This window comes from Talpa europaea (genome assembly GCF_964194135.1).
Source record: "Talpa europaea genome assembly, chromosome: 8".
In the NCBI taxonomy this organism is placed as follows: Eukaryota; Metazoa; Chordata; class Mammalia; order Eulipotyphla; family Talpidae; genus Talpa; species Talpa europaea.
The window spans coordinates 62,849,480-62,918,056 of record NC_140075.1 but is presented as its reverse complement, the minus strand read 5'-3'; the positions used below and the strand labels follow the sequence as shown (position 1 = coordinate 62,918,056).

The 68,577-nt window shown below is 51.0% G+C and overlaps 7 protein-coding genes across 7 annotated transcripts; 4 read left to right on the top strand and 3 right to left on the bottom strand.

Moving 5' to 3' along the window:
* Positions 1-13,980: 13,980 nt before the first annotated feature.
* On the top strand, positions 13,981-17,363 carry RIPK3 (receptor interacting serine/threonine kinase 3; the record flags this gene model as incomplete). Its single annotated transcript, XM_084240256.1, has 6 exons — positions 13,981-14,105; positions 14,239-14,548; positions 15,188-15,333; positions 15,445-15,491; positions 15,700-15,867; positions 17,230-17,363. The coding sequence occupies exons 1-6, from the start codon at positions 14,077-14,079 to the stop codon at positions 17,361-17,363; spliced, it is 834 nt and encodes a 277-aa protein (XP_084096382.1). The 5' UTR covers positions 13,981-14,076.
* A 1,826-nt stretch (positions 17,364-19,189) lies between these two features.
* On the top strand, positions 19,190-33,534 carry ADCY4 (adenylate cyclase 4; the record flags this gene model as incomplete). The annotated part of the gene is made up of 25 exons (XM_084239775.1): positions 19,190-19,348; positions 20,542-20,739; positions 20,856-21,017; positions 21,614-21,763; positions 22,294-22,442; positions 22,521-22,632; positions 23,354-23,481; positions 23,612-23,770; positions 24,021-24,153; positions 24,348-24,521; positions 26,866-26,909; positions 27,049-27,135; positions 27,322-27,391; positions 27,751-27,848; positions 28,501-28,585; positions 28,689-28,826; positions 29,444-29,554; positions 29,833-30,017; positions 30,241-30,325; positions 30,768-30,926; positions 32,116-32,262; positions 32,537-32,644; positions 32,761-32,875; positions 33,173-33,297; positions 33,382-33,534. The coding sequence occupies 25 exons, from the start codon at positions 19,190-19,192 to the stop codon at positions 33,532-33,534; spliced, it is 3,234 nt and encodes a 1,077-aa protein (XP_084095901.1).
* A 1,991-nt stretch (positions 33,535-35,525) lies between these two features.
* On the bottom strand, positions 35,526-36,554 carry LTB4R (leukotriene B4 receptor; the record flags this gene model as incomplete). The annotated part of the gene is made up of 1 exon (XM_084240255.1): positions 35,526-36,554. One exon carries the CDS (start codon positions 36,552-36,554, stop codon positions 35,526-35,528), a length of 1,029 nt encoding a protein of 342 aa, XP_084096381.1.
* A 3,752-nt stretch (positions 36,555-40,306) lies between these two features.
* LTB4R2 (leukotriene B4 receptor 2) lies at positions 40,307-41,383 on the bottom strand (the record flags this gene model as incomplete). The annotated part of the gene is made up of 1 exon (XM_084240878.1): positions 40,307-41,383. One exon carries the CDS (start codon positions 41,381-41,383, stop codon positions 40,307-40,309), a length of 1,077 nt encoding a protein of 358 aa, XP_084097004.1.
* A 3,009-nt stretch (positions 41,384-44,392) lies between these two features.
* CIDEB (cell death inducing DFFA like effector b) lies at positions 44,393-46,821 on the top strand (the record flags this gene model as incomplete). Its single annotated transcript, XM_084240739.1, has 5 exons — positions 44,393-44,454; positions 44,749-44,893; positions 45,969-46,118; positions 46,355-46,545; positions 46,683-46,821. The coding sequence occupies exons 1-5, from the start codon at positions 44,414-44,416 to the stop codon at positions 46,819-46,821; spliced, it is 666 nt and encodes a 221-aa protein (XP_084096865.1). The 5' UTR covers positions 44,393-44,413.
* Positions 46,822-47,334: 513 nt separating this feature from the next.
* NOP9 (NOP9 nucleolar protein) lies at positions 47,335-52,664 on the bottom strand (the record flags this gene model as incomplete). The annotated part of the gene is made up of 10 exons (XM_084240632.1): positions 52,255-52,664; positions 51,313-51,765; positions 50,423-50,533; positions 50,073-50,214; positions 49,785-49,977; positions 49,051-49,191; positions 48,525-48,650; positions 48,148-48,384; positions 47,826-47,931; positions 47,335-47,492 (listed from the first exon to the last, which is right to left on the bottom strand). The coding sequence occupies exons 1-10, from the start codon at positions 52,499-52,501 to the stop codon at positions 47,335-47,337; spliced, it is 1,914 nt and encodes a 637-aa protein (XP_084096758.1). The 5' UTR covers positions 52,502-52,664.
* Positions 52,665-53,337: 673 nt separating this feature from the next.
* On the top strand, positions 53,338-61,896 carry DHRS1 (dehydrogenase/reductase 1; the record flags this gene model as incomplete). Its single annotated transcript, XM_084240410.1, has 8 exons — positions 53,338-53,487; positions 55,430-55,573; positions 55,727-55,806; positions 59,771-59,903; positions 60,213-60,353; positions 60,879-60,948; positions 61,286-61,366; positions 61,551-61,896. 8 exons carry the CDS (start codon positions 53,338-53,340, stop codon positions 61,685-61,687), a joined length of 936 nt encoding a protein of 311 aa, XP_084096536.1. The 3' UTR covers positions 61,688-61,896.
* Positions 61,897-68,577: the final 6,681 nt, after the last annotated feature.

Genomic DNA, 68,577 nt, shown 5'->3' with positions numbered 1-68,577 from the left:
TTTCCCGCTGTCCTTGTCCCCGCCACCCCGAGGGGCCATTAATTAGCCTCCACGGGAAGTCGGCTCCCTCCTCCCGGGAGCTGTAGTCTGGAGTCAATCTGGGACTGGCGGCATCTCGCTCCGGTTCTCCTGAAAAATCCTGACCAGGTTTACTAAGGACCTGGAGCCCCGCGATCCGGAGGGCCCCCAAAGTTGGACACCTGTCACCTGGGCGGGAGGATAAAGGAAAACTCGGACTGGAGTTCCTAGGAAGGGCCGGCTTGGCGGGGCCTGTCGTCGGAGGGCGACAGCGCTGAGACTCCTCAGCCGCGCCGCAGACTCGCAGGCGGAGGCAGACCGAGTGGGGTGCGGGGGGGGGGTGCACATCCCACCCCCTCCAGGCCGTGCACGTCCACCCTCGCTGCCTGAGGTCGCGCCTTCTCCGCTCCGAACACCCCCGGCCCGGGCCGCGCCGCGCAGGGTTAAGCGATGGCCGCGGGTCAGACGTTTACAAACACACGGGAGCCGGGCGGGCCGCGCCCGCGACTCTAATGAGAAACAGGCTCGGCGGGGCCGGGGCGGGGGGGCTGGCGCGGCGGGCCGGGCTCCGCAGCGGCCGAGGCGGCTCCCCCCTCCGCCCCCCCCGTCCTCCCGCTGGCCCGCCCCGGGTACCACCCCCACCGCAGCCCCCGGGGACCCCGGTGACGTGCGGAGCGGCCCCGGCGGCCAGCCCAGGGCCGCGACGCTGGAGGGGCGGGGAGGGGAGGCCCGGCCGGCGGGGACAGAAGAATGTTCCGAGGCCGAGCGGGGAGGCGGCCTGGTTTGATTTTTCTTTTTTTCCCTTTGGTTGGACTCCTCAGGTTACATTTCCCTTCCAGCTTCATCTCGGAAATAAAGGAAAGAGAGACACGGGGAGCGAGGGCAAAAAGCACCCCGAGACCAGACCCGCCACCCGCCTCCGTCTAGGGGGGGTGGGGGTGCGCACAGGGAGTGGGAGGCCGAAGGTCAAGGGTGGAGACCCCTACCCGGACCCAGCCCCTGCTCCCCACAACACGCCGCCCGCCCCGCCCCCGCCCCCCGCAGCACACGCAGACGCGCACATTCTTTTCAAATGTCATATTTCCTTTGATCCTGGGCAGCGTTTCTCCATGTGTCTGGCCCAGCTCCTGCCCAGCTAACCGCCTCCCCCTCTCACCCTCCTTTGTATATTTTCCTGGAGAATCCTCCCCTCCCCCTAGCATCTGGAAGGCCCCGGGGGCTGGCGTCGGCGCGCATTCCCCTGGCGACTCTGGCCTCGCCGCCCGGTGACTCAATTTCCCCTTTGCGGGTGTTGGGGGAGGAGAAGCCTCGCTGCTGAGCGCTAGTGTGGCGCCAAAGAGCGGGAAGACCGCTCGGTGCCAAGTCTCTCTAGGGGGGAGGCGTGGAGGGGGGCATCCCCTCGACTCTGAAACCCTTCGATCTGTCTGGGCGGCAGCAGATGGATGGAATTTGTGACTTCTGCAATGTCCTGCCGGAGGAAGAGCGAGTAGTAGTAGGTTTAGGTTACCCTGCACTTCTGCCCCCTGGCGACACAGAGACCCAGCCGCCCTTCTCTCAGGATTCCAGGTTTCTCGCCGCTGCCCCCTTGTGCACACACCTGAGCACAACTGGGCTTTCTTCCTTGTGTGTTTGTAAGCGCTTTGCCTTCCGCTAGACACTTTAACAAGTATTGGTCAACAGCCTTGGAGGTGGACGTGTTCTTTTTATCGTCGAGATATATTCTCATTGTTAGCGATTCAAGCCGAACATATAGTAAACTGTGATAGTCCACCATTTTATGCTTTACTAGCATATGTGTGTATGTTATAGTGCATTAAAGGGGAAAACTAATGGGTTAATCACTGTGATTTATTCATATGCTTTTTATTTGAAATAAAAAGAAAAAATAAATAATAAAAAGAAAAAACATATACTTACATATTGTTCTCTCATAGGAGTAAATTGTAAATTACAATTTCTGTTCTGTCTTAATTTTTGCAAGTTTGTCAATGACTTTGTCAAAATTGGTCTTCATATAGACAGTATAACCAGATTGGTTGATCTATCCCACTTAGGGTTAGCCAAAGAAAACGTTCTAATAATTTAAATTTTTTATTGATGTAATCCACATACCATAAAACTCATTGCAGTGGGTTTTATATGTTCACAAAGTTGTGCGACCACCACCATATCTAGTTCCAGGACAACATTTTTTTTTGGTTTTGATAGAAGAACTGGGGTGAAAAAAAGAAGAACTGGGGTGTAGGCCAGAGGTGGGGGGGTGATAGGATTCATCAGAGACAGGGTGGGGAACAGAACAGGTGGATCTACTAAAGTACATTGCTAAGGGGAGTAGCAGGGGAGATAGGAAAGGTCTGCTGCACCATATGTGGGTTATTTCCCTGGCTGGGGATCAAACTCATGCCTTAGTGGTAATAGCACCGAGACTTAACTCCTAAGCCACCAAGGACGCCCCAGGACTTTTTCCAACAGCAGCCTCTGGCTGAGCAGCATCAGCCTGGGCTCCGCAATGGTAACCAGGTTTGATGGCCAGACAGGGTGCAGCCATGTTTGGGTTTTAGGGAAAAAGAGGAAAGAATCTTGGCAGTCTTGGAAACACATAGGTCAGGTTTGAACCTGGCCAGTGCCATTCAGGTACAGCAGAGCTTACCTGCCCAGCTCCTGCATGATAGTGCAGGGCAGACAATGTGCTAGCAGGGTTTTTGTTTAGAACCCTGAGCTGGTTTTGAAAACGGGCCAGGTTCCAACACCCACTGACACCAGTGAAGATCAAGCTTGCACCAGCACCCATTAAGTCTTGCAAACAGCTGGTTTTGAAAATAGACTGACCAGGGTGGCGCAGTGGTTGAGCGCTGGGTTGCGAAGCTGCCCGCAGCCTCTGCAGCGCAGGTTCAATCCCCGGCTGCTCCCCGGCCACCAGAGGAGGGTCCCACATGGCGCGCAGACTTCTCCTGCCGCCCGCTGCTCCCCTCAGCAGTGTACTTCGGTCCTTCTGCCTGCTCTGCTCCCCGCTCTGGCTCTGGTGAATTCTCTCACCCTCCCGCGCTTCTGACTGTACCCAGTGCTTGTATAAATAAATAAATAAATAAATAAATAAATCTTTAAAAAAAAAAAAAAAAAGACCAGGTTTGAAAGGTGGTTACCCTGAAGGGGGATATATAAGCTGAAGCTTCAGAGAGGTTGGATACTCAGCCTGATAGAGGTGTTGGAGAGGAGCTGTTTGGGAAGCCTTGGAGTCAACTTGAGAGGAGATGCTGAGTTGGTTGAGAAGGTTTGACTCAGACTGAAAGGAGCTTCAGTAGGAATCTGACTTCTGCTTCAGGAGAGACACTGCTGCGATACAGCCTCAGGTATGCCACCTGAGACTACCCGGGCTGCCATAGGTTAGCTGGGTCCCAGCCGATTACCTACCTGTGTGCCACCAGTTGCAGGCTCTTCTGGGATGGACAATGCCATCTTGCACAAGCAGTTTTTAGTTTAAACTACTGGACACTGTGGACACTATCTGGCATAGGACAGCTGACCATTTGTGGCCTCAGGAAATCTTTCCTTATCACAATCTCACCTTTGTATATAAACCCTATTATTGTTACCTCCTGAGATTGAGCCATGTCTTGCAATTGTGAGCACACAGGGCTTCTTTTGCTATTAAGGGAGCAGAGCTGGGATGGGGGTCATAATATTGTCTAGGTGATGTGATTGATTCCAACTATCATGGGGAATAAAGGTTACCACCAGAGAGTAGAGCCAGAAGGGCATGCCTGAAATTCCTAGCACTTCTTGGACTCGCTCCTATAGCTGAGAGTTAACAGAAAATTACTACAATCCTATACAGGCAAGACCATCAAGCACTCAAAACTCCACAATAAAGACAGGCTACCCATGTGAGTATAACAATAACAAAATAGCCAGCTAAGGGGCTGGTCAAAGATAAAAGAACAAGGAGGTCAAAATACCACTTGCAACTACCTTACCCAAGCAGATGCAGAAAAGCTTGTCTCCCTTTCTATTTCAGGCTTGAGGCCAAGAAATAAAGTGTTACTCCTTTCCTAACTTTTCCTCTTCCTCTTTAATATTATCTTCTTCCCTTATAATTCCCCTTCCTCTTTAAAATAGGAATAACCATAAACTTTTCCTACCCATTGTAAAGAGTGCATTAGTGTGGGTAAGTTTACTATTTGGTTTGAAGTTAGCAGGTAGTTGGCTCCAGAATGTTTAGATAAGAGTGGCTTAGGGGCAGTGATTTGCTTAGAAGTGGAATCTTGGAGGGCTGGGTGTCTGGAAGTTGTGTTTGCACACCTAGTAAACTGTTTCTCCTTCAATTGTGTGTTTATCTTGGGGAAGGCACCATCAGGGCTTGCAAAAGGAAGATCATGAAGAAAAAGAATGAACATATAGTACCTGAGTTTTTTCCTGAGAAAATGGTTCCATGAATTGACCCCTGAAAGTCTTTCCTGGAGCTTTGGCTAGGCTTTCTTTCTGGAGATGGTGAGTGTGCTTACAATTTTGTCAAAGACATATAGGTTATTCTGGGAGGAATAAATCTGAAGGTCTTTGAATGGAAAGAAAAATGTGTTCATCAGTCAAGGAGAAAGGAAGGAAGATGTTTATTCAACCCTTCTTCTCCTATATATGATGCTGGTCACCTGGCCATAGCTCACTAGATATGCAGTAGACAAACAACTGAAAGCTGAGCCAATTAAGTTATTTCCCTCAGAAATCTGAATTGACACATACTATTATTAGGAACTCAACTCATTCTAGTAATAATTCATATGCTGAAGTTCCAAGAACTGCTTTAGTACTACCTAATATCCTAGTTGAGCATCTGCCTGGGTTCCATGAGACATAACTTGGGCTGGGTTTTTTCCAAGATCCCCTCTAGACCCACTTTCTACCTTCCTTCAGTTTACATCAGTTAGTCATCCTTGCCCTCTGGCTCCACAAAGTCCTGTTCCATACAATGGAACTTACTCACTAGCCCTCTCCTGGCCCATAGGGATGCAAACATGGCCAGGAACTACAGGGGAGTTAGTGACCCCAGCCAGGTGCAAAACTCAGCCAATGAGTACAGACATTAGTGGGTGAATATTCCCATCTCCCATCTTTCATGTGGACAATTCTGGAAGCATTCCCTAAATTTGGAGGTTCTGTAGGAAGGAGCCCTCTGTTGACTACAAGGGCAATCTCTCCCCGAAAAACTGCCTTTACCTAAATCCATGCTTAGGTTTTTTTGGAGAACCCCAAGCCGAGATGCCTTCTCAGGAGAAGTTGGCTCTGATGATTCCTCCTTGGGGACCCTGATTCTACTCTTGTCCCTCTGACTTCTCTCACTGGCTTCTCTTCTGCTGGCCTGACCTGAATATACAGGCTTTTCTGTCCTCTATCTTCTTCCCTTCTCCCTCCATAGACCCCATTAGTCTAATAAAATGTAGACAAAAATTTTAGACAACACTTCATCTAAAATATATAGATGGCAAGTAAGCACATGAAAAGAAGCTCAATATCATCAGTCATTAGAGAAATAAAAATTAAAGCACATTTGGGAACCTATCAGAACAGCTGGTTTAAAAAAGACTTGAACACACCAAATGGTAGAAAGAATGTAGAAGAACTAAGACTTTCCTATGCTGCTGCGAGTGGTGGGATAGGGTACAACTCTGGGAAATGTTTGGCGGTTAGATACATACCTACCACATGATCGAGTCACTCCTAGATATTACCCAAGAGGATCGAGAGCATATGTCCATGCAAAGGTTTTCCCACATATTCATATGTGTCTCGTTTGTAATAGCCCAAACCTGCTGTCTGTGACAGGTGAATAAAGAGATTGTGGCACAATGGGATACTGTTAGTCCATACAAAGAAAGGAACTATTGATACGCACAACAGCATGGGTGAATCTCAAAATACTCACATTGGGTGAAAGGTCAGGGAAAAATACATATTATCTGATTCCACCTATCTACAATAAAAGCGTAAATCAATTAAGAGGACAGAAAACAGATTAGTGGTTGCCAAAAAAGGGGGAATGGCATAGAAGGGCAGAAAGAAGAATTGAAAATAGGCACAAGGAAACTTCAGGGTGTGATGAATATGGTCCCTGTCTTAATGACAGTTGTGGTTTTACAGGCATAACACATGTCAAAAGTCATGACATTGTACTGCTGGGAACTGTGACACCAGAAGGTCCTTGGTGTCTCTTGGAAAAAAGTTTATGAAGCACCAGAATGAAGGCAGCACCAGAGTTTAATAGGCAGGGACAGGACAGAGCACTATGAGAGGCAGCAGGAAGTCTCACAAAGAGGAGAGTTGCATTGAGACCACAAAGTATTAGGTTGTTGGGTCTCCTTGGTGGCGCAGCGGTTGAGCGCTGGATTGCGAAGCTGCCCGCGGCCTCTGTGGCCACTGACTGTACCCAATGCATGTATAAACAAAACAAACAAACAAACAAATAAATAAATAAAACGTGTCTCTATAAAAAAAAAAAAAGTATTAGGTTGTTTGAGTTTTTTTTTTCCTTTCTAGGTGGAAAGTAAGGTGCATACTTTGTTCCCATCACTCCCTGGATTCCCTAATTGGAACAATTCCCTGCCCCCTCTTTTAAAAAAAAAAAAAAGATTTATTTTTATTTATTTATATAAGAACTAGGGTGTAGGCCAGAGGTGCAGGGTGGTGGAGATGAAGGGATGAGAGGATTCACCAGAGACAGAGTGGGGAGCAAAACAGGCAGATCTACTGCGATACACTGCTGAGGGGAGCAGCAGGCAAGACAGGAGAAGTCTGCTGGGTCATGTGGGTTGCTCCCTGGCCCAGGATTGAACTTGTGCCACAGTGGCTGTCAATAGCTTGATAGCACTGAGACTTTACCCCTGCCACCAGGGAGGCCCCAATCCCTCTTTTAGAATGGGGCAAACTGTACTTGAAAGACTCTTTCCAGGCCTCCCAGCCCTGCCAGATGTTATTTGGTTCTTGAAACAAAAGCAATGGGCCCAGCTGGGTGGCAGACATGTGCTGTGCTCCCCTGGAGGTGTGCGTGAGAGTCCTTTTCTGTCTCTAACAGTACACTCTGTGTGTAGTTTGTTGTTTGTTGAAAGTCAGCTCTACTTCAATAAAACTGTTAAAACATTTAAATTAAAAAACCAAATTAATAATCTTACTTGATCCATACCCTGCTTCCAGGTTCCATCAAAGGACCTCATCTATAAAGCCAAGTCACTGAAAGCCCAGATCAGGGTTTAAACCTACTCTATACAAAGTTGTGGTAGGAACTGGGGCTGGTGACTTATCCTCTCACAGCCTCCTCGGTTTCATCATCCATAGAAGGGGCTAAAAATAATCTTCCCCACTGATTTGTCTCTAAAATTTGAATGAGATAACAGATGAGAGTCCCAAGATAGCCTAGCACCAAAATGAATACATTGGGCCCCATCTCTGAGGTAGTTAGATTTGTTTTTGTTCCCTTCCTTTCCCCTTTCTTTCTAGATAAGGAGGGTTCCTAATCACAAAGACATTCAGAGGAGAAACAATGAGGAGGAAACAGGGCTGAGAGCTTGGCTTGTATTCCCCGAAAACAGTGCCTGAGACCAGAATGTGAGACTTCCTGAGGGGCCGTCCCAAGGACCAGTCAGGAGAGAGCAGAGCAAAGGAGTTGGGGAAGAAGATGCCAGTAAAAAGCACCAACTCAGCTAGTAGTTAGTGCTGTGGGCTCAGTCTGGCCAGAGCCCCTCAGAGCCCTTCTGAGAAACTGTGGAATGTGCCCCAAAGGGGCCTCCCAAGGTCAGGTGGTTGGCCACTGACCCAAGGCCCCCACTGGATGAAGCTGCCCTCAGAGCAGTAACTCTCTTCTTGCTGTACTTCTGTCAATTAAGGGGAGAAACTGAGACAAGGGCCTTGTAGGGTACACTGACAGGGTTGTGGGACCATCCACCAGGCTGCAACATGATACACCAAAAGCCCCAAACTATCCTTGTGTCAACCATGTGACCCACTGAGCTCATCATGGAGTTCAAGTGTCTTTCTGTGGAGAAGCTGGAGACCACGAATTGAAGCCCTGTGTCCTGTAGACCACAGGGTGCTCCCTCGGGATGGGACATCTGTCTAGGAGAGACCATAGAATACCTGAGGGGTGAGTCATTAAAGAGGCCCTGGGAGGAAAGGGTGGGGCTGGGAATTACAAGAAGGAAAAACTATTTCACTGAGCTGTAGTTAAATCATTTGTTTCTGCTTTAAAAATTAATTTTAGACTAGAAGTGATCTTCAGCTTAAAACACAGTAATGTGTGTCACTTATTAAGCATGTAATATGTGCCTGGAAACATGGTGTCCTTTCATGTCTTATTCCATTACATCACAGCAACCCAGTTCAGTAGGTATTATAATTAACTAAAGCTCAGAGAGGTTGAGTAACTTGCTAAATTCAAACCGCTACTAACTGGCAGGGTCAGAATCAATCCCAGAAAGCCTGACTTCAAGCCCATACCTTTGACATTTAGGTAATATTCAATTCATTACTAAAATTTTTTAAAAATTATTGCTTCTCGGCCTTTTGGCTAAGATCAAGTGTAAAAATTTTTAAAGATAGAACAACCAGGGCCTCCCCGGTGGCGCAGCGGTTGAGCGATGGGTTGCGAAGCTGCCCGCGGCCTCTGCGGCACCGGTTCGATCCCCGGCTGCTTCCCGGCCACCGGAGGAGGGTCCCACATGGCGTGTAGACCTCTCCTGCCGCCCGCTGCTCCCCTCAGCAGTGTACTTCGGTCCTTCTGCCTGCTCTGCTCCCTGCTCTGGCTCTGGTGAATTCTCTCACCCTCCCGCACTTCTGACTGTACCCAGTGCATGTATAAACAAAACAAACAAACAAACAAACAAACAAAAAAAAAAGATAGAACAACCAACTGAGGAAGCAACTTGATATAGTGACCTGCCCCAGTAGGATGAAAGAAGCTGGAAGAACATAGAAATTAGATCTTCAACATTAACTAGACAACAGCATTAACTAGAGCAGAGCAAAAAAGACTCCACTTGGATGGAAGGGCATTATGGTTGTTGTATGTATATGGTTGTTATATGTATATATATGGTTGTTATGTGTATGTTATATGTATCACTTATCACTGATGATGGATCAAAACCTTTTTAGTCACGTCCTACTAAAGTAGAATGAAAAGAAATTTCCCTTCCCATCCTCCCTTACCTTGAGGGTGCAGACAGGCAACTTAGGCTCTGCCAATGGGTCACCAAAAGTAATTCCATTTCCCTGGGGCAGGTGTCTCTAGGCCCAGCATGGTTCTTTGTGAAAGTATAAGTTTCTCAGCTTTGCTAAGGACAAGCAAGTTGAAGGGGGAGCTAAACTGCTTGAAGAACTTAAGAACGTGCCCTAGCACTAGAAGGAGGGTCCCCCAAAAGAACCCCAAAGGTAGGAACAGAGGTAACTGCAAGTGGAATACTAAGAGTTCTGAACAAGTTCCAACTTGTGATGTTGGGAGAGAGAGACAATTCTCACACTACCCAGCAATTCTCAGACACCAGCTAGGTGTCCTACAATTCAACTCAATTCCACTGCTATCTACCTAGAATCAGACCCCACAGGTAACAGCTAAGTCCCACAAGACTGTTTCACAGTCTTGCAACACCTTTTGCGAGAACCCAGTCCAAGTTATATACCTGTGCTTCTGACCAGCCAGCTGTTGATTAAAAGTTTAAAATATCGTTCCTGCCTTTGATTCCATTAATTTGGTAGAGAGGCTCACAGAACTCTACTTACTAAATGACCAGTTTACTATCAAAGGAAACAAGTCAGAAACTGTGTGATGGAAGAGATGTCCAGGGCAAGGTGTGTGAGAGGACTAGACCTAGTTCTCTGGGGTTTTTAAGGAGATGTTCCTGCAAGGGCATGACTGATGTCTGCATTGACCACTAGCAACTGTCTCCACCTCCAGGCCCCTCCCCTAGAGGCTGGGGTGGAACTGAAATTTCCAACCCTCTGATTAAAAGGTTGGTTCCCCTGACAACCAGTCCCCATCCTCAGGTGACCTAAGGAGTTTCCAAAAGTCATTTTGTTAGGGGGAAAAGGATGTCCTAAAGCTAATTCCACACAGGCTTTGTGGACTCCACCCCTACCCCAGGCCAAAGCCAAAGACACTGGGAACTCCAAATCCCATCACCACCAAAGGGAAGGTGGCTGGGACCTAAGGGTGGGGTTAAGCAGTCAAGTTGGTATAAAGCCAGACACATGGGCTTTGGGGGGGGGGTCCCCCATTTTGGCTCTCCGCCAGCTCACAGCATCCGGCCAGCTCTGAGAGTGACTTTAGGTTTCCAGGTCGTCGGATCGGGTAGGATGCATTAAAGACTTTATTTCCTTATTTTCTCCCTGAGTTGTACATTTCCTTAATTCCCTTTCCCTTGTAAATAAACCTTTTATTAACCTTTTGTGTGTGCCTGTAGTGGAGTATTCATAAGTCCCTTTTAAGCGTGCGGGTGAGGACCCACAGCCAGGCAACCGTTTTATATCGGGGCTGCCCTATAACAATTTCATTAATAGAACAAGTACTACCTTTATTGCTCTTATCACATGCAATTCCAAGGGTTTTAGGAGTTCTGTGCCAGGAATGGGTCAAAGGGAAAATATATATCATTTATTATAAATCACAATATCACATTTCCCTTTCCAGGTGGAATGTTTTCCCAGTAACTCTTCTATGCTAAAACCCTGGGGGTTTGTTTGTATCTTTTCCATGTGGAGTGCAGCCCAGTCACCATAAGTGAGAGTTCATTTGCCTATGGTTACACCCTTTCCCCCTCTGGTGATGGTTTGTTTTTCAAAGCTGGGAGCAGAGATAAGGGTTCCCTGATGAGCCTGGCACCAGTGGAAGGGATCCATCCTGCCTTACTCAGAAAAGAAAAAGAAAAATTCTTATCACTTTATATTTGCTTTCATATCCAGATCAAAAAAAGGAGATTTTTTTTTTCTATCTACAAAGCTTGACAATAACAAGACTGTTAACTTGATAATCACAGGACTGTGATAACTTATAGTGAAAGCTTTTTGTGAGTTTTCAAGTGTAAAAAAAAAAAATCTAGTTTTTATTATTGATTTAATGACAATAGTGATGTTTGATGCATGAGAGGAAAAAAAGATCTCTCAGCCAAGTCTAACTCCTTGCCTTTTCTGAAGTTCACAGTGGGGAATTTGCACCTTTGCTCACAACATCCTCTCCTACCCATTAGATCTCCAAGAGCTACTTCAATCAAGTATCAAAGGTGATGCCAGCAGTCCTACTTAGAGAGGCAAGAAATCAAGAGGGAGCAACAAAGGGCAGATTTCTGGCTGAAGGTAGCTGCAGGTAGGAGAAGGAAGCTGCAGGATCACGGGTAAAAATACAAATATAAAATATAAGCACATTAAAAATTACCTACAAACCAGTAAACACATTTCTATTTGCCCACCCCGTTTTGTATTGGGGCTGCCCTATAACAGTTAGAGGTGGGGTGGGGTGGGGGGTGAGAGGATTCACCAGAGACAGAGTGGGGAGCAGAACAGGCAGATCTTCTGAAATACACTGCTGAGGGGAGCAGCAGGCAAGACAGGAGTGGTCTGCTGCACCATGTTGATCACCTCTGTGGCCAGGGATGGAAGTTTTTTGTTTTTTGGTTTTTTTTTTTTTTTTGGTGGGACCCTCGCCAGCGGCCGGGGAACAAACTGGTGCTGCAGAGGCTGCGGGCAGCCTTGCAGCCCAGTGCTCAACCGCTCTGCCACCAGGGGAGGCCCTAAGGATGGAACTTTTGCTGCAGTGGCTGTGGATAGCTTCATAGTGTTGAGATTTAACCCCTTGGGTCACCAGGGAGTCCCTTATTATGTTCTATTTTTTCCTAAACTAATCTGGGTATTTTTTAAAAAGATTTATTTATTTATATGTACAAGACCTGGGGTACAGGACAGGGGAGTGAGGGGGGAGGTGAGAGGATTCACTAGAGACAGAGAGGGGAACAGAAGAGACAGATTGACTGAAGTACACTGTAGAGGAGAGCAGCAGGCGGTGAGGCACCATGTGGGTAGCTCCCTGGCCGTGGATAGAACTTGTGCTGCAGTGGATGTAGATAGCTTCATAGGTTGTGTCTTAATCCCTTGCACCACCAAGGAGGCCCTGGGTATATTTTTAATAGTTATTTGTTCCTTGCTTATTTTTTCTTTTTCTTTAAGATTTATTTATTTATTTATGCATACAAGAGCTGGGGTTCAGGCCAGAGGTGCTGGGGGTGAGAGGATTCACCAGAGACAGAGTGGAGAGAAGAACAGGCAGATATACTGAAATACACTGCTGAGGGGAGCAGCAGATGACGGGAGAGGTCTGCTGCACCATGTGTAACCTACTTGGCCAGGGATCGAACTCTTGCTGCAATGGCTGCAGATAGCTTCATAATGCTGAGACTTAACCCTTTGCACCACCAGGGAGACCCCCCTTATTTTTTCTATCATTTATTTCTTTAAACTTCTCACAACAGCCTCTTTAGAGTCTTCATCTGATTAGTGAATTTCACTCCTGAGTCCTTAAAGATCTAAGCCTGTTAATCTAAAGATCTAAACCTTATTCTTCCTTGTAATTATTTGAATCCTCTAAATAGCTCCAAAATAGGATGGAATGAGACCACCAGAACACATAATGTGGATCTTTGAGTTCCTAGTTGTTTAATTAATCAGTTAACTGCTGGCCAGTTTTGGTCCCATCAGCAGAGTCCATGGACCATTGACAAAACAAAAAGTGGGTATATTAACCCACTTCATACCCAAGTGACCATCACCAGAGGCTTGCTTCAGCAAAACATTCTCAGGGACTGGGCAGGTGTACAGGCAGGGACCTTTCACTACACTGTTAGACACATCATACCTTCCTCAGCCACCAGCCAAGTGGTACAGCTCTGAAATCTATGTAAAAATAGGATAACTTGATAGTTCACGTGAGACTCTGAATTCAGTTCCACTATACCTTGGACAGGGTACTCAAACTATCAGTGCCTCCAAATTCCTCATCCATATACAATAAAAGAATATAGAATAAAAGCAGCACCTCCAGTGGGATTAATTTGAGAATTAAGCCAATAAACGTGCCTGGCACACGGTGAGCTTTATACAAATGTTATTTACCTTAGGCAGCTGTGGAAGAGCAGAGTCTCAGGACCATAAATCCTCCTCAGCAACACCCTCCTCCACACCCCAGGCAGGATGGAAACCCAAGTTGAGCTGGGAATGCAAGGGGAGAAGGGAGAGCAGGCAATGTAAGGCCTGTTGACTGTGGCTGCCTGGAAGGCGAAGACTCCTTCCGTGGCACCCTAAATGCCCGGTTGGTTACACAGGACCTGGCCTGGCAAGAAGCAGGTGCCGGAAGAAATACTAGTCAGAAAAGAACAGTGCTTGCTTCCGTTCTGCACACCCTCTAACCCCCGCCCCGGGGGCGTGACAGTTGAGGCGCCAGGGAGAGAAGGAAGTTGGTCACTGGGACAGAGTGACTCGGGGACAGGAATTGGTGCCTAGACCTGGAGACTGACCCCAGCCCCTCTGCCGCAGGCCTGACCACCAGAAGTCACCCCATACTTTTGGACGGAGAACTTCAGGCGTCCCAGCCAGATGTCTGGCAACAAGTTATGGTGAGTGGAGAGTGGCTATAGATCCGCAGTCTCTCTCTCTCTCTCTTACACACACACACACACACACACACACACACACACACACACACACACACACACACGCAGGCACAATAGGGGGCACCTTTGTTCCCCCCCTTGGACATGGGGGGACAGGGGGAGGGGGGCGGGGGGAGGGTGTACTAACCCAACAGTGTAAATGAGGAAGGGGGGAGGGGAACAGGGAGTGAGAGTGCGGGTAGATGCTGGAGGTTGGCGCTTTGGCCCTGGCGCCTCCCGCCAGCTGGTGGAAGAGGCCTCCTCTCTCAGGCTCAAGGATGCCTCAGCCTCCTTGGTTCCGGTGGAGGAGCTGGAGAACCCGACGTTCATCGGCAAAGGCGGATTCGGTGCAGTATTCCAGGCCCAACATAAGACGTGGGGTATGGAAGTGGCGGTCAAGATCGTGAATTCGTAAGTGACCCCAGCTTTGGATGCGCAGCTGCTGGCCAAGGAGCTGGGGCACCGTGCAGCCAACCTGAATGGGTAGCAAAGGGATCTTCTTCCCTGGCACTGAGCGCAACCCCAACTCTCTTCTGGAGTGTAGGAAGGCAATATCCAGGGAGGCGAAGGCCATGGTAAATCTTCGTAACCAGTATGTGCTGCAACTGCTGGGGGTCACCGAGAAGCTGGAGTGGGACTACCTGTCGGGGCCGGCTCTGGTGACTCCATTCATGGAAAATGGTTCCCTGGCAGGGCTCTTGCAGCCCCACTGCCCTCGGCCCTGGGCCCTCCTTTGTCGATTGCTTCGGGAACTGGTTCTGGGGATGTGTTACCTGCACAGCCAGAACCCGGTGCTTCTACACGAGGACCTCAAACCCTCCAACGTCCTGCTGGACTCAGAGCTGCATGCCAAGGTTAGCCCTCCACACCCAGCCCAGCCTCTGGATAAGGTCCTTCCCCAGAACTGCTCCAGTTCCACCCACTGGACACCGGGCCCTGCTGCAGTCCTATCTACTAAATACCCTCAGCTTAGGGCCTCCCTGGTGGTGCAAGGGGTGAAGTCTCAGCACTATGAAGCTAAATACCCTCAGCATCTCCCTGTGGACACAGGGGGCCCAAGTGTGAAGGCACAATGAGGAGGTTTAGCCCCTGCCATACCAGGCAGATTGAGGTGGTAACCCATAAAGTCAGTTACCAAAGCCCACTTCCCCAGAGACCCATGGCTGATCTAGCCAAGGAGACTCAGATCTGGACCCAGCCTCTGGGTCCCCTCTGGGAGCCAACAGTCCCAATCATCTTACCCTTCCTCTAACTCTCCCCTTTACAAGATTGGATTGTCCTTTCTGGGGCTGGGGGAGGGGATTCTGGAGTTCTAGACGCTGCCTGGCCCTATCTCCTCCTCCTTTTTTTTTTTTTTTTTTTTTTGTGGGACCCTCACCGGTGGCTGGGGATCCAACTGGTGCTGCAGAGGCTGCGGTCAGCCTTGCAACCCAGCGCTTAACCGCTGCACTACCAGGGGAGGCCCGTCTCCTCCTTCTTACCTACCTGTGCAGGTGGCAGATTTTGGCCTATCCACATTTATGGGACGCTCACAATCAGAGGCAGAATCTGGAGAGTCAGGGGGCACGCCAGCCTACATGGCCCCAGAGCTTTTGGCTGATGTACACAGGCAGGCCACCGAGGCCAGTGATGTCTACAGGTAAGGCACCCACTCCAAACACACATCCCCAACCTCTGCACCTCTCTGGGTCCTTTTGAGGGACTGTATATGGAGAGTGTGTGCTAAGGCTTAGTTTTGTGTCTTCTACAGCTTTGGGATCCTAATGTGGGCAGTGCTAGCCGGAAGAGAACCTGAGAGTAAGACTCTGTAGGCAGACTCTGGGATCCTTAAATCCAGGTGCTCTCTTCTCATAAGCCCCCAAGCTCTCTTTGTCCTGCTTCCCTGCTCAGAATACCTTACTCCCTCTCACTTGTCCTTGGACTGCAAGCCTTGCCCCTTGGATGATGGAGTAGGTGACTGCTCACACCCTGCTTACATTCTCTTCCCCTCCCCCCCCCACCCCAGTAGTGTCCCAAACATCGCTGGTGAAAGAATCTGTGTATGAGAGGCAGATGAGGCCCCCATTGACTGAGCTGCCCCAGTGCAGCTCTGAGATGCCTGGCTTAGAAGGACTGAGAAAGTTAATGGAGGAATGCTGGAAACATGAGCCCGATGAACGGCCCAGCTTCCGAGGCAAGTGGCCATTCAGCTGGCAGGCCTGTTTCTGTCAGATAGGGGCTTTGCCCTGAGGAAGAACTTTTCTTCACCTGCCATCTACTCTGCCTTCCCTCTAGATTGTCAATCAAAAACCACAAGCGCCTTCACACAATTAAGGGAAGAGAAAATAGATGCTGCAGTCTCCATGGTGAGTGACAATACCAACCGCCACCTGGCTGAATAGGGATGGCTCTGCTGGCCACCCAGTGACTCCCCACTGACCACTCTTCTTTATGCCTTGCCCCTCATCCTGTCCCTGACCCCTGTGTTCTCAGACAACAGGAGGCCAGCCCAGGAGACTCTTCCCTTGGGTTTATTCTAGCTCTCCTGTCTTCATGCCCCGCAAACCTCCTTGTCCTTGCAGGTGAAAAAGTACCTGTCTAAACACAGGGGCAGCAACATGAGTTTGTCTGTCCCCAAGCCTGACACAGGAGGGACAGAAATGAATGACTCTGGGGGAACCACAGAAAGCAATGATGCTGGGATCACTGAGAGGCTGGGCAGTCTGAATCTGAAGGAGTCCCCCAGGTCTCATGATGCCCGTCCTCCCTCAAGTCCAGAGATGCCACCTTTCAGTCACAAGATGCCCAGCTTCACCTCATCTTCAACCCCAGAAACTAGACCCACATGGAATCCGGTGAGACACTGACCTAAGGGATGCACTAGGCTCTTGTGAGTCCTGTCCCCCCTGGGAAAACTTGGGACTGAGGAGTATGCTGTGGGGAACAGGGCCCAGGACAGGAAATATGAGAGCCCTGTGTTCGCAGAGAGATGGAAGAGATGGCACCAACTGGCCTCCCAGGGCCCCGAGACCAAATCCAATACCAGGTATCTAATCCCCACTCCTTCTTTCCCCTCCTCAAGTCTTCCACCAGCTGATTTCTCAAGGCCCTAGGTAGACCCAGACTACCTTGGAGAAAGGGGAGAGGAAGGGTTACAGATTAGCTACTCCAACCTTCCTATTTCATAAAGAACTTTGAGATCAAATCCTGCTGAGTTCACAGCAAAGCCTGCATTTGCCCCCTGGACCTCTGACTTTCCCCAGTACCAGCTCTGTGAGCCCCTAAATTCCTCCTTTATAAGTCTAGAGGGTGCACAGGGCCTCCTAGTGGGAAAAGATCCAAATATCAAGTTCTCAGACAGCAGTTGACACTCTTGAGTTTGTGCAAATTCTGTTCTGAAGGGGCAACCTAAAGGGGAAGGCCAAAGGCACACGTTGACCCTGCCAGGCCCAGAAACACCCATGCTTGTATTTCCCCAGGGTGAACACGAGGTGACGCTGTCCACCTGCTCCTCCTGAGTTTCTGACCATTTAACCCACTCCTATTTCTTTCAAAGGGACACAACCTATTATACAGAACTGCCAGGGAGTGCAGATTGGAAACAACAACTACCTGGTTTTTCAACAAGGAACTGCCTCTTCGACACAAGGCCCAGCACCTTTGCGCTGGCAGGGTGCCCCTCACAATTAGGTTCAAATGAAGGCCTGCAAGAACCTGAAGTCTGGGGCCTCCCCTGGTGGCGCAGGCAGTTGAGCGCAGCGCTGTGAAGCTGTCCACAGCCTCTGCAGCTCTGGTTGGATCCTGGCCAGCCAGCTGGCAGGCAAGGGTCCCACAAGGCGCGGCAGACCTCTCCTGTCTCTCCTGCTGCTCCCTTCAGCAGTGTATTTCATCAGTCTGCCTGTTCTGTTCCCCACTTTGTCTCTGGTGAATTCTCTCACCCTCCCGCATATCTGGCCTGTACCCCGGTTCTTATTTTTTTAAATAAATAATCTTTAAAAAAAGAACCTGATGTCTGGAGTGACCTGCAGTGCCTCTACAATAACAGGAGGAATGGAGGTAGCCAACCAAGACTTTGAGAGCCCCTGGGTCTGCACGGGAACTGACTTGGTGCCTCCAAGAGTCAATAAACCAGAGACAATATTAACCAAAGAGTCATGCAGGAGTTGAAGGGCCAGGGATGGGAGGCTGGGGAGCAGACATCAAGGGAGGGGAGGCATTGCAGTCTCACTGAGGCCGGAAGCTGGATGCTGAGGCCTGGGGTGGGGGTGTGAGGGCAGCAATGGCCTGGCACACAAGGTCAGGTCCCAGCTGGTGGCAGGAAGGAATCCTGGAGGTCTGGCGTGGGGCCGGTCTATCTCTGGGCGGAGCACTTCCTCTAAAGGGGGGAGAAGACCCCACCCTAAACCTAAACTCTGAGGGTTGAGGCTGTAATCCCACTGGCCTCTCTTTTCTTCAGAGATTCAGTAATGGGGTCCTGCGGAGGGAGTTCCTTGGGAATTCAAAGACCCCAGCCCATCCAGTCCCTGGCCCCAGCTTCTCACACCCCCACACACACTCTCCAGCACATTTCTTCTGGGGAGTGGAGCCCTTTGATTCCCAGCTGGTGTCTGGGAGTGGGAAGCTGTGACTCCACAAAGCTACACACAGATGTGCCCCCATGCTGGAGGCAGCCCGGAAGCCTGGGGGAACCACAGCAGCTGCCACCGGGAGGGAGGGAGGGAGGGAAATGAGCGCTCCCCTCAATCCTGACCTAGATCCTTGCCCCCATCTGGCATCACATTCTTCCCTACATTCAAACCAGGTTCCAATCCAGCCCTCACACCACATCCAAGCCCAGCTCACCCCAACTTCTTGCATCTCTCCCACGGTCTGCATGCTTCTTTGAGGGTGCCCAAGGAGAAAAGTGGTGGTGTCACCCGAGACAATCAGTGTGGGGGAGGAGACCTGGGGAGTCCGGCGCCGGCACGGGAAGGGGCTGGGCTGTCCCATCAGGGAAGTGGGAGGGGGCCAGGGCGCCTGGAGTAAAGCGCCTGTCGCCGGGAGCTCTGAGCCATCAGCTCAGCGGCGAGCAGGAGTCTGCTCCTGCCTGGGCCTAACCCACTCTGAGGCGGCGGCGGCAGCAGGCAGGCAGGCAGTGAGTTCGGGGTGCCGGGAGATGGGCGCCGGGTGAGGATAGAAGCCAGGCTGTTATACTTCAACCCCAAATTTTGTATCCTTGGCGGCGAGGCTTGTACTAGCGTGCCTCAGTCTGGATTTGAGGGAAAATGGAGGATTGGATAGCACCCTCTCCGCCAACTGAAGTGGGATGGGAGGTCGCGGGGAGTGCCCAAAGGAAATGGGATTGGCGCAAGGTGGGGGCCAGGGGGGGAAGTTGTTTGGATCAGGTGAGGGAGGGGAATGTTGGGGCTGGCTGGGACCACAGGAGGTAAACTTCTCCGGATCCTCCCCAGCCCAGCCCTGGGGTCCCCCCACCCTCTTGGGGCAACGCAGCAGGGAAGATCCAGGCTGGGGACACCATGGCTCGCCTCTTCAGCCCGCGGCCACCTCCCAGCGAAGACCTCTTCTACGAGACCTACTACAGCCTGAGCCAGCAGTACCCGCTCCTGCTGCTGTTGCTGCTGATCGTGCTTGGCTCGCTCCTGGCACTGCTAGCTGTGGCCTGGGCCAGCGGCAGGGTGAGCCAGGGTTTTGGGGGGACCAGGAGGGTCACTGCCTAGTGACATTCGGGGGCTGAAACTTGTGGGGGTCTTATTTACATTGTTTTTTTCTTTTCTGCCAGCGGGGAAAGGAGAGCTGAGTCTTGCTAAGAGCTGCAGTGACCTTGAACAAGTCATTCCTCTTCCCTGGGCCAGTTTCTGGGTCAGCACAGGGAGATAGCTGAGACCTGGATATCGCTAGTTTCTCTCTGAGTACTGACGGGGCCCGAAGCGCTTCTGAGAGCTGCTGGTTCTAGATTAAATCCAAAACCGGATTTTCCCTTTTTCCAGGGCAGGGGGTGGTGGAAATTACACTGGACCCCTGAGAATTCGTCTTCTGATTCTTTTTTTCTCTCTTAGGGGCTGTGGAACAGTAGTACCCACAGACTCTGAGAAAGCACCCTCTATCCTGCTGTCATTTAGTTCCCAAATAAACCAATTTCCAATTTCTTTGCGGGGTTCCAATTCCATTTCTGGAAATAGCCTGCTCCAAGTTTTCTTTTCACTCTTCGGCGACAAAATGGGAAAATCACTGACAGGACTAATCCTTGCTGGTCCACCTCGAGGTCCAGGAAGAGAGGGGACAAAGGGCGGGGTCAGCGGCTGACCTAAGCCCTGAGTTGGGCGAGGAGAGCGCTGCCCGGGGCGACGAGGCAGATCCCGAGCGCCCCCTGCTGCCCGAGCACGCCCGCGCGGCACCCTAGAGCTCGAGCCCCGCGCCTTAGGGAAGGAAATACCCACAGTAAATTGGCCGGATTTGGATACATTTAGCTACACTTCTTCCTAAATGCTTTCTGTAAAATAGGATTTTTTTCACTTGCTTCAGGACTCGGAATCGGTGTTCTGATACCTTTTTGACAGATACAAGAACTGAGAAGGGTCATGCATTCGCGAGCAGCCACTGTGGGAAGGACCAGGTTGTCAGGGCGGTGGGAACAATTCGCTTGGAACCATGTGAGACAGCGGGCTCTGTAGATGAAAAACAATTTATGGATAATCTCATATGGTTCAACCTAATTATTACTGGCAATCACAGGTGCCCTGCCTCCTTTGCAGACTTGAGTTTGAGACTCTTCAAAACTGACCCAAGGGGCTACCAGTTCTCCCTCTCCTTAGACAAGCACCCCAAATTTCCCATGCCAATCTTGCTTCACCGCGCCTCCTCCCCACAGGAACTGGCCTCGGACCCAGGCTTCCTGACCACTGTGCTGTGCGCTCTGGGCGGCTTCTCGCTGCTGCTGGGCCTGGCTTCCCGCGAACAGCGACTGCAGCGCTGGACACGTCTCCTGTCCGTCCTGGTGTGGGCAGCGCTGCTTGCGCTGGGCCATGGCTTCCTGTTCACTGGGGGCGTAGTGAGCGCCTGGGACCAGGTGAGGGGGGAGGGCAGGCGGAGGAGGAAGGGCCTGGAACTGGCATCCCGGATGTCAGCAGCGGCTGCAAAGCAGCCTAAGCCTGCATCCCGGTCCTCCACCCACCCTCGCCGCAGGTGTCCTTTTTCCTCTTTGTCATCTTCACCGTGTATGCCATGTTACCCTTGGGCATGAGGGACGCTGCAGCTGCGGGCCTCACCTCCTCACTCTCACACCTGCTTGTCCTGGGGCTGTATCTTGGGCCTCAGCCAGACTCACGACCTGCGCTCCTGCCTCAGGTGAGCACTCTCATAACACAGGCTATGTATGCCTGGGCAGACTCTCCTGCCCGTTATTTGGTTGTCTGGGCATTCATCAAAAGTTTACCGAGCTGTGACTCTGACAAGGCTCAACGCTGGGCATAGGTCAAACACAGATAGACCTCGCCCCTGCCCCCCAAAAACTGGTACACCAGTGCTGCTGGATGCCTGCAGACACCAGGAGAGAGTTCTGGGCCGCAGGAAAGGGAGTTACCAGGGAACAAAGGGGTGGGGACACAAACGGATGATGGAGCCATCACAGACTGTAAAAAATGGGCGGTGGCCTACGGGATGAGGGTGGTGGAGTGGTATTCCGGGCAGAGGAAAAGTATGTAAAAAGGTTTCTAGATCTAAGAGGCCATGTTGGTGCAGCAGTCAAGTCTGGAGCAGGGGGATGGGGAAGAGAAGCACCCCCTGTGGATCCCACATTGTGGCGCCACCGATTGCCTCAAAATACTTAGGTCTCTAACTGGAGAGTCCTCCCCAGTCCTCTTGGAGACCAAGTCCAGCTACACACATAGCCACGCCCACCCCACCCGGGTCCAGCGCCTTCTGAGGCTGACCCTCACCCACAGCTGGCTGCAAACGCGGTGCTGTTCCTGTGCGGGAACGTGGTTGGAGCGTACCACAAGGCGCTGATGGAGCGCGCGCTGCGCGCCACGTTCCGGGAGGCGCTTAGCTCCCTGCACTCACGCCGGCGGCTGGACACCGAGAAGAAGCACCAGGTCAGCGGGGTCTGGGAGGCGGGGTCTGAGAGGCGGGGTCTGAGAGGCGGGGCCTGGGGCTTTGATCCCACGAAATTATAGTTAACAGCTAAATACGGAGGCCGGACCCGGCAGGGTGAGCCTCAGGTCTAGGGACTCCCGGCTCAGAGAGTAGTAGCTTAGATCACTCAACAAGACATGTGATCTGGGGCAGATCATTTGACCTTCTGTTTCGTTTTTTGCAAAATGTCGTAATTACCCAACTTCGAAAGTTATTTGAGGCTTAAACAAACTGAAGTTTGTGAAGGCATTTTAGAACATTGTTACACTAAACAAATGACTGCAGTTCCAGCATCGGTGCCGGGAGTTTAGTTCCTGAATGTGACCAGTAGACCTAGAATCCAGCTGTATGTGGTGGGGAAGACCCCGGGGAAGCACCTTGGGAGCATCTAGAAGGTCTGGGGAAGTGTGTGGTTTCCTAGCTGGTTTAGGGGTCTGGGGCTCCAGTTTTGAGGTGCAGGAGGCTTGGTGCTCATAATGACCTTCCCCAGGAACATCTTCTCTTGTCCATCCTTCCTGCCTATTTGGCCCGAGAGATGAAGGCAGAGATCATGGCCCGCCTGCAGACTGGACAGGGGTCACGCCCAGAGAGCACCAACAACTTCCACAGCCTCTACGTCAAGAGGCACCAGGGAGTCAGGTAGGAGAAGAATGAATGGAGGGGAGGGCGCCGTGGGGCTGAGAATTTGGCCCCACTGATGCAATCTGTCCTGCCCAGTGTGCTGTATGCTGACATTGTGGGCTTCACGAGGCTGGCCAGTGAGTGCTCCCCTAAGGAATTGGTGCTCATGCTCAATGAACTCTTTGGCAAGTTCGACCAGATTGCCAAGGTCAGAAGGGTACTCCCTCCCCATCCTCAAACACCCCACCCTGGAGACCCCCTTCCAAGGGAAATTCCAGCTTCATAAGAGGCTAGTGTGGTCAGAGCTGAGGTGGACTGGACTCAGATACTCGGATGGAAATAGGAATCCCTCTCAAACATCCCCAATGATGCTTACCATATACCTCAAACCTGGAGAGACTTCTCAATGTGGTCACCAATGCCCCAACCACAACACCCCAAATATGATCAAAACCTCAACATAAATGTCTCTGGACACTCTAGCCAAATCTAGAAACATTTTCAGATACTCTAACCTTAGGAAGTCCTTCCAAGGGAAATTTCTGCTCTATGCAACTTCAGCTGAGCCACCTGCTAAGACCCCTAGGGATGCCCCGAAGCAACCTAATCTGAGGCCTCCCTCCCCTCCCCCAAAAACCTCTAATCCTGAGGCTACTTTCATGTGCTTGAATCTGGATACACCCTATGCATGCCAAAGTTTGGGAAAATCACATATCCCAAGCTTCAGCACACCCTCCTGAGAAAAACACCTGACTGGGCCACCTCAACCAGTCTCATATCGAGTTAAGGGACTCCCTACTCTGACTAGACACTCTTAACCTCAGAAGTTCTTCAGGATAGCACATTTGCTCTCCACTTTCCCCAGCCCCCTCCTGACTCCTAGCCTCTAACTAGGTGCTTCCCCCACCCCTGCACATACCCCCTCCCAGGAGCATGAATGCATGCGAATTAAGATCCTCGGAGACTGTTACTACTGCGTCTCTGGGCTGCCACTCTCACTGCCAGACCACGCCATCAACTGCGTGCGCATGGGATTGGACATGTGTCGGGCCATCAGGTCAGCCGAGCACCCCCGGGTTGTGGGGGAGAGAGGCAAGCAGGATAGTGGAAGTCCTCTTTGAGGGAGGGAGGCTGTGGCATGGTGAGGCGAAGCAGCTCTCAGATTGTTCCCCACACACCCCACTCAGGAAACTGCGGGCAGCCACTGGCGTGGACATCAACATGCGCGTGGGTGTGCACTCGGGCAGCGTCCTCTGTGGAGTCATCGGGCTGCAGAAGTGGCAGTATGATGTCTGGTCCCATGATGTCACACTGGCCAACCACATGGAGGCAGGGGGTGTGCCAGGGTGAGATCTGGAGCTCAAGGAGGCTACGAGAGGCCAGGCAGACCTCCCTCATGTTCCCACCCTTTTCATAGTTCCTTAAAATGAATGCAGTGCCATGTAGGGTTCAGGAAGCTCCTGGGGTACAGTGAAGGGGGCTGGAGACACCACCTGCAGCACAGGGCCTTGCTTGAAGCCAGACCTTTGAGCATGATCCTTGAAAGAAATGAGAAATTTGGAGGCCCTCCTGACCCCCACTGCCCCCTCCTTCTAGACGTGTACACATCACAGGGGCTACGCTAGCCCTGCTGGCAGGGGCTTATGCTGTGGAGGATGCAGCCATGGAACACCGGGACCCATACCTTCGGGAGCTGGGGGAGCCTACCTACTTGGTCATCGATCCCCGGGTAAAAACCCAGCCGGGACCCCATGGATTAGACCACCCAAACCCCCCATAGACAATAGCCCTGGTCTCTTCTATGCCAGAGACTGAGTTCCCTGTCCTAATGTATCTGTTAATGGTGAGGGGCAGGGGCACGGCCTTTCTGGGAAGGATGAGGAAAGTTTTGTGATCTTGACTCTCAGCCCTCTAATGCCCCAGGCCAAGGAGGAGGATGAAAAAGGCTCTGCGGGAGGCTTGCTGTCCTCCCTTGAGGGCCCCAAGATGCGTCCATCACTGCTGATGACCCGCTACCTGGAGTCCTGGGGTGCAGCCAAGCCTTTTGCCCATCTGAGCCATGTAGAGAGCCCTGTGTCCACCTCCACCCCTCTCCCGGTATGTGCACCTCTCGCGTGAGCCTGTCATGTGACATCCCACAGTCCAAACTGTCTAGTTGCCCCAGCCCCTGCTCAGTCCCGTCCTTGCTCTTTTTTCCAGTGGAAGAGCAAAGCTCACTGCCCTCCCAGCTCACCTCAGAGAAGATACAAGATTTCATAAGCACCATGGCTATTGCTCCCCAAGCTCCACTCAGGAAGCCCTTCCCCTAGTACCACATAGGCGTAGGCCGCATTTCCTCCTGATTCTGGGCCAGTGCTGCACGCCCGTTCCCACTAGGAAATGGCTCTGCTTGACTCAATTCCTGTGCTGCAGGCTCACTTCTTCAATCCCCAGTAGGATTGGGAAGGTGGGGCAAACTGGTTGTTGCCCTGCTCTCCAGCACTTGGACATGCAGAGTGGGGTGGCAGTGAGAACCTCACATGGCCTTTGTTCTGAGCAGGGGTGTGTGTGGGAGGGGAAGGAGTGGGCCTGCCCCTGGTCTAGGGGAAGCTAGGACCGAGTTGATTGCTGGCTGAGTCTGTGTACCTTCAGGCAACCCAGGGACCCAGCAACTGGTAGAGCCTGCATCTCCCCAGCCACTGGCTCTTGAGGTTGATGCTTGATGGCTTGTGATGACCAGAACCCACTGGTGTAGGGACCCAGGCCATGTCCCTACAAGTTTACCCTGGGACTATGTTCCTCAACTTTCTCTCCTCTATTTTACGTGATTTTCCAAAGACCTTTTTTGTATTCCTAGTCACCTTTCTGCAGAACTTCCAGAATCTTCTCTACTTGGTAGATCTGCTTGGATTTATGGGATGATTCCAGAGCTCCCTTTCTGTGTTCTATCCCCCTTCCTCTCCCATCCAGCAGGAAAGCAGGCCAGAGAGCAGTGAACACCGGGAAGTGGGTAGACACTGGCAGCAGTGCTTCAGGGAGTACTTAATTTCAACCCTCAATATGGGGTGGAGGAGAGGTCAGAAGTGATAAGCCGACAAGAGGGAGAGGAAGGAAGAATCCAAAACTGCTGACTGTTGCAAGACAGCTTCCAGGTGGGGGTAGAATTGAGGGTGGGGTCTACTAGGAACCCAGGGCTCTGAGACAATGTTGCAAACAATCCCCATGGTGGGCATGCCTCCCCAACCCACTCTAGAGCTCCCCCGATCCCCTAATGGGGTGCAAGCTATGAAGCATCAGAAAGAGTAGGAACCTCCTATTCAAGGGTAATTCCTGAAGCAGGCCCTCCAGCCCAGAAATCCATTTAGCAGCCCCTAAATTTCCAGAGGATCAGTCAAGAATTAGAAATCCAGAGAGTCACAATCGGCTTACTCTCAGACAATGTGGAACTTTGGGGTGGTGGGCAGTGTTTGTGTTGGTATAGACCAGCCATCCATTCATTCCTCCCCTCCCCTCATTTTGAGCACCTACCATATGGCAGGCACAAGGCTAGTTCTGGAAGAGACAGAAATGAATGAGATGTTTTCCCTGCCTTCAAATAACTTGCATTGAGGGGCAGCTAGGCAGCTTGAAAACAGGCCGAAGCATAGAAGCATAGATGGGTCACACTTAGAGCATATCCTCCAGCTCCATCTCCCTTTCTCTCTGCTCACATGCACATGGTTTTGGTGGTTGTAGTGGTGGTGGGGGAGGGGTTATGGCAAGGCCCCCTGTGAACTGTGCCCCTTACACAAGAGGAGCAGGGGGAACATCACCACACTTCTTGTCCTGAGCAGTGGCCATAACTTCACCTTTCTTGTGGGCGCCTGTCCTCACCGCTTTGCTTGCCTGCGTGTGCTCCTATCTCTCCTCACACTGCACATCCTCTTTGCTGCACATGGCAGTGACTGTGGCTAGATTTGTTTCTCTTCCTCTTTCCCTTTCTTCTCCATTTTTTGTTTTCTGCCTACACCCACTCCCACCTCAGCCTGACCATCAAAAAAAGGTCAGAAAAGTGTCAGAAGGCTCTGCACATGTACTTGGCTTCTCAGGGCGAGGGGCAAGTTCCCACCTTTTGGAATCTCTGCAGCCCTTAGGGAAGATGAGAAGCAAGAAATCAACAGCAACTCACACCTATGGGAGCTGCAGGGCTGTCCTGTAAGTGATAGAAACTAGGAGGAAATCAGAGGGGCTGAAGACCCCGGAGTCTAGAGAGTCAGGAGGAGACTTTAAAGAGTAGAAGTGAATCTTCCCTTCAGGGCAGGTGGGATTTGGTGGCCAGAGAAAGAGAAGTCACTAGATACAGGAGAAATGGGTCAAGTGCTCAAGGTCAAGGACTTGTGTGGGTGTGTAATGCCTCACCGCAGAGAATGTCCAAGGCTTCTGATCCTCTCCCACCTCCCCTCTCCCTGTTCTCTCCCTGCAGGAGAAGGCCCTGGCTTCCTTCAGCCCCCAGTGGAGCCTGGACCGGTGAGGGGGCCGGGCAACTTTGAGAGTGAGCCTGTCTGGGACACCTACCTCCATCCTCCCTGGGGGGCTGCTCCTGCTTTATCCAGATGCTTTTGAGGTCTCTGGTATGACACTCACAGCGAGAGCTCTCCCTGTTCAGGAGCCGTACCCCTCGAGGACTAGATGAGGAACTAGACACCGGGGATGCCAAGTTCTTCCAGGTCATCGAACAGCTCAACTCTCAGAAGTACGCAGCACAGAGGAGGGCTGGGCTGGCTGGAGGCCCTGTCACCTGTGGTAGAGGAGGGGCGGTGCCGCCTTGATGCCTGGGGGGAAGTGAGGGGCTTCCCTGCTCTCCCAGGGAAAGACCACCTAACCACCCCCTCCTGCCCTGCCTTTTCCCTCCGGGGCTCACTGCCCCCTCTCCCGCCAGACAGTGGAAGCAGTCAAAGGACTTCAACCCAGTGACACTGTACTTCCGAGAAAAGGAGATGGAGAAAGAGGTGGGCTGGGGCTGGGGAGGAGGAGGCACCAGAAGATTTCCCAGTTTAGTCCCTTGGCCCTTGGGAAAGGGGCAGGCCTGTGGTCTCACCTCCACTCCAGAGCCAGGGGTGCTCAGTTTGTCATCCTGGGGGTGAGGGGCTTGTGCCTCTCTCCAAAAGGAAAGTTACCCTGTAGGTTCAACTGCTGGGGGGTGTTGGGAGAAAGGAGGGCATCTCCATGGAGAACCGGGAGACTGAACTGGGACTGAGCTGGAGAGTGAGGTGGTGGGGCTGGGGTCCCACACTACCTGGGATTGCTGCCTTCAAGGTAATGGGAGGCACTGGTGCCACTGTCTCCATCCTGACCACCTCCCTTCCAGTATCGACTCTCTGCACTCCCCGCCTTCAAATACTATGCAGCCTGCACCTTCCTGGTTTTTCTCTCCAACTTCATCATCCAGATGTTGGTGACAAACAGGTGAGAGGACCCCAAGCTTGGGAGGCCCTGATTCTCACACACAGGATTAAGCTTTTCCTGACCCCGACCCACACTTTCTTCCTCTCTCTCCTTCCCTGTGGCTTGGGGCCCTGAACCACAAGACCACAAGGAAATATGTTCTGGGGGAACAGGTGATAATCACAGCCTCCACCTTACTATAGAACTTCAGTGGACTTCATCCACTACCCCAACACTTTCACAGGCCTGTCTCTCCATTCTGACGACATTTCCATGCAGGAGGCTTTGTTCATGTTGAGAAGGCCAAATCCACAGCAACCGCGCTTAGAAAATAGGTCCTCATCCCTCATCCACTGCTGGGAGATACAACTTGTTCAAAACTGGAAAAGGCCAGGTCTCTGGCTTGAAGGCTTGGAGACTGGTCAGGTGCAGCCTTGGCCATTCTTCTGAGCCCTCTGCCCCCTTCCAGTTTTGTCCCTGCTTTATTATATTCTATTCCATTCAGCCTGCCCTAGAGCCCTCCGCTTACCCAGATCACAGAACAGATCCATCAGCAACCAGTTCAGATCCCCAGGACTGTTTCTCCTGTCTCCCAGCCCAGATTGCACAGCACCCTCCCGGTACATAAAAAGTCCATGCTGGCTTTTCAAGCCCTCCCTCTTGTCTCCCATAGGCCCCCGGCTCTGGCCATCACCTATAGCATCACCTTCCTCCTCTTCCTCCTCCTCCTCTTCGTCTGCTTCTCGGAGCACCTGATGGTGAGGTGGGCTGGGGGCAGCAGTGGCAGGCTGGGGCCCCAACCACAACCAGCCTGAAGCGGGTACCTAGCCCCAGGGCTAAGATACCACGTTCCCTCCACAGAGGTGTGTCTTGAAAGGCCCCAAGATGCTGCATTGGCTGCCCGCACTATCTGGCCTGGTGGCCACACGGCCTGGACTTCGAGTCGCCCTGGGCACCACCACCATCCTCCTGGTCTTCGCCATGGCCATTACCAGCCTGGTGAGGGCATGGGGTGGAGGAGGCTATGCACCTCCATCAGGACATACTAAAACTGCCAGGGGCTGCAAGGGGACCTCTGGATCTGGGAGGGCAGCCAGCTGCCAGAGCGTGCCAAAAATATTAGACAAATATAAAAGCAAAAATTACAGTCCCTCACGAGCTACCTCCTGGGCATAGTCACTGTTAATAACACTTTGGTGAACAGTCTTTCTTTCTCTTTAGGCAGATCTTCATAATTTTGTTCATTCACTAAGATTTTGGAGCTGAGTTTGGTTCACTTCTCAGAACTTAGAATCATTCTAGAATTCTACCCATGAAAGACACCTTAGGAATCAGTATACCCTAGCCAAGTTATGAAAGGAAATGGTAAGGCCCCGAGAGGTTAAGTGTCTGGTAAGAGATGGCACAGATCTTTGGCAGACCAGAGCTCATGACACCCACTCCCTCAACTCCCTCAATCCTCCCCCCCCCAGTCACCCCAGCCAGGACTACATTGAGGCTCCCTCACCTGTCGGAAATCTGCCCCTTGAGATCAGTCTGGGCCTGACTCATCTTGGGTCAGCTGAACCCCAGACAGCCCCACTGTGCCTAGCTCAGCTCCTCATCTCCTTCTGCAGTTCTTCTTACCAGCAACTTCAAACTGTCCTTTCCATGCTCCCAATGCGTCCTCTGTGGCTTTCAACCTCTCCTGGGAGCTCCCTGGGTCCCTGCCTCTCATCAGCATCCCGGTGAGTAGACCAAGCACTCTGAGCAACCCGAATCTCTTCCTCAAGAGCCTGTGCAGCCCTCCCCCACCTGCTTGCTTGAAGGGCACCCCATCCAATGGATTGAGACAGTCACAGTTAGTGTGCATGTGTGCGCGTGCGTGCATGCGTGCGTGCGTGTGGCCCCCTGCCCTCTGGAGAGGACCTGTTCCCAGGGAAGGGCAGGACAGGAGCCCTCATGTGTTCCCCCACTGCTGCCTTGGGATGTACACCCCTCCTGAAGGCCCTGCCTGATCCCACAGTACTCCATGCACTGCTGTGTCCTGGGTTTCCTCTCCTGCTCCCTCTTCCTGCACATGAGTTTTGAATTGAAGCTGCTGCTCCTCCTGCTGTGGCTGGTGGCCTCGTGCTCCCTTTTCCTGCACTCCCACGCCTGGCTGTCCGACTGCCTCATCGCCCGCCTCTACCTGGGCCCGTTGGACTCCAGGTGCGCACAGTAAAATTTATTGCCCAGGTGCCCGGGTTCTCTGGATCAGGGATGACATGGGACATGGCAGAGCTGTCCTCATCTCACTGCCCTGAATCACCCACAGAACAAAGGGAAGCTTTGGGGAGGGAAGCTGAGGGCTACATGGGCACCGGGGGCAAGGAAGGGACCGTCACCAGCAAGGGACAGGGCAAGAGGCAACCCTGATCCATGGCTTCCTCAGGCCAGGGGTGCTGAAGGAGCCCAAACTGATGGGGGCCATCTCCTTCTTCGTCTTCTTCTTCACCCTCCTGGTTCTGGCTCGGCAGGTAAGCCACACAGCTCAGCCCTCCAGGGTCCCCCACAAAGAGTGAGGTGTGTGTATTGGGGGGACCCATATTTTGTAACTCTGTCACCCTTTGCCTTCATCTTACATCTCCAGAGTGGAGCCCAAACGATATGTCTGCTGGAAACTTTTAAGTTAATCTTCCTGTTCCCTTTCTTCCTCCTTCATTCCCAGGGGGAATGTCCTCAACATCCCCCTCCCCTCCTCCTGCCACATCCAATCTAGGAGAATAGTGCTTTAGGAAAAAAAAAAAATCTGATGCCAATTCTGTCCACCCTGCTTTGAATCTACTTTCAAGGACATCTCCCCAGGGACAGTTGCACTTTATCTCTTATCTGTGGGGGTGTGTGGTTTTAGGCTTCATGTGAGGGAACACTCTGGAACTGGAGCTTCTCCTGCACTGTGTCTCCCCTGACCCTCCCCAGAATGAGTATTACTGTCGCCTGGACTTCCTGTGGAAGAAAAAGCTAAGGCAGGAGCGGGAGGAGACAGAGACAATGGAGAACTTGACTCGGCTGCTCTTGGAGAATGTGCTTCCTGCACACGTGGCCCCCCAGTTCATTGGCCAGAACCGGCGCAACGAGGTGACTCCCCATCCCAACTCCTGAGCTACAGACACTGTGGGACTCATTTCACATGAAAGTCCTTGGCCCACCCTCTCTGGACTCTACCACAGTGGGCGGGGCAGACTCCCAAGCCCCTGTCCCTGTTGCAAGTCTTAGATTCTGTCTTTGGTGAGCTCAGAATCTGTGTTCCAAGTCCTTACTTGGAAGAAGTGTCCTTTCCAACTAATGGCCACCCCGTATCTTTCAGAAGACCTGTCAAGTGTTGGTGGGAGTTGTACAGAAACAGTCCACACATCTCTCTAGATTTGTACCACCCAGCATGGCAGCCATTAGCCATATTTGGTCATTTGAGTTTAAATTAATTAAAATAGAAAATGTAGTCCCTCAGTCTCACTGGTCACATTTCACGTGGCTTGTGGCCACAATATTGGACAGCTCAGATATGGAACATTTAAAACACCACAGAAAGTTAGATTGGCAGTGCTGCCCTAAATCTTCAAATATCTTGTTTTAGTCAACCCATGAGAACCACATATTTTCAACCACATATTTTCATTGTCTCATTCATACCACCACCATGTCACCCTCTCTGCTGTGCACCTGTTCTTGGTCAGTAGTGAGGGGTGTTAAAAGAAGCAGTTCACAGCCTAAACCCCCACTGGCTGTTCTCTGCCCTCAGGATTAGGAGGAGCTCTGCTTCTCCTGGCTCCTTCTTTTATAGACACTGGGAATCTTGTAACTGATCCAGTTTCTGCTTTCACATTTGCTACTAGAAAGCTCAGAGCCACCAGCAGGGGCTAAAAAGGACTTCGTGGTTTCCAGCTTATGAACCAACCTCAAATCTTTACCATCTTATCTTTATTTCCCCTTTATTGTTCATTTCATCTTCCAAATTATAGCTATCTTTGTAAGTTGACTTAACAACTTTTACCAATAGGATAAAATATAAAGATAATTCAGTGGCCATGACCCCAGTCCTAGAAGTGACTCCCTTGATCTTCCTGTGAAATGATCCTAACTGCAAATCTGCCTCTCCTGGAATCACTATGAGACCCAACCTCTGACTCCAGAGTCACGCCCTGGGGTAACCTGGCCCTACCTCTACCCCTCATTTTTGTTCCTACAGCAGAGGAGGAAGGTGGGCGCATGCTGCCCCAGAAGGGGCAGGACTGGGCACACACCCTCACCCCAGCCTCCTTCTCTCCAGGACCTCTACCACCAGTCCTATGAGTGTGTCTGTGTCCTCTTCGCCTCAGTACCAGATTTTAAGGAGTTCTACTCCGAGTCCAACATCAACCACGAGGGGCTAGAGTGTCTGCGGCTGCTCAATGAGATAATTGCTGATTTTGATGAGGTGACAACTCCAAGGATCCCGCAGACCCTATGTCCTGGGTTCTAGCATTTCCCACCTGCCCCTCCCTCTGTGACTCTCTCAGCCATGAAACCCAGCCTTTCTTTCTCCTCTGGTCCCCAGCTCTGCCCTCTCTAGCAACTAAGCCCACTGCCAACTCTCCCTGTTAGCACCATCCTTAACCCCAAAACCTGGTCCTCTAGCCTCCAAAGGCCTGGGGCTGGGCTTCAGGAAAAGAACAAAGGAAACTGGGGACATAGTCTCCTGTCTCATACAGCTGCTCTCCAAGCCCAAGTTCAGCGGGGTGGAGAAGATCAAAACCATTGGCAGCACCTACATGGCAGCCACAGGCTTAAATGCCACTTCCGGACAGGACACACAGCAGGTACCTGTGTTCCTTCCTGACCTGCCAACCCTCCTCCGGGCCCTCATTGGTGGACCCAGAGGACCCATTATACCTGTGCCTTCACTGACCATCCCTGTGGGCTGTCCCTTTGCTAGGATGCTGAACGAAGCTGCAGCCACCTGGGCACCATGGTGGAGTTTGCCGTGGCCCTTGGGTCTAAGCTGGATGTCATCAACAAGCACTCATTCAACAACTTCCACTTGCGCGTGGGTAAGGCCCCTCCCTCGCCAGGGCGATCTAGTTCCTGCTCCTCACCCTCTGGACCTCTCCTTACCCCAAGTCTTTTCTTTGCTGCTCTCCAACTCACCTCTAGACACCTCTTCAGACTCACCCTTGGGTTGAAGCATGGAGCTACTGGGCCAGGAGCTCTAAGGCTCATCCACTCCTTCCTCAAGCCACACTCCTCCCGCCTCATCCTCAAGCACCCTCCCACCCCACCCTTCTCTCTGGTTTCTTGAGTTTCATGCTCCCCTTTGCTCCTCAAATTTTTATCACATCTCTTGTCAGGGTTAAACCATGGACCAGTAGTGGCTGGAGTGATCGGGGCCCAGAAGCCACAATATGATATCTGGGGCAACACAGTGAATGTGGCCAGCCGCATGGAGAGCACAGGAGTCCTGGGCAAGATCCAAGTGAGGGAGCCACCGTGGAGGTGCTGGGGCAGGGGGGTGAGGATAGGGCCACGCCCACACTCTCTCACTCCTCTCCAATTGCAGGTGACTGAGGAGACAGCCCGGGCTCTGCAGTCCTTAGGGTATACCTGCTACAGCCGGGGCATCATCAAGGTCAAAGGCAAAGGGCAGCTCTGTACCTACTTCCTAAACACAGACTTGACACGATCTGGACCTCCCTTGGCCACCCTGGGCTGAGACTCCTACCCCTTCCACTCCTCCTCTAAGATCCTCAATAAAGAGGCTAGTGTGGCTGCAATCAGTTGATGTCAAAAGCTGCCACTATAACTGGGGATCACCTTCTCCTTGCCCCTCAAAAGGGTGACTTCTTGCCAGGCCAAACTGAGTGTTTGCATGTGTGCAAGCGTGTGCAGGAGTGTGTTAGAAAGGATTGCTTCTTGGGCCTCCCCTGGTGGTGCAGCGGTTGAGCACTGGGTTGCGAGGCTGCCCACAGCCTCTGCGGCGCCAGTTCGATCCCCGGCCACCGGCGAGGGTCCCACAAAAAAAAAAAAAAGAAAAGAAAAGAAAAAAAGAAAGGATTGCTTCTTTACACCCAGCTGAGGAAGAGGACTGCCTCAGCCCGCCTGACAAGTGATGGCAGTATTTTGTACACCTTGGAAGCATAAAGAATTTGAATCATATGAATTTGTCCTTTCCTGTTTCACACCCACAGATATTGGAAGGAATTCCCAGGGAAATGTCATTTGACCTTCATTCAATCTACAAACACCACATAAGCACCTCTTATGTGCTTACCGTGTGGCATGGGTAAAGGCCTGGGAAATAATCTATTAGGTCCCTCCAGTTTTCAGCTGCTAAATTTAAATGGGCCCACCATGCTTTCCAGCGGGGACATGTGGACAATTTGGGGTTTTCCTGCTTTCAGTTTCCTCTGATGCCCCCTTTATTTTTTCTTCATCCTTCTACAAAGGTACTGACAGTATATGGGACTTGACTCAACCACGGTTCGTTCCCACTTACTCATATTCTGGGGTCCATGGGAGATATCCTGACACCCTAGACTGGCTGCAGATGTTGTACCTTGGTTTTTGGTTTTGCTCTCCTGGTTACACTTTCTGGGAGAAATTAAAAAAGGATGTGGCAGCCACTGCTGTTCTCATCTTTCTAAAATACTTTCAGAACAGAGCCAGTCCGAGATGCTCTAAGATAAGTCATCCCTAGGAAAGAATGACTCATCCCACTCACTTTGGGCAATTTAAGAGTAACCTAAGAGCCCTTGGCCCACCCTGCGGCAGAGTATATTTTGGGGTCTGGCTAATGCTAGTGTGCAATAGTCTAGGGGATAAGATCTGATAATGGATCTCAAGTGAAGCCTCCTAGAGAGATGGAAGAGAGGAAGGCCGCCCCCTAGGATATCTCATGCTGCGAGGGGGGATGCTTGCTGGCAGGAAGTTGTTGTCATGCTAACAATGATACCTATCATAGGCTTTAAGGGTAGCTGCCCCAGCTATGTTCCGTTTTCTCAGAATACCCGCTTGCTGAGTCAGGGAGTCTGGGGTGATGAACCCACATGAGTGGTCCTTTTTTCATTGGTCCTTCTAAATATAATCTACAGCCCAACTAGCTCAGAATGGGGGGGGGTGCTGTTTTCTATATCTGTTTTTGTGTCCCTTCCCAAAATCAAACATCACAGGGAATTAAAGGATGCGCCTCTCTGAGCCTCCCTGAAAGTCTCAGCGCTATCAACTATCGCCAGGCACTGCAGCACCACTTGGATCGGGGGCCAGGGAGCTGACCCCACATGGCGCAGCAGACCTCTCCTGTCTTGTCCACTGCTCTCCTCAGCAGTGTATTTCAGTAGATCCGCCTGTCCTGCTCCCCACTCTGTCTCTGGTAAATGTTCTCACCCCCCATCCCAAACCCCCCACCTCTGGCTTACACCCCAGTTCTTCAATGCATAAATACATAGATTTTTTTAAAAAAGACGTGCTTCTCTGTGATTGAGGGGGATCCCTATAAGGGTACACAGCATACACACCCCACTCAGGATTGAGCCAAGTTTTAATCAGTTTTAGTTGTAGAGCTGCCAAGAGAGCCAGGCCCTCACGCCTCACGTGCCCCTCCCTCCCTCTGGGGTTCCAACCTCCGCCTGCTTTCTCCTCCTCCGGGAGGAGAGAACAGACCAACTGGCCCAGCGCGTGCCGCCACTCCGCAGGCTTCCAGTGGCTTCACTCCACAGTGTCGGGGCTGTCCTCGGTGGCCGGCTCCGCGTCGCCCCTGGCCGTCTGGTTCAGGGTGCCGCCGCGGCGGCCGCTGAACACCTCCGAGCCGGTGCCCTCCAGCATCTTGGCGACGAAGCCCATGCCGGCCGTGCGCAGCAGGCGGCCGCCCGCGCACGCATAGAGCACGGGGTTCACGCTGCTGCTCAGGAAGGCCAGCGTGATGAGCACGGAGCGGGCGTTGTGCAGCTGCTTAGCCGCGGGCTCCGAGTCCGGCATCCCCGCCAGCGAGTAGCCCGCCTGCGCCAGGATCACCAAGTGGTAGGGCAGCCAGAAGGCGGCGAAGGCCAGGATGATGAGCACCACCAGGCGGCCGATGCGCCGGCTGCGGCGGAAGCGCCGGTTCTGCAGCCGGCGCCGGATATCGGAGTAACTGGCCACCACAACCAGAAAGGGCAGCAGGAAGCCGGTGATGGGCTCAAAGAGCTGATGGAATATCTTGTGGCTTACCCCGGGGTACATCGGGGCACAGACCAAGATCCCTTTGGCCTTTGCTTCCAAGTTGCGGTACACGAAGACAGGCGTGGCCAGCAGAAAGGACATCACCCAGATGCCGGCCAGCACCCGCCTTGCTACTGCCTTGGTGCGCAACTTCTGGGACACGAAGGGACGGGCCACCGCCAGCGAGCGGTCCACACTCATGGCTGTGATCAGCAGGACGCTGGCATACATGCTGACTCCGCAGATGTAGTGGCACAGGCGGCAACCAAACAGTTCAAAAATCCAAGTGCCCCGGGCCAGGAAGTGGAGGAAAAAAGGTGCAATCAGCAGTACAGCCAAGTCGGCCACGGCCAAGTTCAGCACCATCAGGGCTGTGACAGAGCGCTTCTGCATCTTTCCTAAGATGCTCCACACCACAAAGCTGTTGCCAGGAAGCCCCACAATGAGGGCCATGGACAGTATGATGATAGCCAGGATGCGGGTGAAGCTGTCATTTGCTGAGGAGGGTGCTGCAGGAGGGGTAGTGTTGGTGGCCATTGTAAAGACAGAAGAGGTAGTGTTGGTGGCCATCGTAAAGACCTGAAGAGTGAAGTTGGACATGAGGGTGGCGGACTGAGGTTTTCCTGACAAGGTTTTCCTGGCAAGGCCGAGTCCGCTGAGCTCGCTCCACGGTCACCAGCAGCAGATACACCTCCACAACACACCGCCCTTGTCACTGCCAGCTGACCTGTATTAAGGGGATCTGACTGAGCAAAAAGACTAATTTCCTATCCGGGCCCCGGGGCCCCTTCCTGCTCACAGACCCAATTGCAAAATATGCAGCAACGGTAGCCACAGTACTTCCAGAAGCTTTCAGCCTCCTTCCCGTATGAGGCCCTAACACCAGAGCCAAACTGGAAGGGGAACTTTCTGCCCCAAAAAGGTAGCTCCTCTGTCCCGTGCCACGCTCTGGGCCCCTCCACCCTGCTGACTCCCCCTAATCACCTACCCGCTCTTCCCAGAAACACCCGGGGTCCACCAGGAATAACAGGGATGGGGAGAAGTTAGTAGAGAGAAGACAAGGGCTAATCCTCCAGACTTCCTTGAACACCTATCAGGTTTTCTTTAGAAATGCCTTTGCACCTTCTCTGCTAACCACACCCCGCCTCCCACCCCACTCCCATGCCTACCCCTAGGATACTCACAGACTTGGCTGAGTACTGGTGGGAAGATGATGCCAATTCCAGGCTCAGGGTAGTGGTGAAGCCTATATCAGGGTCTGGATGCTGTCAGCTAAGTCAGCCAGAGAGGAAGTATCGCAGAGCAGGGGAGGGCAAGACATATCTTCCTGAGGGTGGGGCTGAAACTCCTATCTCCTCCCTTCTCCAGGAGAGGGGAGAGTCTTGGTGTTCCAGGACAGCCCAGGGGGGGCGAGCAGCCCTGCAGGGCGGAGCCTGACGAGAACAGCCGGGAAGGGGCAGTCAGGGAAGAGAGACAGTAGTGCGTGAGTAGGCCGGGGCGCGGCCTCAGGTGCAGGTCTAGACTGGAGAGTTGAACAGAGTAGGTGATGAATTGTGTCATACAGGAGAAGAAGGGAAGGAAGCCAGAGAGGGGAAATGGGCTCAGACTGAAAGGCCAAAATATTGGGTATCTTTATATTTTGTGTGAACAATGCAGATTTTTAGATTAGTACGAAGTGTAGGTTGGAACTGTGGCATTTTTCTGGGTTTGGGTTAGGGAACATCATGTCAGAGGGTAGTACCCTGTCCTTCCCTGGGGCTCAAGCCACGCGTAGAGTTGGGGGGAGAGGACCCATTTCAAGCATCCTCCATCCCTCCCTGTTGAATCCATTCTAGGCCAACCAAGACTCCCTTCTCTTTGGTAGAAGTCAAAGTCTAAATGGTGTTCTTAGTATCACGGTGCCATTTCTTCCCCTCCCTGCAACCATTTGCCTTGTACAGGCCCATGTGGTTACCCTACTACATGAGTTTGGATTTAAGATCTTGGTACTGGGCAAGGAAATCAGCACCACCTCTTTCCTGCTTTGTCCAGTTCCATCTTTGACACCCAGAGAAAATAGAAGCTGAGCATGGGGAACAGCCACAAGGGAATGGGGGCAGTGAAGTCTCTTACCTGACCTGCCAAAGGGGAAAAGAAATTAGAAATGTGCTAAGAGAAACAGCCCCCAAAGGGCCACTTCTCCACCCATGGCAGTCTCCTCTCCTTTAACTCCACTGCAGAAGCTAAGAATGAAAAGTCTTTTCTTCAGTCTGAGGGTGAGCCTGCCTGCTTCCCTTTCATCACTGCCCCTTCCAGAAAGATGCAGTTTGATGGCAGTCATTTAGGTTGCTTCTCTTTCCCAGCGCCCCTACTTTCTGTGTTTTGAGAAATGCCAGAGCAGAGCTGAACCAGTAGCTGTCAGGCAGAGGATGTGATGAAAAACAATGGGCTGAAACCACAGCAAGAAGTGAAGGCAGAGGAGGAAGGGCTTTCTGACCACACGGAGGGCTTGAGCTGGAGAATGTGTAACAGAGGAAGTTAGGAGCCTCTGCCCCAGTACATAAGAACAGGAAAAGCCCCAAAAATCTGTGTTTGGGGATAGAAGCTTCTGACTCAGAGCTCTGAGGTCAACCAGAGGCCCCTCTGACAATCACTGGCTTATCTCTGCCTTCTCCCATTTCCATCCCTCTCTGCGGCCTTTCTTCTTCCAACCAAATGTAGCACTATAAGCACTGTAAGCCCTCTAAGCACTCTAAGCATACTCCCTGCCCCTCAAGTTCAGAGCTCCACTCCAAACCCAGTTTTTGAGACCCTGACGTGACCCTCATTTCATCTGCTCTCCTTTGCCTTCTGCTTGACTGGTATGAAAATCACTAAGACAGAGCCTGGGATGATGGTGAGGGCAACCACTTGGGTAACCAACCACACAAGTTTGCCAGGGACAGAGGGTAACACTAGGAAAGTCCTGGGCCAATGGGGCTGAGCTCATCATCCTGTGGATCACATGAGTGTGCTAGATGAGCCCTGAGAAGAACCTTATCCTATATTCCCAAAAGTGTAAGGATCTAGAACAGTTCAGTTGTAGATCTGGAGAGAGAGAATCTGAAAGGTAGGGGACCAAGAAGATTGGGGGAAGGCTGAGGAACAACTAACAGCCTTGGGAGGAGTCAAGACTTAACAGAGAGAAAAAAGGAATGAAAGGAGAGGCAACAACTCCATGAAAAATATTTCCTGTCCTGGCCTCCCCAGTGGCCCAGCAGTTTGAGCACCGCGCTGTGAAGCTGTCTGCAGCCTCTGCAGCAAGGGTTCAATTCCCGGACTGCCCAGGAGAAACCCACATGGCGCATCAGACCTCTCTTATCTTGCCCGTTGCTCCCCTCAGCAGCGTCTTTAGTCCGTCTGCCTGTTCTGCTCCCTGCTCTGTCTCTGGTGAATCCTCTCACCCTCCTGTACCTCTGACCTGTACCCCAGTTCTTGTATAAATAAAAATAAACCTTTAAAAAAATATTTCCTGTCCTTCAAATAGCCACACCATCCCCCATACTCCCTCATGCCCTACCCCTAAATGTTCCTGGGAGAGGGGGTGTGTGCTCCTGGGCTGTTCTCAGTTGTTCTCAGCTATTCTCCTGGGTGACCTCTGAGGGGGGAGAGTGGGATTCAGAAAGGAAGATAAGTCTCAGACTTCCAGAACCCCTTCCCCAACATGGCAACTACAAGACAGACAGACAGACAGACAGAGAGACAGAGAAGAAAACTTTTCCCACAGATTGACTTTTCCCATCCAGTGCCAGTCCCTTCATCTCCCAAGACTCTTACAGACTCCAGAAAATGGATCCCAGCCCCACCCCTCATCCAAGCTCCCATACATTTCCTTCCTCTTTCTCCCTTTATTCCCAGGGTAGTTATACAGATTGGCCCATGCAACTAGGCCAAGAGGCACCACCTAGCCTTGACCCGACCCAGCAGAGACCCAAGTAGCTCAATACAACTCAGGTGTGACGAGCCACCAGGTGTGCACACCAAGTAATGGCCATCAAGTGAGTTCCCAGTAGCTGTTGGCAATGACTAAGCAGCTCTGGGACATGGCACATGTCATCCTGCAAGGAAGGATATTCATTAACTCGGACCATCACCTCTTGTAATTCCCAGGTTTGGAGGAACCTGAACCTGCCCTGAGGGTTAATAATTCTGCCCAGACAGATGCAAACTGTGGTCAGACAAGTAGCCTAAAGGCTCCAAAGTTGTTCCCTGAGTTCTGGGGCACGATGGGTGGAGATGGGGAAGAGCAGGCCGGGTTGCAGAGTTTGGAGTCAAGGCTCCCATCCCTGACAATCCTTCTCGGCCCCACCCCCAGGGTCTCCGTTGCCTTGCCCCTGCCCCACCACTTTCAGCCGAGGAGTGGCTCGGAGTTCCATGGTGCCCTCCCTGGAGCGGCCGCCCCCTCGGGTCTCCCCAGAACCCTCAAAGAGTCGCGTGAGGAAGCGGGGACCTGCCCGGGGCAGCAGATTCCCGGCAGTGAAGACGTAGAGCACGGGGTTGACGCTGGAGCTGAAGAAGGCCAGCGCCGTGGTTCCAGCTCTCGCCGCCTGGCCGGCCCCGCCGATCCTCGCCAGGGCCCCTTCCTGGGGCGCCAACGCAGCCACCGCCTGCAGAATGTTGACCGCGTGGTAGGGGGTCCAGAGCAAGCCAAAGGCCAGCACGATGGCGCTCACCAGGCGTCCCACTCGCCTCCCGTGCTGGCCGGCGCCCCAGCGGGCGCCCCGCAGCCGCGCCAGCGTCACGCTGTAGCAGCCGAGCACCAGCCCGAAGGGCAGCACGAAGGCGGTCAGAGTCTCCAGGCTCAGGTGGGCAGCGGCGTGGGTCGCGGAGGGGTGGCACAGCTGGCACACGCCGTCCCCCGAGAGGTGGCGGTAGACCGCGGCCGGGATGGCGAGCAGCAGAGCGGCCAGCCAGACGGCCAGCAGCAAGCGGCGGGCCAGGGCCGGGCTGCGCAGCCGGGAGGTCAGGAAGGGGCGGGTGACCGCGAGGCAGCGCTGCAGGCTGAGCAGGCTGGTGAGCAGGACGCTGGCGTACATGCTGAGCGCGCACACGTAGTACACCGCCTTGCAGCCCGCGGGGCCCAGCGGCCACGCCTGCCCGGTCAGGAAGGCCACGAAGAGCGGCGTGAGCAGCAGCACCGCGCCGTCGGCCAGCGCCAGGTGCAGCACCAGCGTGGCCGCCAGCGGCCGCCCCCGTGCGGGCCGCCAACCAGCCAAGCTCCACACTACGAAGCCGTTGCCCGGTAGGCCCAGCAGCGCTGCCAGCAGCAGGAAGGAGGTGCCTGTGGCTCGAGAGCCTTTCCAGCTCAGCAGGGTCTCGTTCCCAGGGGGGCGGTAGCAGCCCGACATCCTTCTGTACCTGCAGGGGCTGGAAGGGTCCACGTAGGGCATTTAGGGGGTGGGGCGAAAGCCTCCTTTACTTTGTCAGGTGAGAAGGGGCTGTGCCTCCCCTTCCTTCCCGCGGCACCACCCCCCTACACTTCCTTGCAGCCTGCCTGTCTGGTCTGAGAACCTTAACTTCCCAAGGGCCCCAGCTCCAACTCAAACATTACTTCTTGGAATCCAAATCCGCTGCTCTCAGTGGACTCACCTCCCTGGTCCTGACTACCAAGCTGTCGGTTCCTCTACCTCAACCCCTCTATCCTGGCCCCTCCTTCTCAGTCCAGCTTCATCTTTAAGCCTCCTGGCAGGAAGGAAAAACGGTGAGCAGATCTACTTACCAGCCTGGAGGGAGCAGGGTTGAGGGTCGGGGAAGCTGAGAGGCAAAGCAGCAGTGAATGAGGATCTTACTCCTATCTGAGCCTGTCAGGTGTGCAGAGGGTGAGGCGAGAGTGGGAAGGGACAAGGTGGGGCTCATCTCAGGTCTTTCCTGAGGCCCCTCCCTTACTCTACTTCCCATCACTAACTTGTCCAGGCCCGTCAGAGCCTGCCTCTCCAGGACAGGGATAAACTGAAGGGATGCCGATAAGACTCTTGGGTAGGTAATTTAGTAGGGACACTGCTGAATTCTGACCTGGGTCCTGCTTCTGCACTCATACCCCCTCCAGCTCTGGCCCCAATTCCTGACTCTGCAACTTTACTATTTCCTGACCTGCAGTCAGCAAACACGGTGACTCAAACACCTCACTCCCCAGCTGCTCCATCGTTGCCTGCTTGCAGACTCCTGACCCTGCTGAGACCCCTCACCTCAGCTTCCCACCTACCCTCTGTCATTGCTTGCCTCGGGCCCTCCCCCAGGTCTTCAGGCTCTCACTAGGCTGTCAAGGACTGCTTTTTTTTTTTTTAAACAAAAAGATTTATTTATTCATACAAGCACTAGGTACAGTCAGAAGCACGGGAGGATGAGAGAATTCACCAGAGCCAGAGCGGGAAGCAGAACAGGCAGATGATGAAATAAACTGCTGAGGGGAACAGCGGGCACGGCAGGAGAGGTCTGTCACGCCATGTGGGACCCTCGCCAGTGGCCGGGGATTGAACTGGCACTGCACAGGCTGCGGGCAGCTTTGCAGCCCAGCGCTCAACCGCCACCAGGGGAGGCCCAGGGACTGCTTTCAATAAAGCTTGGCACCCAGTTCTGGGGAGGTGGGGGCATGTGAAAGTGTGAGGGGTTATAATCTGATTGGGAGTCATAACACATGGCCATGAAGAGCCCACACTACCCAGCTGCAGCAGGATATAGGAGAGAAAAAGCAAAGGATGCAGTGGTAGAGCATACTGAAGAGAGGCCCTGTCTGGGTGGAGATGTCAGCCAAAGCTTGGAAATGAAGACACTTGCAAAGGACCGAGTAGAAAGAGAGTTGAGGGAAGGGGAGAAGCCCTGCCCAGTCAACAGTCAGGACTGGGGGTTTCTTGGGAACAAGGACACCAGTGTTGTCTCAGTTTGGGTTCCCTCAAAGCAGAAGCTGAGGTGGGTCAGGTATTCTGTATTTGAGAGGTCAACTCAGGAAGCAGGAAAGAGGGGGCCGTGTAGAAGGGAGAGGAAAGACACTATGAGTATGATACTAGGCTGTCCAGTCAGCCTCAGAAAAGGCCGCCGAAGTACACAGAATGCCTCCCAGAGAGTCAGATCTTGCCGCTTATGCCCAGCTGCATTCCCCTTGTTTAAGGGTTGTCCTGGAGACGTTAACACACCTACAACTTGCAGCCTGGGCTTGTCCAGGGCTGAGTGAGCTGCCACAGCTACAGGCAAGACTCCTAGGCAGGGGCCTCCCTGGTGGCGCAAGGGGTTAAGCATCGCACTATGAAGCAATCCGCAGCCTCTGCAGCACAAGTTCGATCCCCGATGGCCAGGGAGCAACCCACATGGCACAGCAGACCTCTCCTGTCTCACCCACTGCTCCCCTCAGCAGTGTATTTCGGTCAGTCTGCCTATTCTGTTCCCCACTCTGTCTCTGGTGAGTCCTCTCACCCCCCGCATCTCTGGCCTGTACCCCAGCTCTTGTATGCATAAATAAATAAATCTTTTTAAAAGAAAAAGTAAAAAAAAAAAGTCGAAAAAGTCAAAAAAAGTAAAAAAAAAAATTAAAAAAGTGAAAAAAAAAAAAGACTCCTAGGCAGGACAGCAGAGACTTGCACCCATGTGAGGGGCTCACTGTCAGTGAGTCTGAGCCTCCACGAAGCTATCCACGGCTGTAGCTGAAACCAGAGATCAGGGCTTTTGGTGCCAAAAGCCAAAGTCCTGATGCCATCAAAGGATGTCCTCCCACCACTTTCACATGGCCTTCGTGCTCACTAATCCAGTTTGACTGAAACAGGCAGTTTTAGAGAATGAAGCCAGAGAAATACTGAGCTGGCTTTTCTCCTAGAAGAGCAGCCACACCAGTGTCCTGGTGATCCTGGAGCCGAATCCATCCTCTCCTCACTCTCCCAGGCTGCACTACCTGACCTCATTTTCTCCAAGCCCTGCCCAATATTCCATCCTCAGTCCCGCCTCCCTTTTCCTAAAGCTTCAGTTGATGGCTTTTTCAGTAGGTGGCAGCACACAGACAGCGCAAATCTTATATAATGTAGCTTCTCACAGGTTGGGAGAAGGATATTTACTGAAATATCCTTCATTAAAAAAAAACACCAGATGACATTCCATCCTCGTGCATAGTTCCTGTTTGCCCTCACAGCACACAGTTCCTGTCGCTTTTGGGGGGCAACTCTGGACCTCAGTCTTTCCTCCACTACCCATTGCAGCCCCTCCCCCAGGTTCCTCCCCTTGGACTTTGCCCTTCTAGCCAGGTTGGGGGGTGCAGAGTCCACTCTTGACTCATCCCCCACCTGACTGGGGTTAAGAACCCAACTCTGTAACAGAAAACACTTCAGCACCAGCACAGGGAGAAGCACTCAGCCCGGAACCCACTGAGAGAGGCATCTCTCCTATTCCTTCCCTCGATGGATTACCTCTCTGCCCTGAACCCCAGCAGCCTGCTCAGGTGATTTCTAACCCTACCTTCACCCTTCAACTCTGGGGGTAGGGGTAGAGCAACAAACATCATTCAGCTCCTAGGAGACACTCAAACCTGTACCCCTTCCCCTTCTACTTCCCACATCGGGTTTGCCCCGTTCCGGAACCACTCTCCTCCACCCCTGGTCTGTGGTCTCTCCCTCTCCTTGGGTATTCTAATTTACAAACCTAGATCCCTCCTTCCCAGCCGCCCCACCCCCATCATCCTCACAGTGCTCAACAACACCCTCACTCCATCTTGACCTTTCTTCCCAACTACCAGGTCAGTGTCCAATGTGAGCTCTGAGGTTGGCCGTAGGGTCTGGACCTCAGCTCCACCGCCCCAGCGACCTTTCCGTGTCTGTGATCATAAGCGGACCACCCGCAAAGGCCTAACAGCTGCCACCTACCAGGAACTGCTAGACAAGGTGAGTGCACCAAAGGCCCGGGTTCCTATTGCAGGGGCAGCCAAGGGACTGGAGAAGAGTGGGCACATGGAATGAGGAGCAAAAAGGGCTGAGGTTACGAGGCAGCTACTTGGAGGGCTAACAGCAGTGGGGGGAGCCCAATGACCTCTGCTGCATTTGGGCCAGATCATTTTTTTTCAAAAACATGGGCTTTTGTTGAGGTAGGGAAGGAATAGGTAGAGAGGTGAGAGGGTTGGAAGTGAGGAGTCAGTGTGGAATGGTAATTTGTATGACAAATCAAGTTCAAATCCTGATCCTGTCCTTTGCCAGTGTCAAACTTTGGGAAGTTATTCAACTTTTCAACACTCACGCCACCGTAGGGTTTGTTGAAAGGAGTAAAAGATAATGCATATGAGATGCTACAGATACCTGGCATATTTTGAGGGGAAAAAAAGACTGAGTCACTACTAAAAGTAGTTCTGGAAGTCTCTGTGAGTGTGGGAGAGAGTGAGTTGGAACATTGGAAATAAGAAGGATGGACTTTAAGAGAAACTGACTAGAGCTTTTTTTTTTTAAAGATTTATTTATCTATCTATTTATTTATGCATACAAGAACTGGGGTACAGGCCAGAGATGCGGGGTGGGGGGTTGGGGGGGGTGAGAGGATTCACCAGAGACAGAGTGGGGAAAAAGAACAGGTGGATAGACTGAAATACACTGCTGAGGGGAACAGCGGGCAAGTCAGGAGAGGTCTGGAGAGGTCTGCTGCGCCATGTGGGTTGCTCCCTGGCCTTCTTAACCCCTTCAGCTACCAGGGAGGCCCCTGACTAGCTTTTAATTCCAAACCAGTAGAACAACTTGGAGGGGAGTAGGTGGCAATGACAGGACATGGTGGGAGCAAGTACAAGAAAAGGTCAGTCCCTAGTGAAGGTGCCCCAACAATTAAAGAACAGAGAGCTGGAGTCATCTGAAGGAATAGCAAAGTGTTTGGGTATCTACCAACGTCTGAGGTTAAGCAGTGGCTGCCCAGCAACTGGCAAGGGAAGGGACACTGGATAAGCTCAGCCCTTCCCTCTGGCTTCTTGCCTCTGGAAAGGCATCGGAGACTCTGGCGTTGAGAGGAGTGCCAACCCTGGTGCTGGAGGAGGACGGGACCACTGTGGAAAGTGAAGACTTCTTTCAGCTGTTGGAGGATGACACATGCCTAATGGTGCTGGAGTTCGGGCAGAGCTGGAGCTCCCCCAGGGTGAGAGGCTCATACTGGGGCTGCTAGAAACCACCAATCCTTTCTCTCTCTCCCAAGCTTCTTCTCTAGCCTCACCCTGGTCTTGGGGGCAGAGGCACTATGGGAGGTGAAACAGTGCCAATGGACACCTTAGTGTCCTGCAGTCCAGGCATGGGCAGTCTGACCCGGTGCTGATGGGAGGGAGTGGTGGGTGTCAAGTGTGAAGTTCCATTGCACTGATGGGGGTGCCCCTACAGAGTGGGGTCCTGTCATATGGCCTAGGCCGAGAGAAACCCAAGCACAGCAAGGACATCGCCCGCATCACCTTCGATGTATACAAGCAAAACCCTCGTGACCTGTTTGGCAGCCTGAATGTCAAGGCCACCTTCTACGGGCTCTACTCCATGAGTTGTGACTTCCAAGGACTTGGCCCGAAGAAAGTACTCAGGTCAGATAGCGCCGTGTTGTGTCCCCATCCTCTACAGTCCAGGTCCCCAATATCCCTTCTGCACGCACCTACCCCTGTGGAAACAGGCCTCCTCCTGGCTCCCACTACACAGCTGACTTCCTCCTCTCGCCCTTCAGGGAGCTCCTTCGCTGGACCTCCGCACTGCTGCAAGGCCTGGGCAACATGCTACTGGGGGTTGCCTCCAGCATCCGCCATGTAGTGGAGGGAGTTGAGCAATGGCAGTGGCAACGACAGCATCATCTCCATCGCTACTGAGAAGGGGCTCTGGGCTTCTGCCCTAGACTCATTCCAAGAGACACACTGAGGACTCTGACCAGGCTTGGGTACCGGTGGACAGTGCAGACTAGACAACTCATCTGATTTCCCCACTGTCCTGTGACCCTGTCCTGACAGGCCCCACCAGGGTGCCTAGCCTGTATCCTTTCCTAAAGAATGCTGTCCCTTCCGAGGCATCTTTCCAGCCTCCCACGTGCTCTAAAAGGTCACAAGTCTATCTCCAAGCATCTTCATTCTACCTTGATTATTACTGCATCTAGATTCTTTACAACTCCCCCTGTCCCTAAGCTCCCCAGTACCCATAAGATAGCCTTCTCTGACTTTACCAAGATCTGTTTCTTTGTACCCACCCCCAAAAATAACAGAAACATTTCCAATAAAAATATAAAAATGTTTACTAGTAAGACTTTTGACTGCAATTTAAATTAAGAAAAAGAACAAGATACTCCCTCTCCTCTCCCCCATCAACACCCAGTCCCATATCCAAAGGCTTTAGTCTTCAAGTATTGAGTTCAAGGCCCGCCTCCGCTTGGCCACTGCCCCCTGCTGCTGTTCCCAAGCCTCTCTTCGCTTCAGGAAGGTAGTCAGGGCCACGTTGCGAGCCACATGGTGGCCAAAAGGGTCTCTTATCAGCTCCTGGTTCTGCTCACCTGCAAAGGGAACCACTCGCATTCAGTATCACCATGCAGTCACACACCCAATGCCCACAGAGACTCTACGTGGGCCCTGGACCCTAGACCTACCATTTTCCCTGGACGCTAGGCCTACTGTGGGATAGAGTTAACACCTCGCTCTCCAAAGAGCAGAAGCAGGGGGACAGGGTGGGACAGGGCTGCACAATTAGCAGAGAGGATGGGGAGAGGAGAATGCTAAAAAACCCCATGGCCAAGACCACCCTTTGGAAGTCTATTCCCAGCCACCCAGCTATATGGAGTGAGGAAAGGGCAAGTTTGGGAAGGTCAAAGAGGGGTAATGGTACTCACCCAATTCAGCAGCGATTTCTTTCCTGGCCCCCAAAGCTGCTCCACTCCAGATGGCATCGAGTACACGGCTGCCATGGCGACTGCAGGCCAGAGCCACATACTGTCCCTACATTGAGACAAGACAGACAGGTCCCTGTTGGGCAGACTACAAAAGTGTGTTGGGGGTAGGCATAGGGGTGCAACAGAGGGAGTAAAGTTTCAGAAGATTAGAGTCTGAGTTGAAACAGTCAAGGAACTACATAGTCCTCTTTCAGACACTGGGAGAAGCTCATTCTCTAAACACATGATGGTGAGGAAACATAGCAGAAGCCAGAAGTCTAACCTTTAGTGTCTTCAGTACTCGGCGGCGCTGCTTGCGCGTCACAGAGGGGCTTGTCAGGACAGCATCAAGCACATGGGAACCCGCAGGGCTTTGGGCCAGAGTCAGAAGTTGTGGTCCTGTCAAGGCACCCAGACTTCGAAGCACAAGACTAGGAGTGGAGAAGTGCAGCAGATGCTGGAGCAGTAGAGACCCAAGAACTGTCACTTCCCCCAAGGCCCTCTCTGCAGCCATTTCCGCCTGGGAAGACACAGACAGGGATTTAGGAGGCAGCCACCTTTTGGATGAAGCCAGAGATCTCACCACCCTCACCTCATGGGTGAGGGATTTCCTCAGCCCTGGGAGGCGTGGCCCCACAGGCTTGCTCTCCCTGACCTCACCTGGTGCTCCGCAGGCACGGCCCCTTCCTCCTCCATCAGCCCATAGTATACTTCATAAGCCATCAAAGTGGCAAAGAGAGGCACACAGGCCACCTGCCGGGAGGAGGGCTCTGCACAGTGGAATGCCTAGAGGGGAAGACAAAATGTGACAATTCTGAAAACTATTTACTTCTAACCCCAGCTTCCTGGACAGGGAAAGTATTTAGAAGAAATGAAAAAGCCTAACTATAAGAATATAAGCTCCACAAGGACAGAATCTCAGCTACCTTGCGGTATGCCCAGCCTCTGTACACATAACAAGGATTGAATAAACATTCATTCCTTAACTTAACTTCTCTTAATTCTGGGAGACAATGTTCATTCCAGGGCTATGAGATGGTTTAGGTCTCACTTTTCTCCGCATCTGAGAAATCCCTGGGTATCTGATCTCTTGGGTACAGGAATAAAAACACTGAAGACTACATACATCTTAACAAGTATAATTCCAGCAAAGGACATAAATGGATCGCAGGTAAAGTGCACTCACCTCCAACAACAGCTGCAGCACCTGGGCTTGGTGGGCCCCGACTCTACGGCAGGCCCCGACCAGGGCAATGACTACTCCTGTGTGACCCTGGGCCAGTACAGCTTCTAGTGCCGGGCCCAGCTCCTCAAACATGGGGGACAGCTGAGGAGAGACAAGGAATGGAGAATCTTTGGCATTTCATTAACAGTGGGAACAGTTATTCAGAGAAATATTCCTGCCAAAAATAACTAAAATTGCTAGATAAAACATAAAAGCACTTGTATTGGATGAAGTCCAGGACAGAAGGACAGTCTTAGAGATATCACCTCACATGGGGAGGAGACTTCAACCGGCCATACTCTCAGGGCAAAGGAGTACTGGAACTAGCCTTTCCACCCCAAATCATAACCCACGAGGCCACAGGGAAGCATGCCTTGGTGCTAAGCAGCAAAGGAAAAGAAGCTATGGCAACAGATCCAGCATGCAGATGGACTTGTAGCCAAGAATCTGAAACTCAAGCTGTGACTGGATGAAGCTTGTCTGCTGCTGGCATTGGCACTTGAGAGAATCCAAACAAATCCTTTCTGCCAAGAAGGCATTTTCATCCTAAGTTCTGAGAAACCCCTAGGAATAAATCTGCAAGGGGAATGGTCATCATACTGTCAGAGACACTAAGGCAGGCACACAATAAAAGGCAGCCCAATGAGCTAGAAACAACAGAGTGCAGAACAGATCTAACACAGGTCCCGACTCACCAGCTCAGGGGTGGTGGCTGCATCCAGTAAACGCTGCAAAGGGAAGTTGGCAATAGGATGCGCAGCCAGGGTCTGCAACTGCCCTTGGAAATGATCCACAAAGAGGCTCTGGAGTTTCCGGGGCTCCAGCACCCGAAGAACCTGCTCCAGGAGTCTGGAGCTCGTCTGATCCCGCAAAAAGAGCAGCAGAGGGCTAGACAAGAAGATAATCAAGACAACTCTACTGCATCCAAAATACCTACGTCATTTCATTTATTTCACAGTCCCATTAACCTTGGCTGACCTTACCTGCCATCTGCTGAGGAATTGCGACTACTCAGGTAGCTAATCACAGCATTGCAGAGGTGGGCACAAAACTGGGGCAGTTTTCTGTGTAAGATCTGTAAGGCCACTTGAAGGCAGAAACTGGAGATTTTGTCAGTGACAAATACTGTGCAGGGAGGACAGAAATAACAAAAGTAGCTTTTCAAAAATCTTATACAACCTCAAACCTCAAGCAATAAGGTACAAAGGTTCTACACAGAGTCTTTGCAGATCACATATGAAAAGAATAAGACCGATTTAAATAGGGGTCTTGTACAATGATAATCACATCCAGAAAAGTAGATCCTACACCCTCCTTCTATTTTCCTCCTTACCAGCAATGTCTTTCAGAAAGCAGGAACACAAGTCCTGAAGACGATTCAAGAAGGTTTCAGGGACCTCAAAATCAGTTGGCTTACATTCCCGAACTGGGATTCTTTGTGCTTCTAAAGGAGATGAAGAACATGTACAGTGGGGAGATCACAAACTACCATCCAGGAGGGAGAATTATTCCAGAGATGAACAAGCATTCAGCCAAGAGTTGCAGAGCACATACAGTACAACTGAGCATCTCCACTCATCTGGATGATTAAACTGGGACTAAATTTCTGTTTTAATTTTTCTAAGAAATGTCAACCAGCTCCCCCATGGTCAACAGGAGATAGTTCAAACTCCTCAGCCAAGAATTCAAGGTGTTTCAAAACCAGGTTTCATCTAACAATCTAACATTATTTCCCAGAGTTTTTACAAAATGTAGGTGACTACCTATGAATGCATCATGAAATCAGTATAGTGGGTCTCAGTCAGCATGGAATTGATTCTTGGAATTGAATAGAATAAAAAAGGAAAGAAAAAATTTGAGTGGGTTTCACATACTAAGAGCATTTTTTTCCCCAAACTTTTACTCAAATTCAACATGTCTATAGATACACATACATATGTTGGGTCATATTTTAAAAAAACAAATTTCTTACAGGGAGTTGTGGTTAAGTTTGAAAGCCATTGTTCAAATAAATCACCTCATCCCCCTGTCCCCATTCTAATACCTGTGCACTAAACATAACTAAGCATCCACCTCCGGTCCTCTGTGCCCACTAGTCTTGGTCTGATAAACCATGTCCTTATTTCTCAAGATCATGAAGAATCACTCTTCTGCTTACTCTCTCCTTCTAACCTTCTTAAATTCCTTTCCTCTAACTCCACTCCCCTTTCCTGTAATACTTACCACATGACTGGGAGCCACGGTGCCTGGCTCGCTCAGACTCCAGAAGAGTCCCTCCTAACACCTGCAGTAGAGTTCGGACCACGAAGCTGCCATGTGTGTCTCCACAGTAGAAAAGAAAATCATCACACACCTCAGAGGCTAATCCCAGGACCAGCTCCTCCAGGGTATCCAAGGCACCATCCTTCCCATCGTCTTCCACTACTAACTCCTCATCCTCTGCAGAGCTCCCCAACAATCGAGGCAGCTGCAGCAAAGCACTTTGCAGTACATGGACCCCGCAGCGGTGACAGGCTACCAAGCGCAACTTGGAACGCAGAGCAGCCCATATTCGACACAGCGGTTTCTGAGGACTGAACGCCAACAGTTCCTGCAGCATCTCACTGCCAGTCCTGTTTGTGGCCAAGGCTAGGGCCTGAGTCTCCACTTCCTTCAAAACATTGTGCACCATCAGCTCTGTTAAAACAAGATATATTTTAAAGAGACTGAACAGAGGACCTCCCTGGTGGCGCAAGTGGTTAAACACCGCACTATGAAGCAATCCACAGCCTCTGCAGCAGGATCCCCAGCCAGCCAGGGAGAAACCCACATGTCGAGGCAGACCTCTCCTGTCTCACCCGCTGCTCCCCTCAGCAGTTTATTTCAGTCAGTCTGCCTGTTCTGCTCCCCACTCTGTCACTGGTGAATCCTCTCACCCCCCGCATCTCTGGCCTATACCCCAACTCTTGTATGCATAAATCAATCTTAAAAAAAAAAAAAAGAGACTGAACAGAGGATAAGGTTATACTCCATCACTTAATCAAAGGGCGGGATTAGAAGAGGACATGGGATATGAAACTAAGTTCCCAAACCCTGGGGACCCACGAAAATTTCTTTACCTGCCCTGGATTTTATGCCCCCCCCCCCCAATTCCTCTATTGGTCCCATCCCGAAGATGTTCCCTACCTCGCTCTTCTCCAGTCTCGGGAGCTTCTTTCAGCGCCGAGAGCGCCCGGCGGAAATACCCCAGAGCTTCGGGGCTCAGGTGAGGGTGCGCATCCAGAGCCAGGTCTGAGCGCCCGTCAGCGGGCGGGCAGGGCTGCCGCTCGCGGCCAGGTGGTGGGCGCCCCGCTCCTTTGGCCCCTCGGCCTCGTTTGCCGCCAGCTGGGAACCGGTGCCCCGCCTTGTGGGGTGAGCGCGGACCGAGCCCCATGGGTTCCTGGGGCCCTCTCCGCCAGCAAAATCTTCCTTAGCCGCGCCAACAGGCCAAGCAGCCAGCTGCGAGCCAGGTCCCCAGTGTCCCCCACGCCGGCGCGCTCCTGGCGCAGCGCACGACGTCAGAGCCCTGCGACGGCCCCTAGCGGGGCCGGAATGGGTGTGTCCCCGGGCCGCCCCGCCTCTACCTACCGGTCCGGACTCCGGCCCTGAATAGCCGCTGGTCACTCTTTCGAGGAGATTCCTCGCCGCTCGCTGTCACCAGCCCAGACCTGGATTTGCACCCTAGCCTCTCGCTCGGACCCAGTCGTGGTCACTGCGTCCTGCCCCTGCGACCGGATTGACAGTTCTCGTTTCCGAGATTTGCGAGGTAGGCTGCACAGGTGACTGGTAAGAAGCGTGAACTTCACTTAAGACTTAGAGACACCGGGCTTCGCGATCACCCCTGGCCGAGCCACGATCTCGGGCTCAGCCTGACGGGGTCAGGTGAAGGTCTAGAGCTCCAGAAAGCCCAGGACTCTGCGTGGACGCGTCTTGAGGGACTGCCTCGCCAAAAATCCCCTACCCAATTAGTTACCCCATTCAGAGTCCCGGTAGGTGTCCAGCCCCTACCCAACGCCCTTCTTCACTCTCTGGCCTCCCCAAAGGAAGCCAGACTTGCCTTGGGACTTTGACTTCATTATTCCCCTCTGAAACATCTCTCCCCTCAAAGGATTCCAACCTTGGCTCCCTCTCCTACCACTATCGGGGTTCTCCCATTCACGTACACAATCCGCAGGCTCCCTTCAGAGCAGGTTTTTGTTCCCACAGACTTTCCTCTATCGCTTGTGAAAAATGGCAGCTCCCATGAAGGGCCAAGTGTGCGTAGTGACCGGTGCTTCCAGAGGTATTGGCCGCGGTATCGCTTTGCAGCTCTGCGAAGCAGGGGCCACAGTTTATATCACTGGTCGCCGTGTAGATAGCTTGCAAGCCACTGCTCAGGAGGTGAGTGCTACTCGGGGACCAGCGTGGTGGAAGCTTCCTGAGGGAGTCCTTCCCATTAACCAGTCATTCTCCTAATCCTTTAACTAAAACCGTAATATTCCGCCACAAAATGTGAGTAATCAAAGTGGGATAAATAAACCCCATAAATAACTTCAGATCAAATTTCGATCTGAATCAAATTTTGATCTGGTTTTTATTCAGATAAATAAACCCCATAAATAACTTCGGATCAAATTTTGCTACCAAGAGTTTTATGAAAAAAATTTTGAGAGAGCTTCAGAGATTTTGAAATTGTAACTAAAGAATTGCGGATCTGTGCTTTCCTTTCATTGAATTGTACAATTTCACTTGACTTTTCTTCTGGATTTCAGTTTAATATATGGGTGCATTTGATTTGCTAGGCACGGGGTAAACCACCTGGCTACCAGGATTAATGAGATATAACTGCTGTTCTTAATAGAGTCTAACAGGAAGGCAGAGGCAGAAACTAATAATTTCCATGTAATGTGACCATGGTAAATGACAAGGAAATGTGCTCTGGAAGCATGGAGGGGGGCATTAAAATACTACCTGGAAAGCGGTGTATTCTGAGAAATACATTCTGAGAAAGCGGTTCTTGGACTGAGACTTGAAAGGGAAGAGTTAGAGAAAGGAAGTTTAAGAAAACCAGTCCACCAAAGAGAGTTACACAGGAGAGGGACAGTGGTAAATAAGTGTGAATAAGATGAGAAAGAATGCCAAAGCATCAGAGTACAAGGCAGAGTACAAGGGAAGATGGTAGGTTAGTGATAGGTGAGAGGCTATAAATGAAGCAGAAAGTCTAAAGGACTTTTTAGTCTTTGTTCTCTAAGGGATAGTATTTAGTTGGAAGACTTGATCATTCACACTGGCTGAGAGGAAGAATTAATTTCCTAAGGACAGGTCAGGCGAGCAGTTAGGAGGTAAGGATTCAAGAGAGTAGGACCCGGAGCATGGATCTGGAGAAATGAGAGATTGTTTTTTGTTTTGCATCTATTTTTTTATTGCAGTATAACTGACATATAGTGTTATATTAGTTTCAGGTGTACAACATGATTCAGTGTTTGTATATTTTAGGACATGATCACCATAAAAAAAATCTAGTTACCCTTCGTTACCTACATAGTTACAAAACTTTTCTTATGATGAGAACTTTTATATTTTACTTTCTTAGCAACTTTAAAATATGAATACAGTATTATTAACTTTAGACCCCATGTTGTACATTACATCCCCATGATTTATTTATTCTATAACTGGAAATTTATCCCTTTTGACACTAAGAGGATTGTTTTTGAATCAGGTACTCTTCTTTCTCAGGAGTTGGAGGATGAGGGCACATTTGTAGAGGGTGAGGCAGAATAGGAAGTAGAAATAGTTTAGACCTGAGAGCTTTGACTTCTCAGGTACCAGACAGGGGCATTCTCAGAGAATAAGAAGACTGGGATTAGTAGGGGTTCCATGAGAGTGGTGAAGGTGGGAGCTGAGGAAAGGCTAAAAGATGCCCTTAGCTGGAAGGAAATGACCAAAGATAAGGAAAACATAGATCCTCATTTCTCAAGAGCAGCTCCCAGCAGACTACAATGCTTTGCACATTAGTAGGCCTCAGTAAATAATTGCAGATTTTTTTTTTTTAGGGACACATAGATATGTTTTGTTTTGTTTTTTGTTTTTTTTTTTTTTTTGAATTGCAGATTTTAAATCTGAGATTCCAATCCATGCAGTTCTCTAATAAGGGGACCTCGCTTTCCTGAAACTCCTAACTCAGCACCAGAGGGCAGTATTGCCTACCATGTCCCCTCAGCTGCCAGCTTTGATTCCTGCGATTTTTCTTTCTTGGCTCTCAAGCCGGGAGTTGATGGGAGTTGCGTTATTTCTCACACTTGTGTATTACTGTGAGCTCATATCCCTCCTACCTCTCCAGGCACAATCCCGAGGGGGCCGGTGTGTGCCCGTGGTGTGCGATTCAAGCCAGGAGAGTCAAGTGCAAAGTCTGTTTGAACAGGTGGATCGGGAACAGCATGGGCGTCTGGATGTGCTGGTCAACAATGCCTTTGCTGGGGTCCAGGTACTTCATGAACTCGGATCCCAGCGCTGCACTTCTGACCTTTCCTTCTGACCCCAGAATCCTCTTCCGCACTCATTTTCCCTTCCATTATCCGGCCCCTCATCCCTCCTGCCTTCAGATCAGCCAATTTATCACCCTCCCTGTGCCTTCCAGACTATCTTCGAAAATCTTAAGAAGGCATTCTGGGAATGCCCTGCCTCCGTGTGGGATGATATCAACAATGCTGGACTCAGGTGGGTGCTCCTCTTGCCTCACTTAGCCACTGAAGACCTGAACCTTCCCAATAGGCCCTCTCCTTTTTCTTGACCTCACCATCTCTTTCTTCTTTCTGTCCCACCTGTGTAACTCACCTCTGGAGAAGTTCCATCCTGGTAAATCTATACCTGGGGACATCATCTTTTGCCCTGTTTCTATCAGTCATTTTCAACTTGCCCTCAGCTTTTCTGATGTTTTGACTGTCTACCCATTCAAATGTGTGACCCAGAAGGAAGGCTCCTTCCCTGCATAATGCACACCATCCATTCATGAGTATTTCCAAAAATGATTAGGGAAAGAAAGAGTTTTGTTTAAGATCAAGAGAAGGTCACAGAAAAGAGAGAGCCAGCCATCTTAACCTCTACATACCTACTCCAAACCTACAGGCAAGGGCACTCCAGGTAAAAGTCAGGACGACTGGCGCATGATGGGGTTATGCTTGCATCAGGCACAGGAGTGGGATGAACCACGGCATTTAGAGTTTGCCCAACATGAACTACACCGGCTATGTCTCTGTTTGTTATTGTTGAAACAATGGTACCCTCTCAGAAATTACACTCTGTGGATGTAATTAGGCTCCTGTGGAGTAACCAAGACATTACTTGTAAATCTGTGACAAAAGCCACTGGGACTCTAGTGGCAATCCCAAGAAAGCCATTTCCAAAGTAGAAGAAAGGTGGTGAGGACAGAGGAGGATGGTTAGCCCAGAGGCAAGAAAAGAAAATCCAGGGGCCTCCCTGGTGGCCCAAGGGGTTAAGACGCAACCTATAAAACAATCCGCAGCCTCTGCAGCACAAGTTCGATTCCCTGGCCGGCCAGGGAGCAACCCACATGGTGCAGCAGACCTCCCCTGACTCGCCTGCTGCTCAGACCTCCCCTGACTCGCCTCAGTAGTGTACTTCGGTCAATCGCCTGTTGTTCCCCACTCTGTCTGTGGTGAATCCTCTCACACACACACACACACCCCACACCTCTGGCCTGTACCCCAGCTCTTGTATGCATAAATAGATAGATCTTTAAAAAAAAAAAGAAAAGAAAAGAAAACCCAGAGCTAGAAGTCAGGAACACCCTCACCCTCAGCCCTCCACACCCCCATCACTTGCTGCTCAGGGTTTTGAGCCTGCAATGTAGAGACCAGAGCCAATGTAGAAACTGATCCCTCATGAATTTGCTTGTGAGTTCTCCAATGTACATGTCACATCATGGGCCTCTTGGAAGCCCACCAACACATCCTGTTACTTCCCATACACATTCACGTGCCTTTTCTTCATATGACCTTGGGGCTGGGTATTCCTTTTTAAACTGTAACTCCCTCTACTTGTTTTCATTTGGAGGGTGCTATTTCCTATGTAAAAAAAAAAAATTGTTTTCCAGTTACCAAGTTATGTATGTGTTATTTGAAAAAAAAAAATGTACAGTCACCCATATTTTTAAGACCAATGGTCAGTTGTTCCATTAAAAGAAAAGAAATTCTTGGATGTCAAACTAGAGAAGCTGCCAAACTAGATACTGACATGGGATTTACCTCTAAAGGCACTGCTAGAGTGTTTCAAAGCAGTTACTACTGTTATTTGAGCAAGTAGGTCAACGTGAAGAAAGGGTTTCGGTTTCTTTGGTGTAGGTATCTCATGTGCTCGTCAACTACTGGTGTTCTTACAAGGAACTCAGACATGAGCAGCTGCACAAGTGGCACTGCAGAGACCTAGTGTGAAGGGTACTCTGCATCCCTGACCTTGACCTTCTTTGCCTGGCACCCTGAATCCTCTCATATCCTAATTGAGAACACCCTATAGAAGATGACTGGTTCAAAAAAGTAATCCCAGAACAATGTGAAGACCACTATAATCTTACTCCCCTCACAGCCACCTCTTCCTCCCTTAACTGAGATATAGCTACTGTTAATAGCCTCATCTGTGTTCTGCGGTCCTTTTAAATATTCCTCTGGGAGGAGGTGCCATAACTTTTTTTAATCCAATCCCTCACCTGTTGCAATAGTGCTTCTTAAAAATGTAATAAACATCATCAAACTGTGCTCCAAAGAGACCCCCCAATTTATAATCTCAAGATAATGAAGGATAGTATCTGCTTCCCCATCCCTCAATCACCCTAGACAGTATCAGGCCACACTGTTAAGCCAAAGATATCTAGAGGTCATTTCAATTCATATTCTCCCTTTCCCCTCCCCTCAGGATTTCACATGACTAATTCATACTTCTTTATTATTTGTGAGATTGAGTTTTCATTTGTTTATAGGCTTTTTATTCTTTTGTGAGTTTTTGTCGTTTGTGTTATTAAGTTATTCATTTTGCATCGATTTATAAGAGCTTTTCAAGGAATAGGTTCCTTTGATGTGTGTCTTACAAATATTTGTTCCCAAGTTATTATTCATAAATATAGAGCTGTATGTGTATGTGTTTAGGTATATAGATATATACATATGTATCTTATTTTCTTTAAGATTTATTTTTATTTATTTATGCACATAAGAACTGGGGTATAGGCCAGAAGTGCAGGGGATGAGAGGGCTGACCAGAGACAGAGTGGGAAGCAGAACAGGGAAATCTACTGAAATACATTGCTGAGGGGAACAGCAGACGAGATAGGAGAGGTCTGCTGTGCCATGTGGGTCAGCGTCCTGGCCGGGGATGGAACTCATGCTGCAGTGACTGGCGATCGTTTGATAGCACTGAAATTTTAACCCCTATGCCACCAGAGAAGTCCCCATATGTACCTTATCTTTAAAGCATATCTGCCAGTTCTTTGTATGAAAAGATGCTAAGAAAAGCCTTCCACACCTCAAGTTTATGAACACATTCAGTCATGCTTTTTTTTAGTGCTTTTGTTGCATTCATTTTTGAATATGCAAGTATTTTGCCCTTTTGGAGTGCATTTTGAAATGAAAAATGAGGTAGAGAGCCAATCCCACACAAATAACTGGTCAGTTTCCCCAGATCTACCTTTTGATTTATCCATCTTGCCCCATCAATTTGAAGTGTTCTTTTTATAATTTTCTGCATCCTTGCTGGATTTAATTATTGCCTATTTTATTTCATATCTGTGCATTGTTATACCTGTACTGCATTCTTTTATCCGTTATCCCATCGTGTATTTTAATGCATTTAATGCAGGGGGAGAAAAAAGATAATTGCTTTTCCTTTTACAGAATTTCCTTGGCTATTCTCATGTTTATTTCATTGAGCTCTAGATTATTTTGTCAACTTCCCTGAAAGCCCTACTGAGATATAACTCAAATAGACTGACTCTATGGATTAATTTAAGAACTTATGTTTTACATATTAGCTCTTCGAACAAATTTTGTGTGCACGTGTATATTAGACAGAATTTTATAGTTTTTCCAGGTAGACCTTCTCTATTTCTTATGATTTTAGTTATTGAGCTATTTTAGTTTGTTACTGCTATTATGACAGAGCTCCTTCCTCTCATTATATCGTCTAAAGATTTGCATTTCCACTGGCCAGTGTTTCTCTCAGAATGTGGCCTCAAGCCCCTGATCCCCCAGGGACTGCCCCCTCTGTGCCCTTCTCCCAGCTGACTACAGCCACTAGAGGGCAGAGGAAGCTTTTGGGGTTCTAGCACCCAGTCTAGCACTAAATGCTATTCACTCCTTTTTTTTTTTAATTTAATTTTACTTTTTTAAAGATTTATTTATTTATTTATACAAGCACTGGGTACAATCAGAAGCACGGGAGGGTGAGAGGATTCACCAGAGTCAGAGCAGGGAACAGAACAGGCAGACTGATGAAGTACACTGCTGCGGGGAACAGCGGGCACAGCCGGAGAGGTCTGTGCGCCATGTGGGACCCTCGCCAGCGGCTGGGGAACAAACCAGCACTGCAGAGGCTGCGGGCAGCTTCACAGCCCAGCACTCAACCGCTGTGCCACCAGGGGAGGCCCCCACTCCTTTCTTGCCCCACCTTCTAGAGGCCACTACCTGTGTTCTGTGTACGGTGCACGGCTGATGGTACCGGCTGGCCGCGGCCTCATCGTGGTCATCTCCTCTGTTGGAGGGCTGCAGTATTTGTTCAGTGTTCCCTACGGAGTGGGCAAAGCTGGGGTAAGGACCCAATGGCATGGGGGTCGGAGAGGTGCAGGACAGTAACGGTACCCATAGCTCAGGAGGGTCCATCCCTGGCGGTCAAAGTGGTTAGGGTCAGCTGGCCCATACCCCTCCCCCGACCCTCCATGCACAGTTCCTTTTCCTGGGCTCCTCTCAGCCAAGCAGAGTAGACAGCACCCTGGGAAGATGGACAACTGGGACCCAAGGACTCCTGGGAAGGGCAGGGGCCTAGACCAGGGAGGACAGGGGAGAAAGGTGACAGGGCCCAGTGCCCTGGTTCTCACCCCACCTTCTGTCCCTCTACAGTGTGACAGGCTGGCTGCTGATTGTGCCCTGGAGCTGCGGCGCCATGGAGTCAGCTATGTGTCCTTGTGGCCAGGGATGGTGCAGACAGAAATGCTGATGGAGGTTTCAAGGAAGGACATCAAAGATCCCATGTTTGAGAAGGTTGGCGAGGGGAGGGTGGGGGAGGCAGAGAATGCGGGGGAATCTGCCTCTCCCTCCTCCATGACCAGACAGTAACAACACAAAGAGTAAATACAATACCCAGGTGCTTACTGTGGCAGGCACATGCTGTAGATTTTAATCCTGAGAGGAAGACAGTATGTCCATTTTACAGATGGCAAAACTGAGTCCTAGAGAGGTTAAGAAACTCATTCAAGGCCACATACGCCGAAAGTGGTAAGGCAGTCCCAGGTTGAAGCCCACGGTCTTGACTCCCACACTGAACTAACTAAAAGGTACAGGCATAGCTGGCATCCCCCGATTCTCCCACTATGGAAGGTTGGGGTGCTGGGGTACAGGGTTCGCCTGGCCATAGGGAAGGGTGCCTCCAGCACCTACCAAGATGTGAGTGCTGCAGGGGCAGTGATGAAGGAATTCTTTCTCCTGGAACAGAAGATGAAAGCAGGGAAGAGATTTGGCAGTGCTCTTGGAAACTAACTTCTTCACTTAACTGTCCCTCTGTTTCAGCTCAAATTAAATCTGCCATCTGCAGAGACCACAGAAATGAGTGGCAAATGTGTGGTGGCTTTGGCAACAGGTGAAGAAGTTTGGTGCAGCTGGTAACATGAAAGGGATGGAGGACCTGTGGGGTAGTGGTGGCCAGTTTTGGGTCCTAACTCAGGAGATGGTTGAGGTACACCCCTTTCTTTTCTCTTGCTTCTAGACATCCAAAGTGTCAGGATGCCTAGTTTGAGACTTGGGAACCCCCAGAACTGCCTCTTAGGAGTTATGGCCAGGAGCTACAAGCCCAGAACCTTCCTGAGAATAGGCTCTGGGCTCCTGAGCCTGTCTCAGTGGTTCCTTGACCCACTGGGCCCAAACCTATCACCCTGAACTGCCCTCAGGTCATAATCTGACTGTATGTGTGCCCACAGACCCCAACATCCTGAGCCTGAGTGGGAAGGTGCTGCCATCCTGTGATCTTGCTCGGCGCTATGGCCTTCGGGATGTGGATGGTAAGATCAGGTCCAGCAGCCAGACTGGTCCTCTCAGCTCACTCCTCCCTCACTCTCCCTGTTCCTTTCCCCTTCACATCTTACTCAGCCAGCTTATCAGCAAGTAAGTATCTTCAGCCAGGGTGGGGTTGTCTGGGGATCAGGAAACAGGGTCTAATCGTCCTGAACTTCCTGTTGTCTGCAGGCCGCCCAGTTCAAGACTATTTGTCTGTGAGGTCGGTTCTCTCCAATGCCTCCAGCCTGGGCTGGCTGGCCTCCTACTTGCCCAGCTTTCTCCGTATACCCAAGTGGATTATGACCCTCTACTCTAGCAAATTCTAACTCTCCTGGCCTGACACCACAACTGCCCCTCTTCTCCTTCAGGCTGGGTGGAAAAGGTAGACCTTCTTGCCTCCTGTGCACACTCTTGATATGAAGAGAAAGCCTCTGTGTGCCCTGGATGAGCCCTGGGGCCGTCTTAGGTCCTTCTTTGAGCCTTGGTTTTCTGTAACCCTGATTTTACTTTTTGCCTTAGTTTTGAAAACTACCAGAGGTCTAATTAATAAAGCTCTCGTTTCTTCTTCAACATATCTTTGAGTGCTGATTCTGTGCTCAGCAAAATGTTAAGTACTTAAAAGACTCAAATATATGCAAAATGTTTCCATTCTCAAGGAGCTTATTCCCTAGGTCACCCCCCTTTCTCCAGATCTGGTCCTGGTCTTGCCTCTAGCCCCATCTCAGGGGCACCTGCCCCTCAACTGTGAGGCCTGGTTCCCATCCCCACTGGGGAGCAGGCTCCCTCTCCCACCAAAACAGGTATGCCCAGTCTCACACTGCTTTCCCACCCTCACACCTCCCTATTCTTCAGGGGTACCTGCTGCCTTCCAGGTGGGCCTGATTTCTGGGTAGACTCACTGAGCCAAGGCAGATTCCTTGGTGTTTATGATTCCCTGGAATTTGGGAGGAAAGTTACTCGAACCTTAGTGGGGGACAGAGGAATAGCTGGTGGAACTGACACACTGTCATCACTCCCCTGGGGCCGGTGCAACCTGAACTGCTCTCTGAAGAATTGATCTTACTGTGCATTAGCCTGTCTGGACTACACCGGGGGCTGTCCCAGCCTGAGGAAGGCAACAAAAGAGATCCAAAGAGACACAGCCACTCTCGGGGAGCCTTTCTCCAGCAGCCTGGCGGTCCGTCTGGAGATCATGGGATGGCTTCTGTAAATCAGAGGAGCAGAGACCATTTCTAATCTCTGGAAAAGGGAAGGTGAGAACCAAGGCTCCCTGCAGCTGCCCACTGCACCTACAGAAGCTGTGATCTCCCAGTAGCTTTATGGGCACAGCCCCCGTAGTGTCCCTGGGGAGCACAAGGTGGCTCACTTTCCAACTCTGCAGTCACCAACTTCATGTCAGTTGCTTGAATTCAGCCATAGTCAGAGTATATATACCAGAGATAGCAAGAAATGCTCCAATCAGAGCTTTTGCTTAGAGAGCCAGCTTATCAGCAAGTGACTGGAATTAAGTGCCACCATTTGGCCAGGTACCTAATTTAGATCATAGTGATCAGATTTCCTCACCATCCTAAAGTCCTATTATCCCCTGAGGTGGGGAGGTCACAGAGACAGTTGCCTATAGGCTGTAAGAAGGGTAAGGGCCCCGAGCCTCCTCCAGCCTTCCAAGCCATAATTATAAGCCACCACTGGAAGAAATCCTTGCATGGTGTTCTTGTCTCCTGAAGACCACAAGGTGTTACAGAAGAACATGAACTTCAAAGTCATACAAATCTGCAAACAAGTCCTGACTCTACCACTTTGGAAATTAAATGTGCGTGTGATGGTAGAAATGATATATAGAAAGCACCAAGCGATATGGAGCCACTAAAATTGTAAATTCCTTCTCTCAACAAATATTTAAGAGCATGCTCTGCCCCAAGCATGATTCTTGGTTTTGGGAGAATGCAAAACAAGGCAGACCAGGCCCAAGGCCAAAGACCTCTCAACAGAGCCAGAAGAAACTATTTTAGGAACCACCAAGCAAGCAGTCATCTGGATCAATCAGTGACTTTTGCCAGAAGATGAAATCAGTCATCAATTATGTAGAGCTAAGAACATGTTAAGGTTGTTAACAAGGCTGAATTGTACAATTAAAAATGGTAGAGATCCAAATGGTGGTTATCAGAGGGGAGGAGGAAGAAAAGTGGGAGGAAATGGTAAAGGGACTCAATTTAATAATGGCGAAGGTACTAGAACATATGAGACAATACTACTGAAACTTTGGCCTCCCTGGCAGTACAAGGGGTTAAGCACAGCACCATGAAGCGATCCACAGTCTCTGCAGCATGAGTTCAATCCCTTGGCCAGCCAGGGAGCTACCCACATGGCGCAGCAGACCTCTCCTGACGCCTGCTGCTCTCTTCAGTGTATTTCAGCAGTGTATTTCAGTCAGTCTGCCTGTTCTGTTTCCCATTCCATCTCTGGTGAATCCTCTCACTCCCTGCACATCTGGTCTGTACTCCAGTTCTTATATGCATAAATAAATAAATCTTTTAAAAAATACTACTGGAACTTATATAGCATTGTAAATCAATAGTAAATTAATTTTTAAAAGGTTGTTAACAATGATTAACTTTTCTTCAACCACTTAGCCATCTTATTCTTTCCTTCCATAAACCTCCAACTTTTTTTTATTAAATATTTATTTATTTAGGGCCTCCCTGGTAGCGCAAGGGGTTAAGCACCACACTATGAAGTAATCCACAGCCTCTGCAGCACCAGTTTGATCCCTGGCCAGCCCGGGGAACAACCCACATGGCACAGCAGCCTCTTCTGTCTTGCCCGCTGCTCCCCTTGGCAGTGTATTTCAGTTGGTCCGCCTGTTGTTCCCCACTCTGTCTCTGGTGAATCCGCTCATCCCCCGCAAATCTTTTTTTTTAAAGATTTATTTATTTATGCATACAAGAGCTGGGGTGTAGGCCAGAGGTATGTGTGTGTGTGTGCGGGGGGCTTTGAGAGTATTCACCAGAGACAGAGTGGGGAGCAGAGCAGAACAGGTGGATCTACTGAAATACACTGCTGAGGGACCATGTGGGTCAGCTCCCTGGCCAGGGATTGAGCTCATATTGCAGTGGCTGGTGATAGCTTCATAGTGCTGTGTCTGTAACCCCTGTGCCACCAGGGAGGCCCAACTTTTATCTCTCCAACTTTTATCTCTCCTTGGAACATGTTTTAGGTTTCTCCCTTAACCTGTGGACCCTGAATTGCTATTCTCTGCTATGCACAAATGAACACACTGTGGCTTGCCCAGCTCACCTTGCATTTAGCCTTTGACTTTTATTAATACTTCTAAGCTAGGAGCAGCCCTATGCCCAGAGACCCCATCACTTCCCAGGTTCTTTTACAGCTCCCCTCACCAGAAACTTCCCCACCCACCATCAGGAAGAGTAAGAGAAAGAAGACTCATGTCTTAAGGAATGGAGAATAACGGCAACAGAGAAGCAACACAGGTGCTGAGGAGCTCAGCCCAGCCTCCTTGCAGCAGCGATACATGCACACCTATGTGAATTCTTTCTAGAGCAACTCCCCTGAGGCCAGGGGTGCCAACACGAGGTAATCTGTAGAGCCTTGGTCCCCACAGTGTCCCAACAAGATGGGCACTTTGTCCAAGTAGCCTCCACAAAACAGGAAGATGATGGAAAAAGTCTGGACTGAGGGTTCTCTGATTCCAACTCGTGGGACAAGTCCCTGAGGAAGAGTTCCCATGAGCTCCCGAAGGCCCCTGTGGATGATGCTGAATGAAAGCAGGGTGGGGATTCAGGCACAGGGAATAAAGAGCTCACATGAGGACCCCACAGAGGCCTGAGCCCAGTGGACAACTCAACAGCTTCACACTCTCGGTGGGTGTCTGGGCCAAATAAAAGCCACTGCCGAGGTGGAGTGCACAAAGCATAAGCATGTATTTCCTGTGACAAGAAAAGGAGAGCGCAAAACCAGCCTTTCCAAAGAAGCTGCCGAAGAGGGATCGATGCAATGAAGTTACGTAGTGCTGTTTGGTGTGGGAGGGGATCTTCAGGAATGTTTTTATTCAGTTCTTATCTTCAGTGGGGGAGGTCTGAAGAGCATGCTCTGCCCCAAGCATGATTCTTGGTTTTGGGAGAATGCAAAACAAGGTTTGAAGATACTGTCTGGGAAAGAAGTTTGTCATACACATGATGCCTATGTATTTTTTTTTCTTATGAACAAGAAGCTTGTTACAAGGTGACCTAGTGCTGGTGACCTGGTCAACAACAGAAAAATTCCTTAACTCTTACTAACTCTTACTAATTGAAGGTGAGGTGCTTAGGGCCAGATCTGCCCTTGGATTTCCTTCCTTGCCCAGACCACTCCCCTCCCACCCAGGCCTTGGCCATTTCTGGATATGGAATGAGGTCCCTTCAGTCCCCTGGCCTCCTCATCCCTGGGGAGAACCCCCACAGTGGCCTCAGGAGTCGCCTCACCACAGCCTGTCTCCCATCCTCTGGTGTCTGGTCCTCACTCTTTATACTTGTCCCCTACAAGCAAACTTCTCAAAGTCCCTTTCGCCTGGATCCTTTTGCCTGTGCCTCCTGCCAATCTGTTATAGGACAGGGAGAGGGTCAGCCCAAACCCCGCAAACCTGCCTATTCTAAATGGGTTCTGCCATCCGCCGCATCAACACAAAACATAGGAGACTTTAATGGGAAGGAACTTTAATAAAACTAGGAAACAATACAGGTAAGGCAAAGAGTCTAGTTTCTAAATCAAGCACCCAAAGTTACCCGTCCCCTTGTGGGTAAAACTCCATTCATATGGGATTGGCCCAGAACAAGGCCCCAAAGCCTGCCACAAGTCTAAAGCATCTTCCAGTGGGGACCCACAGAAAAGAGTCAGAAACAACCAGACAAGCCCGGAAGGAAAAGAGCAAAATCAACATCAAGATAAAAGCTGCCATGGTCACCTCCCCACGGGTCTCACCCACATCTGTGTCACCCCGTCCACGACCAAAAGACAAGCGCAGTTTCTTCACGTGTCTCTAGGCTCCACGCGCCTCCTCCAGGTCTCCTGGCTCCTTCCTGCTTCCTTCCTCAGTCTCTTCTTCTGCTTCTCCCCTTCCTGCTCAGCTCCACCCTCAGGTCCCAGCCACCCTCCCCTTGGTGGTGATGGGATTTGTCTTCCCCAATGTCCTGATGGCTTTAGTCTGGAGTGGGGGTGGAGTCCACAAAGCCTGTATGGGATTATCTCAGGACATCCTTTCCCCCTAACACTTCCACTGTACTTCTGACCCTGGATGGCCCTTCACCTCTCCCCTCATCCTTCTTCCGAATCATCTCTCGACCCCTCCATGGCCTAGTCACCTGGAGTTTATAGCTGCGCCTCCTGCCCCAGCCTGGGCAGAGAAGGGCTGATGGGTACAGGCAAGTCTTTGAAGACAAAGGTCCGGCTCTCAAAGTGTTTTCAATTCTCATTGTGAAACAATTCGAAAATCACAGTGAGACCCAGGGTGGAGGGCAGGCTGCTCCCAGGCCGCACACAATTCTCATTCTTTTCAGGTTTCACCTTTCTGGAAGCATTACAACATTCTCTCTCTGCCTTTCTCTGCAAAACCTCACCTTGTCTCAGTTCTTGTCACCAGGCAACCAAGGGCATCCTGGCCATCTCAGTCTGCACTGAGTACTTGCTGACTCAGGCCTCATCCACTCCCATCCCTACCTGCCCCCCTGGGTGCCCCCACCCAGGAACCATCTGCACAGCCCCGAGGCTCCCCATTTGACTAGGATGACCATGTGGAGCTGCAGGATTTGTTAGGGGGAAGTGATGTCCTGAGTTAATCCTATACAGGCCGGGGTTGCTCTACAACAGATTCACTGCAGGACAGAGCAGAGGCTAACAGAGGCACAGACTGGACTTTCTCTAGCAAGATGCCCTGCCCTCTGTATTGAGGCATCTTGGGTAGCTTAGAAGTGGGCCACCTCCAGCAACTCTGAGTAAGGTCAAGGGGACACAGGGCCTTCCTGGATTCATGTGTCAGAAGAGGAGAGGACCATAAGCTGCTAGTGTTTAACTTGACAATGCGGGGATCTGGGAGAGATTAAACCCTTGGAAGTGGAACCTGTGGTGAATGCTGGGAAGGAGGCAGTCAGAGGAAGCGGAGTCAGCTTTGTGCAATTTCTGTTAACAAGTATGAACACATCTGCCCCTATCAAGGAGTGGGCAGGCCTTACACCCCCCCACCCCCCTCCTTGAAGAGGTGGTTCCAGAAGAAACAAGCAAAGCCGGAACTCTAAAAACAAACAAACACTGCCCCCAGCAGCCCCAGGGCCTTGTGCAAGAGGGAGCAAAGTGACTCAGCTTTAGGCTTTCCCTGTCACTTTAGCCCTGCTGAGCCAGCCAGAGTTCATGGTGTTGTAGGAACTGAGAGAATTAATGCATACTGAGCAGCGGGGATGACCTCAGTGCTCTGCTAGGTTTTACTTTATCTCTTTTTATCTACTATATGCGGAGGGAAGGCGAATGACTGGTCCAGGGTGGCATGTCTACACTGAGAGTCTGGATTCCCCAGAGCCATGCACAAGGATAGAGGGCAAGCTCTTTGCCCTGCTCATGCCGCCTCTGCTGCCTGTTTCTGTGTTTGGCTTTCGAGGACCTTTTTTTTTTTTTGGCAGAATTGAGCAGTAGGGTGAACACATTCTCCAGAGGGGCTTTGTCTCAATTTGACCACACTTGTATCCTCTGTACCTTTGCTGCAGCTGTGCTACTCCCCAGAGTGCCACCCACTCTCCCCCTACCTCTGGCCCCAAATCTACTCTACAGAATTCTTCCCACAAGACTGTCTCAACCACCTACAAACATCTGGTTTCTTCTGCTATTGCTCCTGCCCCCTTCTGGGGAACTTATGACACTCACTTGGCTCTTAACTGGTATCAGAGTCATAGATATCCTCACTCAGTCCCCTAGATAAGTGTGATAATAACTCTCCCCAGATTGGGCCTGGGTCTCCTAGCCTTCATGCCCACTCTCACATGCACAGAACCTCTGAATCTTGTAGCACAGAAGGAACAGGACCTGGAATGTCCAAGCCACCTGGAGTGACTAAGTTCACAGACCCAATGGTCCCGCTGGTCAGGGCTCACCCTAACTCCCTGGACACAGGTGGGGTGGGCCAGTCTGCATCAGCGTCTGTGCCCCAGGACTGGCCCTCCTGGGATTACTCCCTCTG